The sequence below is a fragment of the Larimichthys crocea genome, unplaced genomic scaffold (genome assembly GCF_000972845.2).
Source record: "Larimichthys crocea isolate SSNF unplaced genomic scaffold, L_crocea_2.0 scaffold361, whole genome shotgun sequence".
Taxonomy (NCBI): Eukaryota; Metazoa; Chordata; class Actinopteri; family Sciaenidae; genus Larimichthys; species Larimichthys crocea.
The window spans coordinates 46,065-112,748 of NW_020854764.1; the positions used below are offsets into that span (position 1 = coordinate 46,065).

At 40.3% G+C, this 66,684-nt stretch overlaps 2 protein-coding genes across 3 annotated transcripts; both read left to right on the forward strand.

Annotated features, from left to right (window-relative positions):
• Positions 1-7,680: 7,680 nt before the first annotated feature.
• Positions 7,681-13,129, forward strand: LOC113745006 (cubilin-like). Of its 2 annotated transcripts, XM_027276375.1 has the most exons (5): positions 7,681-7,816; positions 8,250-8,379; positions 12,619-12,714; positions 12,847-12,885; positions 12,966-13,129. In XM_027276375.1, the coding sequence occupies exons 1-5, from the start codon at positions 7,695-7,697 to the stop codon at positions 13,119-13,121; spliced, it is 543 nt and encodes a 180-aa protein (XP_027132176.1). In that variant the 5' UTR covers positions 7,681-7,694; the 3' UTR covers positions 13,122-13,129. The 2 variants fall into 2 exon arrangements, 1 of the variants encoding a protein (XP_027132176.1); XR_003461939.1 differs by lacking the exons at positions 7,681-7,816; positions 8,250-8,379 and adding an exon at positions 10,803-11,000.
• A 12,543-nt stretch (positions 13,130-25,672) lies between these two features.
• Positions 25,673-60,032, forward strand: LOC113745005 (cubilin-like). The gene is made up of 13 exons (XM_027276373.1): positions 25,673-25,745; positions 26,440-26,571; positions 28,724-28,819; positions 29,899-30,023; positions 30,157-30,349; positions 31,265-31,383; positions 34,677-34,911; positions 41,657-41,838; positions 49,325-49,487; positions 49,768-49,958; positions 58,645-58,801; positions 59,085-59,260; positions 59,967-60,032. The coding sequence occupies exons 2-13, from the start codon at positions 26,517-26,519 to the stop codon at positions 60,030-60,032; spliced, it is 1,758 nt and encodes a 585-aa protein (XP_027132174.1). The 5' UTR covers positions 25,673-25,745; positions 26,440-26,516.
• Positions 60,033-66,684: the final 6,652 nt, after the last annotated feature.

A 66,684-nucleotide genomic window follows, 5' to 3' on the forward strand; every position in this document is an offset into this window, starting at 1 on the left:
TTCGGTAAGGGAGATGTGTGCATCTTCAACCAATACCGTGCCTGGCTAGGCATAACCCTCGGTGGGGTCCCCCGGCAGTGTAATCCTATGGCAGCATAACTAAGGGATGACCTGAGCCAGCCCTAACTATAGGCTTTATCAAAAAGGAAAGTCTTAAGTCTATTCTTAAAGGTGTTGACCGTGTCTGCCTCCCGAACCCAGAAAGGTAGTTTGTTCCACAGAAGAGGAGCCTGATAGCTGAAAGCTCTGGCTCCCAATCTACTTTTGGAAACTATAGGAACCACAAGGAACCCAGCGTCCTGAGAGCGCAGTGTTCTAGAGGGGTAATAAGGTATTATGAGCTCTTTTAGATAGATGGTGCCTGACCATGAAGAGCTTTGTAAGTAAGGGAAGAATTTTAAATTCATTCTAGATTTAATAGAGTAGCCAATGCAGGAAGCCAAATGGGAGAGATGTGATCTCTGATCTTGGTTCCTGTAGAACACGTGCAGCAGCATTCTGATTAACTGCAAAGTTCTAAGAGACTTATTAGAGCAGCCTGATAACAAAGAGTACAATAGTCCAGCCTTGAAGTAACAAAGATGGACGTTTTTCTGCATCCGCTTGAGGACAATGCGTCTGATTTTAGCGATGTTACGTAAGTGGAAGAATGCAGTCCTCGAAATTTGTTTTTGTGACGTTAAAGGACAAATCTCTATCAAAAAACAACTCCAACGATTCTTTACAGTGGAGCTGGAGGCCAGGGTGATCCCATCTAAAGTAAATAAGTCTCTAGAAAGAGAGGTTTCTGAGGTGTTTGGTCCAATTACAAGAACTTCAGTTTTGTCTGAATTTACATCAAAAAATTGTAGGTCATCCAACTTTTTTATACCTTAAGGCTGCTTGGAGTTTAGTTAACTGATTGGTTGCATCAGGCTTGATCGATAAATATAATTGGGTGTCGTCAGCATAACAATGAAATTGATAGAGTGATTCCTATGATGTTCCCTAAGGAACGCATATATACTGAATAGAAGTGGTCCAAGTACAGAAACCTTGTGGGACTCCATGGACAAACTTTGGTCTGCAGGAGGATTCATCATTGACGTGAACAAAACTGAGATCGATCTAAAAGTACGATTTAAACCAGCTTAGGGCGTTCCTTGATGCCAATTTGGTTCCAGTCTCTGTAAAGAATTTGATGGTCAATGGTGTCAATGCAGCACTAGATTACAGACAAGTAAGAGATGAGTCCTTTGTCTGATGCCATTAGGAGGTCATTTGTAACTTTGACTAATGCGGTCTCTGTGCTATGATGCACTCTAAATCCTGACTGAAAATCCTCCAAGACTAGTTTTATGGAGAAGTCACACAGCTGATAGCTCCACAGTTTCTCAGTATCTTAGACAGAAAGGGAAGGTTTGATATCGGTCTGTGTTGGTAAGACCTCTGGGTCTGAGTGGCTTTTTAAGAAGGGGTTAATTACAGCTACCTTAAAGGACCGTGGTACATATCCTGATAATAAAGACAGATTAATCATATCCAATAACGAATTACAACTACAGGTAAAAACTTCCTTGAGCAACCTGGTTGGGATGGAGTCTAAGAGACAGGATGACGGCTTAGCTGCAGAAATGATTAAGTTATTTGATGAAGGTCGATGGGGGAAAAAAACGTCTAAATACATACAGGTTTTACAGCTGTTTAAAACTTGCTGTATCCGAATGCAGATCAATGTCTGTTGAGGGCAAGGGTGTGGATTTTGTCTCTAATAGTTATAATCTTATCGTTAAAAAGCTCCTGAAGTCATTGCTTCTTAGACCTAAAGGAATAGATGGTTCAGTAGAGCTGTGTTCTCTGTTAGCCTGGCTACAGTGCTGAAGAGACACTGTGGTTGTTTTCTTATTCTCCTCAATTAAAGAAGAGTAATAGGCTGCTCTGGCATTACGGAGAGCCTTCCTGTATGTTTTGAGATTTCTTGCCAGGCTAGTGAAATCTTCCAGTTTAGTGGCACGCCATTTGCGTTCAGATTTACGTGCCTCTTGCTTTAATTTACGAGTCTGCTGGCTATACCATGGTGCTAGCCTTCTTTGTTTAATTTCTTCTTTTTCAGAGGTGCAATAGAGTCTAGAGTTGTTCCGTAATGAGCCTGTAATACTATCAACAAGATGGTCTATTTGTGGGTGGAGCAAGGAAGTAGACAAGTCCTCTGTTACAGTTTAGACATGGCATTTGATTCAATGCTGAAGGGATCACTTCCTTAAATTTGGCTACAGCACTATCAGATAAACATCTGCTGTAGAAGCTCTACACAAAGGCTTATAGTCCGGTAGTATGAACTCAAAGGTTATTAAAAATGGTCAGACAAAGAGGTTCTGTGGAAGCTATTATATTATCAATTTCATGCCATATGAAAGAACAAGATCAAGAGTGTGTTCAGACACTGAGTCTTTATTTACACTTTGACAAAAGCAATTGGGTCTAATAGAGAGATAACGCTACTAGACTATCATTGTGGTTGTCCACATGAATGTTAAAATCACCTCAATAATTACTTTATCTGTTTTAAGGATCAAGCCTGATGCAAATTCTGCAAATTCAGATAAAAATTCAGAATAAGGCCTGGGCTCGATATACTGTAACAAAAAAATGGCTGTAAAGTTTCCAGGTTGGGTGAGTGAGCTAGGACAAGACTTTCAATGAATATAATTTAGTTTAGGTTGGGATTTATTAATAGACTTGAGTCAAATATGGCTCCAACTCACCACACTCGACCAGTACTTCGAGGAAATGAGTATTATAATGACTCGGAGGAGTGGATTCATTTAAGCTAACATATTCATCCTCCTGCAGCACCGGTTTCAGTGAGGCAAACACATCATATACTATCAGATATTAATTCATTGACTAAGACAGCTTTAGATGACAAAGACTGATATTCAATAGTCCACATTTATTCTCTTATTTTTGACTGTTGGAGATGTTGATTTAATTTGTATTAAGTTTTTATGAGAATCCTCTTCTGTTTGTTTTATCTTTAAATAATGTAGGTGGACGGGGGACAGACACAGTCTATACTAAAGGACTGGGTGGGCAACTGCTCTAATGGAGGCGCCGAGAAGCGTGTAAGACTGCAGCTCGTTCCTGGTCTCAACTCTGGGTTGTCGACATGATTTTGGTCAGCTAATAAACTTGGCCATATTTCTAGATATGAGAGCTGCTCCATCCAAAGTGGGATGGATGCCGTCTCTCCCAATCAGACCAGGTTTTCCCCAGAAAGGTGTCCAATTGTCTATGAAGCCCACATCGTTTGCTGGACCACCACCTCGACAGCCAGCGGTGAAATGACGACATGCGGCTAAAACATGTCATCACTGGTCACATTGGGGAGGGGACCAGAGACTACGGAGTCGACATCGTTTTGGCGTATTCACACACCGATGAAACATTAATTTTAGTGACCTCCGATTGGCGTAACCGGGTGTCATTACCGCCGACGTGATAAACAATCATCTACTGTATTTACGCTTATCCTTAGCCAGCAGTTTCACAAAAAGACCGATGTCGCCCGCACTGGCCCCCGGGAGCATTTAACTATGGCCCCCGGTGTCGCTAAACTTCACGTTTCGGACTATGGAGCTGCCAATGACCAGAGTTGGCTCTCAGCGGGTGTGTCGCTTGATTGGGAAAATGTTTGAAACTGGGAGCGGTTGGTGGTGTACGTGGGCTTCAGTTTGGAGCTTGCCTCCTTCGAACAGTCACCCAGCCTCCCGGCTGCTCGGGAACTACCGGGGGACGGCTAGCTGAAGCTACCTGTGGGCTGTACCGCACCGGCTACAGGGGACTGGCTAACTATCTGAGCTACTGACTGTTCGGTGGTGCGGTACCGTGCCTCTAACTCACTGACCCTCGCCTCCAAAGCTACAAAATAAACTACTTTATTACAAGTACCGTTATCACTAAAGGAGGACGAGGAGTAACTGAAATGTGGCACAACAGGAAGGGAGAGCAGGAGGGAGAGGGGGAGGAGGAGGGACGCGCCATTGCTATAGCTAGGCTAGTTAGTGTGGCTAACAGAAACTGGAGACTATCAGATTGTAGTTACTAGTTCAGAGAGCTGTTTGACAGAAGAACAAGTCAGAGAGTAGTGCAGAGATAAGTAGATAGTCGCTGATGTGAGAAATATACGGAAATCTGTTCAGGTGAGCAGAGCAGAGAGCACCGTGGCAACAACACAGATACCGGAAGTGACACAATACGTTACCGTAAAGCACGCAGAGCAACGTCGCTAGCACTTAGCATTAACATGTTAACATTAGCATGTTAACATTAGCATGTATTCTTAGTGACTAAAAATTATGGGCTAGCACTGACATGCTAGCAATTAACATTACCATGTTAACATTAGCATGTTAGCAATGAGCATGTATTTAATTCTTAGTGGCTAATACTAATTAATAAGCATTAGCAGGTTACCATTAGCAGGTTAGCATTAGCATGTTAGCATTGGCATGTATTTCATATTTAGTGGCTAATGCTAATTGTTAACACGCTAGCTGCTCTGCAGTCATTGTCATTTTAGATTAACATTAGCATGTTAACATTACATGTTTACATTAGCATGTATTCTTAATGACCACAAATGAGTGACTAGCATTGACGTGCTAGCAATTAACATTAGCATGTTAACATTAACAGGTATTCCATTCCTAGTGGCTAATGCTAATTAATAGCACTGACGCGCATGTTAACATTAGCATGTTAACAAGTAGCATGTATATTCCTAGTGGCTAATGGTAATTAACATTAGCAGGTTAACATTTTTTTTTTTTTTTTTTTTTAAAGTATTTTTTTTGGCCTTTTTATTGATAGTACAGCCGAAGATAGACAGGAAGCAGGGGGCAGAGAGAGGGGGAATGACACGCAGCAAATGGCCGTCCGATGCGGGATTCGAACCGGGGCCGGCTGCAGCAAGGACTGTAGCCTCTTACACACGAGGCGGCCGCTTAACCCACTACGCCACCGACCGCCCCAGCAGGTTAACATTAACATGTTAGCAATGATCATGTATTTAATTCTTAGTGGCAAATGCTAATTAACATTAGCATGTTAACAATAACATGTTAGCAAGTAGCATGTATTTGGTTATTAGTGGCTATTGGTAATTGCTAGAGTTGACGTGCTAGCAATTACCTTTTGCAGTAATTTTAGCATTGGCCGTTAATGTTAGCAGTTAGCATGTCTTTATAGATAGCGCTAATGTGCTAGCTGCTCTGCTGTCTCTGTCTGCCATTTTACACAGACAAGTTCAAATTAAGCCAATAACTGCTAAAATGGCCGCCACTGGGCTTCTGCCTGCCTGCTCTAAGAGCAGTTACTTTTAATACACAGTTAATTAATATTACCATATTAACATTAGCATATATTCTTAGTGACTAAAAATTATGGGCTACCACTGACGTGCTAGCACTTACCATTAGCATGTTAGCATTAGCATGTTAACATTAGCATGTATTCTTAGTGACTGAAAATGAGTGGCTAGCACTAACGTGCTAGCAATTAACATTAGCATGTTAGCATTAACATGTTAGCAATGAGCATGTATTTAATTCTTAGTGGCTAATAGCAATCAATAAGCATTGGCAGGTTACCATTACCAGGTTAGCATTACCATGTTAATATTAGCATGTATTTAATACTTAATGGCTAATGTTAATTGTTAACGCACTAGCTGCTCTGCTGTCATTGTCTGTCATTTTAGACAGACAACGCGCTAGCAATTTTCATTAGCACGTTAGCTTTAGCATGTTAACATGAGCATGTATTTAATTCTTAGTGGCTAATGTTAATTGCTAGCACTGACGCGCATGTTAGCATTAGCATGTTAACAAGTAGCATGTATTTAATTCCTTGTGGCTAATGCTAATTAGCTTTAGCAGGTTAACATTAACATGTTAACAATGATCATGTATTTAATTCTAAGTGGCTCATGTAATTGCTAGCGCAGATGGCTAACAATTAACATGTGGCATGTTGGCATTAGCATATATTTAATTCTTAGTGGCTAATGCTAATTAACATTAGCATGTTAACATTAACATGTTAGCAATGATCATGTATTTAATTCTTAGTGGCTAATGTTAATTAGCATTAGCATGTTAGCATTAACATATTAACAAGTAGCATGTATTTGGTTATTAATGGCTAATTCTAATTGCTAGCGTTGACGTGCTAGCAATTACCATTTGCATTAATTTTAGCATTGGCCGCTAATGTTAGCAGTTAGCATGTCTTTAGAGCGTTAACACGCTAGCTGCTCTGCTGTCTCTGTCTGCCATTTTACACAGACAAGTTCAAATTAAGCCAATAACTGCTAAAATGGCCGCCACTGGGCTTCTGCACCTGTTGTCAGTTGGAACTTCAGTTGGAAGTGCTGACAGAGAGAGAGAGAAAAAATGCTGAGACCACCCCTCGAAGAGGAGGGATCTCTGGCCAAACCGTATTTCCAATCATTGAACCGAAATCACTGGGAGCATCCTGTGCCCTTCCTGAACGTCTACATATTTGTTTGTGTCGATAAGTGAAGAAATGTGTCCTTGAGAGCAATTCAGAGAAAGGTTACTTCTGTTTTCCTCCAGAAAATTTCCCGCCTTTTTAACATGGCAGTCTGTGGGCTGTGGATGGGGGGTTGCTGCCGCATCTTTGCGTCTCCCGACAAACCTATATATCTGACAGTTTTAGCAGGCGAATGTGAGTGAGACGACAAATCTTCCTACGTTTCTATGTATAAATCGTGTCTGTAGTGGTTCATTTGAGGCCACGGCAGTCGAATACGTTTTATTTTTTCACAGATTTTTCTCCCTGCTCCTCAGTCTAGCTGATGATGTCATCCACTCTAGCTCAAACATTCCGCCACATACACACCCATTATAAACCCAGAAATTTGACTAAAAACCTGCTCAACTTTAAACCTTGATAGTTTAAAAACGGTAAAAGCTCTCGATGAGTGTAGTGAATCCCTGAAGAGAAGGCAAGCGTACCTACGTTTTAAACTTCAAATGAAGTCTCTCTGTAAAAGTATGCCAGAGCAGTTAATTGTTGAAAATGTCTGTTGAAATGTATTTTTTTTTCGGGCTTTCCCATTCATTCCCTATGGGAAATTTTTTGCAGTTTTTTGCAAATAAATTCGTGAAAAAACTCGCGAAAAACTCGCGAATCTCTTAGAAAAGTAATAGCACTCGATTCGGGATCAAGATGCACGTTTTGATATATAATTTGTTGGGGTCCTCTCACCTACGCCCAGAGCTTGCTAACTCTGTGAGTAGTTGACGAGTGTCATAGGGACTCGTCAAATACTACTACTAATAATAAAATAAATTGTATTGGAGAAATGGTTTTGAAAAGTTATATCTACAGTTAGTCTTCAAAAAATTTAATTTTATAATATTCTTGCAACAGACTTCTATTTTATTTTAGATTCTGCACTGTGGTAACACACTTCATACATCTATAAATCACTTCACACAAGGCATGTTACTCATCTCCTACAATCATGTGAGGGACATTCCTTCCCAATAATAAAGTTAACCAGCTTTGGTAAAATTTATGGTTGTACTGTCAGGTCAAAGTCTTGGTGTGAGTGAGCATTAGAGTGTGGCAGCACATCAAATCTCAGTAAAGCTGTTTCAAGTGTCCAGGCAACACATCTCTTTTCTATGGCTGAGACACTGCGACTCTCATGGCTATTCTTCATACTCATTTTCTTTCTGGTGGAGTTGCATGGAGAGCCGAGGGACACAGCACAAAGACGAAACAAGAGGGACAATAGCAATGACCAGTGAGTTGGGCTTCGTAGAGATCAAATTGTGGGATATCATATAGTGAGCCAAACATAGTTTGTTTTTTTCACATTTAGCCTTTAATATTAGGAACCTATCTGTCAATTTGTATGATGTACAAGATTGTTAGATTCTGATATATCTGTGTACAAGAAGGTTTCAAATATTTATTAGATTTATGTTTTTCCCTTTTTTTTTCTTATTTTGTTCTCTTTCCAAAACTTCTGTTGAACAAAAAGAAAATATTGAGCTTTTGTTAGACTTTTGTTCAACTAAACAGGGATTATATCAAGTTCATAGAGGGATTCCTGATAGAATGTGTATTTTTGTGAAAGCCTATTGTATCTATTTTCGGACCTTAACCTTGATTGATCTAAATATTGCTCTCTACAAAAAATGCGTTTCTTGATTTTTTGTGATTTGACCATGTAGGCCTCGCATGCTGTCAGACAATGGCCACCTTGTTTTCACAACTGGTAACAATAAAGAGATCCGCTTCCAGACATCAGCATCAGGCCGGGTTAAAGTGAATAATGAAGACCTTACCCAACTTTTAAATCAGGTAAGCTCTTTTTTTCAAAACTAACAAGAATAGTGCAGCAGTTCATAGCATCAAGCACAGTTCAGGTATTCATACAGTAATAATTTATATTATTTATATTTCAGTGATAATGGAAATTTAAGCAAAACAAGAAAACTAAGCAGATAAAACTAGGAGGGATATACTGTACCATTCAGGTTCGGAATCAGATTGTTTGGCTAACACGTGTACACATATAAGAAATCTGACTCAACAAGTATTACCAAACATTCTCTCATTCAACCATCCTAAGAACAACTTCAGTAAAGGAAAATGAAAAAAAAAGTACACATTGATAATAATGTGACGATTTAACCATCATAGCTGCTAATTTTAGTTCTAATACATCCTGCTCATCTTGATTAGTTATTTTGGTGCTCCAATTTTTAATGTATAAGGTTTGATATTAATTGTTGATGGTTGCAGCTACATCATGTCAACAGCATCACAAGAGCGAAGTAATTAACTTATTCAAACAAGCCAGAAAATAGTTACTACCGTACATAAAACTGTTTTATTATAACTTCTTATCAGCTTTTATGCAAATTGAAAACCATGAATGATTAACAAGTTATGAAGCAGACACAGCATTTTGGAAAGGACCAAAGATCAGCTGCCAAGTGCATAGTGTGACTAACCCTGTGTAGCATTAACACATTCAGTTACACGTATGACAAGAGACAAATGCTAGTGGAACATTTGAAGTGGTTGGTGCTTGTTTAAATGTTTCAAACATTGCAGAATTCAAAACAATCTTATCAGATTTTGCTCTGTGTGTAGTGTGCGTATAACTATAACTTATTTTTAAGGAATGCAATGGAACAACTGAAAAAGTCAAACATAAGATTCAGCATAATTTGAAAGATGCAATAAAATGATAAAATTAAATCATATCTATAGTATAAAAACAGAAACACTGATGTCCTATCAAGGATAAACCTGCAATAACCACTTAGGTAGCAAGTTTCGTAGGCAACATTGAAGAACTACTGTGGTTTTAGTAGTTCTTTTATTTTGATAAATGTTGTAGGGGGTGGCTGTGGCTGAGGAGATCGGATTGTCCACTAAGATGATTCCCGGCTCCCTTGGGGAAGATACTGAACCCAAAATTGCTCTTGAAGGCTGTGCCATCGGTGTGTGAATGCATATGAATGGTCAGTTGGCACCTTGCATGGTACCCAGTTCCAGGAGTGTATAAATGTGTGTGCATTGGTGAATGAGATATATAGTGTAAAAGTAGAAGACTAGAAAGGCACAGTACATTTGCTAATTACCAACTTGGGAGGGCCATTCCTCCCAAATCATGTAAGAACCATGAGGAGTTTTTTATTCTAGATAAATTTAAATAGATGTGAGTGTGAATGCTTGTTTGTCTCAATGTGCCCTGTGATGAACTGGCGACTTGTCCAGGATGTACCCCGCCTTGGGCAAGATACTGAACCCCAAATTGCTCCTGAAGGCTGTGCCATCAGTGTGTGAATGTGTATGAATGGTTAGCTCCTCAAACCGATGAGCAGTTGGCACCTTGCATGGCAGCCAATGCCATCAGTGTATGAATGTGTGTGAATGGGTGAATCAGTGTAAAAGAGCTTTGAGTGGTCAGAAGACTAGAAAGGTGTTATATAAGTACAGTCCATTTACCATTTACCATAATGACGCTTTCAAATAGACCTCATGATACAATTAAGTTAGCACAGTTAAGCACAGCCGGTCATTGTGTTCACAGTATAGCCATACAGACCTCTCATATCAGATTGGTTGGTCATAACTAGCTTTTATGTTCTGCTTTTTTCATGGACATTCAGTTACCAGGGCTCATCATTGGCTCTTTTCCAGCTTTCTTTTACCAAATCTAGCGTCTCATGTTTTATTTTTGAAATATAAAGATAGGGCAAATGCTGTTGTGTACCATTAATTCCTAAACTGTGTGACCATGTACATAGTGAGATATATCATCTCCTTTGTACAAGAAATGCTCAAAGTCCTTTACAATAAAATAAATTGATACAGAATTGAAAATTTAAATTTTGAATTTGAAGTCTCACCTTGTACCTTTTATATATATATGTAATAAATATGAAACTTTCAGAATATCCTGGGTTCAGTTCAGGTGTGAGTCCTAAGTTGTCCAGCAGGTGGCAGCAGCAGCTTGCAGTTTTTTGGGTACAGTACAACGTTCACAGTCCACTGTAGATCAATGTAGATCTGAGGTGGGAAAAAAGTGTTGGCTGATGGCTGATTATCATACTTTGGAGCCAATGGTATTGTTTACAGTGTGTGTGCGTGTGACCAGTGACAGTATAATGACCCACACAGGGCGGGCTCTAAACACAAACTGTCACACCGTGGTGAAGTCAAGCTGGGTTTTTGTTCTGTCTTGTCATTTCCTGTTTTATTTTGAAAAGTAACTCTCCTCTCGTTTCAGGTCACTTGCCCTTCCTCATGTGTCACCGGTCTGATTGTCTTCCCTGATTCCCGATTGTGTCCACCTGTTCCCCATTACCTCCGTGTGTTCATATAGTCTGCGTCTCCTTTTGTCTTGTTGCCAGTGTGTTTCGTCCCGTGCGTCCACTACAGCCCTTGACCCAAAGTCCACAGCCCAAGTATTTCTTCATGCCTGTTTTTTTGCCTCAGCGTGTCCTCGAAAGAGTGATTTTGCTTTGTAGTTTTCATAGTTCAGTTTAGAATTTTTCTAGTGCTAGGTTTTCAGTTCAGCCCTTTGTTTTTCCTCTTAGGAGTTATTTTTATTTCTTGCCCTTAGATTAGTCTGTCTCCAGTTTTAGGAGTGATTTTTAGTTTAGCTATTTCTTTATTAGATTGGGTAATCCTCCGGCTGGAGCATCTTTTGTTTAAACCAGTGTTTTTGTAGTCATAGATTTAAGTTACTTCCTCCGACTGGTGCGATTATTATTTTGTTACCTTCCATAGCCGCTCTCCTTTAGAGCCGTAGTTTTCATAGCTTTGTCATAGCCTTAGAAGTTTTCATAGCCCGTGTTTTGTTTCATCACTTTTGTGATATGGATATGGATATATATATATATAATATATATATATATAAATATATATATATATATATATATATAGATATAATATATATATATATATATATATATGATATATATATATATTAGGGCTGTCAATCAATTAAAACAATTAACTAATTAATCACAAAAATCAATTGTTCACGATTAATCAATAAATTAATTTGCATTTTTCTGAGACTGAAGCTTATAAAGAATATTATGTAAAATGATCAAATTAATGTAGAATAACACAAGAGAAAGTATATTTAAATTAATTCATTTTATTGGCTTATGGTGCACATATGCACAGTGGCTAATAGAAAAAAGAAATAGGAGGGAAGTATACTAAAGAGAAATATACTGACGAGTGCCACACTCCTGTAGTGTAGACTGGCGAGGTCCTGTGGAGGTAATTTCAGCAGGGTGTTTTTTGCTTTGAGGTGATATGTTAAAGTCGGTGTTACTCTGTGGAATTTAAATTCAAATTGCCTTGTTTTTGTCCAACGAGCCGTCGGGCAACTTTTAAAATGAAATGTTCCCCCAAAAGTCCATCCTTATCCATCTTTCTGCCATAGACCTCTTTAGTTAGGATAGATCATAGACATATAACATAGACGCCTTATTGAGCAGGTTGGTCCGTTGCGCGATACGTTAACGCATCCGTCATATTGGATGTGGCAGATCTGCCCGTAAACTAATACAAGCAGGGCCGGTTTTAGCTATGGGCAATGTGGGCGACCGCCCAGGGCGCAGTCCCCTGAGGGCTTTAAGTTAATGTATTTTAAACACCCATTCACACAAACACACTAATATCTGGGAAACAAAGCTCTACTTTGCCACATCCAAAATGGCGGCGACATCGACGTACGATTCAGCGCTCAAAAAGGTTATGGGTCAGCCGCCACCGGAAGTAAACAAAACCGCGTTAATTGCGTTAATTTTTTTTAACGCGTTAATTGTTTCAAATTAACAGCACAATTTGAGCCCCCTCTCTTTTGGTGTCATTTTCTTTGGTTTCTTTTATTGTTGGTATTATTATTATTATTAGTATTAATTATTATTATTATTATTAGTAGTAGTAGTAGTAGTAGTAGTAGTAGTAGTAGTAACCAGCTTAGAGATTACGGGTTGTATTACAGATGTGTCACAAATTACACAATACAAAATAAGTAAGATAATATAAACTGTCTGATTTCAGATCAAAACCAACAAAGATGACATTGATTTTATAAAGTCTCATGGAGGTGGAGTTCCCCCTGATGTCACCAACCAACTAAACCAGCTGGATACCAGGGTACTATTGCTATTTCATTTATCTTTTCTCATTTAGTTCATTTAGCTTATTTGCATTTTCACTCATTTTCATGCATATATTTATATGTTCTCTTTTGATCTAATTTGTAAACACACTTTCCATGCTTTCCAGGTGTCAACACTTGAGAATAAGGTGTCAGCCCTTGAAATGGTAAGACATGTAAGACATATTGGTTGTAAACTCAAGGCTGTGCCATACATGTGACGTTGTTCTCCTCTTTTCTCTTGCAGACTGTGCAGAAGGTGTCTTGCAGCAGTAATCCCTGTCAGAATGGAGGAACATGTCTAAACTTACTTAACGCATATCACTGTGTGTGTCCCAGCAATTGGGCTGTGAGTTTAATACTGTTAAAAGTTGGTAAAGTATTGATTGCGGGCATTAATTAATACTAATTGGTACAAAATACAAAATACTTACCAAGCAGTAGTCTGCACAGCAGACAACTACCACTGCATTACTTCTGTAAAGCTATTTGACTTCAAGTTTGCTGTGTTCTTTATTTTATTTTTATCTAGAGGTATGCAGCATATGCAACATAAACAAAACAAAATTTGTAAAACTGAACTCAGCTGAATATAAACTACACAAAACAGCCAAACAGCTTTATTTTTGCTGTTGTTTATGAATAAAGTCTGAAGAAACAAGACATATTGGCAATTTAACATTTAACAAACAGGACTTATGTAGCGCCTTTCTAGTCTTCCGGCCACTCTAAGCGGTTTTAAAGTATGTATTTCATTCACAAACTGATGGCATTGGCTGCAATGCAAGGTGCCAACTGCTCATCAGTTTGAGGAGGAGCTAACCATTCATACACATACCGATGGCACAGTAATTTGGGGACACTTCAACATGCAGTCTGGAGGGGATTGAACCGCCGAGCTTCTGATTGGTGGACGACCCGCTCTACCTCCGAGCCACAGCCACCCACGTCAGTACCGTTTGAAAGAACCAAACACAGCCACAACAGTCTGACACCTCCTCCTCGTACTAGTCATCAGCCTGGTCACACACTGCTGTGGGATGGCACCCCATTCTTCAGCCAGCATTTGTCACAAGTCAGCCAATGTGGTTGTGTTGGTCACTCTGGCATGAACAGCACATCCAAGCTGATCCCACAAGTGTTCATTGGGGTTGAGGTTGAGATTGCTGACAGGCCACTCCCAAATTCTGGAGGTAGTCTCTGATAAACTCTGCTCTGTGGGGGCGAGTGTTGTCATCTTGGAGGATAGAATTTGGTCCCAGACTGTGGAGATATGGGATTGGCACTGGTTAGAAAATGTTATCTTTATCTCTCTGCATTAAGATTGCCTCCAAGTATAATTCCAGTGACAGAGATGCCACCCCACTCCATCACACTGCCTCCACCAAAAGTTACTTGGTGCAGCAATCAGCAAAGTGTTCTCTGCGTCTTCTCCACATTTTGAACCTATGATCCAAGTGCCATAGGTAAAATCTTGTCACTCTCGTCGACTCATCACTGATAATAACGTTCCTCCACTTGTTCAGGTTCCAGTGCATGTGTTACCGACACCAGCACAAACGGGCCTGACAGTGAAAGGCAGTCATGGCAGGCATCCTGGCAGCCATATGATACTGGCTGTGTGCAGTCTGTTCCGGATTGTCTGGGCAGAGAGCCGTTGGCCATATTGTCCTGCAAACCTTGACTGCAAATCTGTAGAAGACTGTATATTGTACCTTAGTGTTGTCAGCTCTGCTGCTCATCCCACAAATGCATGTTTCTTACAAATGTGGCACCATTTAAAAGGGAAATAATCAGGCTTTCCAATAGTATAAGATTTATTGCCAAGAAACATGTTTTTTTCCTTACTTTTTGTCTGTAGTTTATATGTGCTGAATATACACAGACACACAAAAAAAGGATACAAATTTGATAAATAAAGTCTTGTCTCATATATAGTAAATATTATTCTTAAGCTAATTCTCTGTGTGTGTGTGTGTGTGTGTGTGTGTGTGTGTGTGTGTGTGTGTGTGTGTCAGGGTCCTAACTGTGCAACAGATGTGAATGAATGTCAGGTGTATTCTGGAACATTGCAGGGTTGTCAGAATGGAGCAACCTGTGTCAACACCGCTGGATCATTCACGTATGTTTTAAGCTTCCCATAATACTCTGTTATAAATGTATTTAATGTTATTGTTTGCTGTTTGGATTTGTACCCATTTTATATTTATATTTCACATACCATTTATGTTGGCAAAATATTTCTTATTTTAGAATGCACAAAATCTCTTGATGTCATTTTGTTTTAGCATTTACTAAAGTAGCTTAATGCACAAAATGCAAAAAACGTAATGCAAAAAAACCTTCAACAGCCAGATGAGTTTGCTTGACCCAAAATTCAAAATACCCAGTAAATTGATTTCAACATACATTGTTCATGAGCTGTTGATTATGATTGTCAATGCACAACCCAAACCAAGAGCATATCAGGGCTTAGTCAGGAATAGTCAGGACACATTGGACTTTGCTTTTTATATTTACTTTTATGAGCATGTATTTTGGTATTCAAACTTAGTTTAGCTAACTGAACTTAAGGCATTATACATTCTCTATTTAAAGCCACCAGTTGTAGAGCTACAATGTCATGCTGTTGTTTGGTTTCCAGATAGCAGAGCTGACATTAGTCAGACACATTGTGCTTTGAGTTGGAACTCTTGGGAGGTAGGGTGTAGAAGAAACACACCTTCTCATCTGGACTTGCTTTAGCCACAACGAACTTAGAGCACCCACTTTTATCATTCATTAACCATCCAGGCGAACTTAAATTTGACAGTTCTGGTACTGGTTATTTAACTGATAGAATGCAGTTCATTGGCTTTACGTTGAGCAGCCAATTGACATTTGTTACAATAAACACAATATTGTTAACCTGTCTCTATCCATCCGTACATTTTCTTTAGGCCCAATTAATGATACTGTTTTACTGGTGGATTTAATAGCATGCTAGTCCTCGTATGGCAACAAGGGGAAAATGGTGACAGTTGACTTGATGTTTAAGAGAGTGTTGTAGAATTTATCCCTCTCTCCCTTTTTCCCCCCTTTTGCAAAATGTATTTATTGGAAAAACAAATATAAATTGACAACTTTTTGACAAGTTTTTTTACATCCCCCCCCCCCAAAAGAAGGTGAACAGAGACAAAACAGACCAAAAACAAAAACAAAAAAAAACAAAAAAAAAAAACACACAACATGCACATAAACTAAACCCATTAAACATTAACCCATTCCACCCTGGCTCAAGTAGAGATCACACAGCATTCCACAAAGTGGCACTTAATCTGGCAGGACCTGCAAGTCCTTAAAGTATGAAATAAAAAGTTGCCATTTGCAGAAGAACTTATCAGTACACTCTCTCATTGTGTATTTAATCTTCTCAAGTTTAAGGAAGAGTCTTTAAGCCATTGTGATACAGAGGGAGCGTTAGGAGATTTCCATTGAAGGAGGAGGCGGCGTTTGGCAATTAAAGAGGTGAAATTTATAATTTCTCTTTGGACCAAATTTAGTTGCCCTGGTTTAACAGGAGTGCCAAAGATAGCAATAAATGGACAGGGCTGTATATCAATTCCCATTATGGTGGATATTATGTTAAAATAACTGGACCAATAGTTATGCAGGCGTCGGCAAAAGAAAAACATGTGGCTCAAAGTGCACTGTGAATTTGAACAACGATCACATTTGTACTCTATTTCTGGGAAGATTTTAGACAACTTTGATTTGGAAAAATGAACCCTATGCATAACCTTAAACTGGATAAGTGCCAGACGTGCACAGGATGAAACAGTGCTTGACCTATTCACCACCCCACCCCACCAATCTTCATCAATTTGAAGACCTATCTCCTCTTCCCAAGCAGCCCTCGCCTTTACATTGGAGTGATCTCCAAGGTCCAGGATATGATTATACAGTACCGAAATAATCCCTCTACTTAAATGTGAGTAAATCTTCCCGTGACTGACGAGGGGGTAGAGGGGGAAAAGCAGGAACGGATTTAGAAACAAAATGTCTGACTTGGAAATACCTAAACAAGTGGTTTGCAGGCAATTCATATTGTAAAGACAAATTGCCAAAACTATTGAAATCACCTGTAAAATTACCTATTATCTGAATACATATCCAGGAGACAGTGTATACCTTTTCTGCGCCATATAGAGAAAGCAGAGGCCATGTGTGAGGGGGGAAAGAGGTGATTACTATACAATGGACCCTGAAGGGATGCCCCGAGAAATTTAAAGTATTTTCTGAACTGAAACCAAATCTTTAAAGTATTAAGAACAGGGTTTTTAAACATACAGTGGGTACGGAAAGTATTCAGACCCCTTTAAATTTTTCACGCTGTTTCATCTTCATTTGCAGCCATTTACTAAAATTAAAAAAAGTTCATTTTATTTCTCATTAATGTACACTCAGCACCCCATCTTGACAGAAAAAAAAAAAAAGTAGATCCTCTCCAGTTCTGTCAGGTTGGATGGTGAACGTTGGTGGACAGCCATTTTCAGGTCTGTCCAGAGATGCGCAATTGGATTTAGGTCAGGGCTCTGGCTGGGCCAGTCAAGAATGGTCACAGAGTTGTTCCGAAGCCACTTCTTTGTTATTTTAGCTGTGTGCTTAGGGTCATTGTCTTGTTGGAAGGTGAACCGTCGGCACAGTCTGAGGTCCTGAGCACTCTGGAAGAGGTTTTCTTCCAGGATATCTCTGTACTTGGCCGCATTCATCTTTCCTTCAATTGCAACCAGTCGTCCTGTCCCTGCAGCTGAAAAACACCCGCATAGCATGATTCTGCCACCACCATGTTTCACTGTTGGGATTGTATTGGGCAGGTGATGAGCAGTGCCTGGTTTTCTCCACACATACCGCTTAGAATTAATGACAAAAAGTTCAATCTTCGTCTCATCAGACCATAGAATCTTATTTCTCATAGTCTGGGAGTCCTTCATGTGTTTTCTGGCAAACTCTATGCAGGCTTTCATATGTCTTGCACTGAGGAGAGGCTTCCGTTGGGCCACTCTGCCATAAAGCCCCGACTGGTGGAGGGCTGCAGTGATAGTTGACTTTGTGGAACTTTCTCCCATCTCCCTACTGCATCTCTGGAGCTCAGCCACAGTGATCTTTGGGTTCTTCTTTACCTCTCTCACCAAGGCTGTTCTCCCACGATTGCTCAGTTTGGCTGGATGGCAAGGTCTAGGAAGAGTTCTGGTCGTCCCAAACTTCTTCCATTTAAGGATTATGGAGGACACTGTGCTCTTAGGAACCTTGAGTGCTGCAGAAATTCTTTTGTAACCTTGGACAGATCTGTGCCTTGCCATAATTCTGTCTCTGAGCTCCTTGGGCAGTTCCTTTGACCTCATGACTCTGATTTGCTCTGACATGCACTGTGAGCTGTAAGGTCTTATATAGACAGGTGTGTGCCTTTCCTAATCAAGTCCAATCAGTTTAATTAAACACAGCTGGACTCCAATGAAGGAGTAGAACCATCTCAAGGAGGATCAGAAGAAATGGACAGCATGTGAGATAAATATGAGTGTCACAGCAAAGGGTCTGAATACTTATGACCATGTGATATTTCAGTTTTTCTTTTTTAATAAATTTGCAAAAATTTCTACATTTCTTTTTTTTTTCTGTCAAGATGGGGTGCTGAGTGTACATTAATGAGAAATAAAATGAACTTTTTTGATTTTAGTAAATGGCTGCAATGAAACAAAGAGTGGAAAAATTTAAAGGGGTCTGAATACTTTCTGTACCCACTGTACATTGAGAACTTGACTGGAAGAGACGAGTATACAAGGGCAGGTAGGGAGGATGAGTTGGAACAAGATTGATCTTCCAGTTTGCACCAATTTAAGTGTGGACAATCGAACCAATAACATATTTTATGGATGTGTGTAGTCCAGTAATAAAATTTAAAGTTCGGTAGAGCAAGACCACCACTAAACCTGCATCTCTGCAGTAGCGATCTGTGGACCCTCGGAGACCCTGCACCCCGAATACAAGAGCCAAACATTTTATTCAAAGAATCAAAAAAATGTTTAGGTAAAAATAAAGGGATTGATCGAAACAGATAAAGAAATTTTGGTAGGATGTTCTTTTTAAGAACATTAATCCTACCTATCAAAGAGAGGGGCAGACTATTCCATCACTGAAAATCGGATTTTACTTTGGCTATGAGTGGAGTAAAATTGGTAGAAAAAAGACTAGGAAAAGTACGAGTCACATAAATACCAAGATACTTGAAACCAGAGAGAGTGACCTTAAAAAGGCAAGTCAGCTTGTTGGAGTAGTGAACCAGCTGCATTGATAGGAAAACATTTACTTTTGTTGAAATTTAGCTTGTATCCAGAAAATGAGCTAAACTTATCCAAAATAGACAGGACACCTGGAAGACAGGATACAGGATCTGTAACATAAAGCAACAAGTCATCAGCGTACAAAGATAAACGGTACTCAATGCCATTGTGGATAACACCTATCAATGAAGTAGAGGTCCTTAATGAAATAGCCAGTGGCCCAATAGCTAAAGCAAAGAGGGAAGGCGATAAAGGACAGCCCTAGTGTGTCCCGTGTTTCAGCACAAAGTATTCCTAGCGAACGTCATTTGTATGAACACTGGCTTGTGGTGAAGTGTACAGTAGTCTCAACCAGCTAATAAATTTATCTCTAAAGCCACATTTTTTCAGGACTGCAAACAAATATTCCCCCTTAACCCTATCAAATGCTTTTTCAGCGTCCAGTGAGACCACAACCTCAGGTAAACTGTCTGACTGGTTGGAGTAAATTATATTCAGAAGAGTAAGGGTATTAAAAAATATGTAGCGTCCCTTAATAAATCCTGTTTGCTCCTCAGAGATAATACTGGGCAAGACATTCTCTAACCGAATGGCAACAGCTTTAGCCAGAATCTTCACATAAGCATTAAGTAAGGAGAGGGTTCTGTAAGAGCTACACAATGTGGGGTCTTTTTCACTTTTTAAAAGAAGGACAATTGAAGCTTGGGTCAAAGTGGGCAGTAACAAGCCGTTTTCCAAAGATTCATTAAACACTGACAAAAGCAAAGGCGACAGTTTATCAACACATTTTTTAAAGAACTCAATCGGGAGTCCGTCAGCATTGCTTTGGTAGATGATTTTAACTCTTCAAGGGAAAGTGGAGTGTCCAATTCTTTTACTTGGTCGGGTTTAATAGTGGGGGTCTGAAGATTAGCCAGAAAATCATTCATTTCAGAAGTGTCAGTGGGAAATTCAGATCTGTACAAGGAGGAATAAAATGATTGAAATGTTTTATTAATTGCAAGAGGATCAGTAACGATAACATTAGAGTCGTTATTAATTTGAGGCATAAGACGCGAGGTGGACTGACATTTTAACTGGTGTGCTAATAGTCGGCTGGCTTTATCACCATGTTTATAATAAATACCACGGATTTGTAATAACATACGCTCAGCCCTTCTGGTGGAGATAAGATCGAACTCTGCTTTAAGGTTTAAACGCTTTTTAAGTAATTCTGGAGTAGGGTTGGAGGCGCATTCCTGATAAAGGTCACCAATCTCTGCTGTCGACTCTATAAGTCTGTTGTTTTTTGTTAGAGAAACAACAGACTTAAACACTTAACACTTAAAGAAAAGCTTTAAGTGACTCCCAGAGTAATGAATTAGAGGTGGATTAATTTTGGTTAAAAGACAGGAAGTCATTAATAGATTGATGCGTTGATGCGCTAGCAATTAACATTAGCATGTTAGCATTCGCATGTTAACATTAGCATGTATTTAATTCCTAGTGGCTAATGTTAATTAGCATTAACCTGCTCTGCTGTCTCTGTCTGCCATTTTAGACAGACAAGTTTAAATTAAGTGCCAAGAACTACTAAAATGGCCACCGCTGGACTTCTGCCTGCTGGCCCCTCCCCCCTCTCCTCCTTCAAGCAGGCTGAGGTTGCCAAGCAATCAGGACCTAATCAGCAGCAGCTAATCTGCACCTGTTAAAATGTCAGTTGGAAATCCTGACAGAAACTGAGAGAAAATGCTGAGACCTTCCCTCGAAGAGGAAGGATTTCTGGCCAAACCGTATTTCCAATCATTGAACCGACTTAACCTGAAGCAGGGCTGAGCCCTTCCTGATCGTCTACATAGTCGTTTTGTGTCGATAAATGAAGAAATGTGCCCTTAGGAGGAATTCAGAGAAACGTTACTTTTGCTTTCCTCCAAAAAAATTCCCGCCTTTTTAACATGGGAGTATATGAGGCTGAGGATGGGAGTTGCTGCCGCATATTTGCGTGTCACGCCAAAACTATATATCTGACAGCTTCAACAGTGTTATCACTGCGACCGCCTCAAATTTTCCTGTTTCTAGCTATAAATGATTTCTGTAGCTTCACATTTGCGGCCACAGTCGCAGTTTACAAATTTATTTTTCGACGACTTTTTCTCTCCCTCTCCACTCTAGCGATGACATCACTCACTCTAGCTCTCCAAATTCTCACAATACACACCCATTCATTTTTTGGCGTGGTTTTTGGCGATTTTTGGCAAAACCGTTTGCCGAAACTCAAGAAAAGTCATAGCACACCATTCCCGGCCGAGCCAGTCGTTTTGATACCCGTTTTGTGTTTGTGCGACAAAAACTCTGGGAGGAGAAGCGAACCGAAAAAACGGAAAACGGAAGAAACAGAAAAATAAGCGGAATAAGCCATAATGTATATGAAGTGAACAATGCAGAGATTTGCAAAACATTGCAGCTTAGTATACCCTAGCTTATTTAAGGTTCGAGGTACAGTATATTATCAGTGCAACACACCATCTCTTTCAGTACGTAGTGCATATAAGCAAAATGTTGTATATGTAATAAGAGTCTCATTAATAACAAACATATCATTCAACTCGGGGTATAAAACTTCAAGTGTAAACAAATAGCGGCAGGCTAATATTATTAACAAGTAAACCACTGGCATAGAGCTCCAAGGCCCTGAGAGAGAGTACTGCACCGTAATGAGTGGATACATCAGGCAGTTTTCATCCTCTTGACGTAGGCCACAAGAGGCTGAAATAAAGTCCTTAACCACCCTGTTAGGACTGATCCGAAGACGAGCTGGGAAGAACAGTCCATATTGGACCCCCTCCATCCCGCGCAGCTGCTTCCGAACATCGTTAAAGGCTGTCTGGGCTCGAGCCACCTTGGCAGTATGGTCAGGGAAGACGGAGATCCTCATATCACCAACAGAAACCTCTTGAGCCTCTCTGGCGCACCGCAGAATATCCGCACAGTCACTGTAGTAATGGAATCTGGCAATGATGGGACGTGGTCTCTCACCCGGTTGCGGCTTGGGCTGAGTGGTTCTGTGCGCGCGGTCTAGTAGTGCTTCTTTATCCAGCTTGAAAGCCTCCTTCAGCAGGGCAGTGACGGCGGAGGTATCGGTAGCCATTTCTTCAGCGACGCCCACGGGTCTAACGTTATTCCGACGTGACCTAGATTCAAGCTCCTCGCATTTACTTTCCAGTTTGGAAACCTGAGTTACTAAACTTGTAAGCTTGGTGTTCATCTCAACAACATCGTGTGTGCAGCCAGAGAGTGACAGCTCAATGTCTCCCACAGTGCCTTTGAGTGTGGCTAGCTCGACCTTCATAGCAGCTTTATCATTCTCGAGTTGTGTTTTCACTGATTGTAGGTCAGCTCTTATTGTGGCCAAGTCATCGCCCAATGCTGCTCATAGTTTGCTTTTGAAAAGAGCCGCCGCAATGTCTTGTCTCAACGATGTTAATACCTCGAGTTTCAGCGCGTCCAGGTCGGTCACGCTGGTTTCAGGCGTGGAGGTGGGGTCAGAAGGTGAAGCTGGGGTCTTGCTGTGCACAGCCGGCCACGTCTGCTGAGTTGTTTTTCGAGGTTCTGTGGAGTCTTTCTGCATAATGACTCAGTCAAAACTAGTAAGTTGGTAAAACTAGTGTATAAACTCACTGTGGCTCGAAAAATATTTAAAATAGAGGGCCGATTACCATGGATTTAAAAAAAAGTCTGCAGGAGATTCTAACCATGCGTCCTACTCCATTAGCTGCTCACCAGTGCCCCCCATCCCTCTCTCCCTTGAAGAAAATCTGTTGATGCATTACAGTGAAAATGAGATATTAAGAGCTGTGGGCTGAATCTTGAATTCTTGGTGTTGTCATTAGCACCCTAGGATTTTGCTGTCCCTAAAAACCACAGGCACTCACACTGGACGAGGATGTAGAAGGCTGTGTTAGCTCTGTTATGACCGCTGTAGCTGCAAATGTACAACCATACAATTTAACATAGCAAATGGAAATGGTTAACCTGAAACTATTTAGGGCAGTTTGAAGAGACTATTTATTGTTATCTATTCACATAATAAATTAAAGCATACATTTAGAAAACATTGGTAGTTTGTTAACAAGCAAAGCTTGTCTTCACTATAATTAGTAAGTAGTAACATCTCTTGCAATATTTTCAGTTTATATTTTAATATTTATATTGCATTTTATTTGTTTGCACTGTTACTCTCACGTTACAGTTATTCCTAAGATAAGATAAGATAAGATAAGATAATACTTTATTGATCCCACAACGGGGAAATTCACTTATTACAGCAGCGAAAAATTGAAACCAAGGAGGGAAACACAAGTGTACATATTTACAAAAAGTACTAGAGTATAATGTGCAGTGAGTATAATGTGCAGCGAGTATAATGTGCAGTTTTAAGAATGTGTAACATAAGCGTTACAGAAACAAAACAGAAACAGACATGTACAGGAGACTACAACATGATCAGGTGCAGGTGTTGTAAAGTCTCACAGCAGCAGGAATGAAGGACCTGCGGAACCTCCCCTTCTTACACCGTGGGTGTATCAGTCTGCTGCTGAAGGAGCTGCTCAGAGCCCCCACACTAGAGTTACTGTGCATCTTAGCCAGTGGGAAAACAGGACTTTGATTCAATCAAATTTTTTTTTTCAATCACTTTGATGCAAGTAGAAGACCTTTGAATCACAGGGCTATCAAACAAAGGAAGTCACCTACTGAACTGAACTGAACATCTACCATATGGTTCAGGACAAATGTGTGTACTGTTACACTCCTCAAAGCTTATCAAATATGTGTTTGAGTCAGACTTATCATTCTCCTTATTTGAATAATAAATGGACTGTACTTATATAGCGCCTTTCTAGCTTTTACAGTACATATCTAATTCTCAAGATTACACATATTCATACACTGCCAACTGCTCATCATTTTTAGGAGCTAATCATTCATGCAGAGGCGGTCCTGGCTACATTCACGCCCTGGGCGAACACCCAGGGCGTAAATGTTGCCTATGGGTGAAATTAGTTGCATGACATGATGTCAATTCTAATAGTTGCTAGTTCAGCAAAGCTAAATACGACCAAATACAGTCATCTTCTGTGAACATATTAGCAAGAGGCTAATAAACAGCCTATAGCTGCTGTCACTGACGTCACTCACAGAAATCTGCATACCTTTATCTTTGGTCCGTCTTTTCTTTGTTTTCTAAACTGGGCACCTGATGCTTCTTTGGTTTTTTCTTTGGTCCATGATGAAGACTCCATATCATTAACCACTATACCTTTGCCAACACTGTTGGTTCACCCGTCAATCAACCAGAGTCACGTGAGGTCACATAGATGACTAACCAGATTATTTAATTTAATTTTTTTTCATTTTTCACATAACCAAATTAATTACATGTAGGTATATGGGTCTATGTTAATTATAGGGATGAAATACAATTTATTTGAAGCAGTTTGTGTTGTGTGGCCTGCCGCCTGGGATCAGTCTATCCCTCGCCCCCCTCCTCCATGCCAACCTCTGCAGTCGCAAGTTGATCCCCCGCCCCCCCTCCCCCTTGCCTCTTCTGACACACACACAACCTGTATGACTCTCAGCAGTAAGTTGCCGTGACAATGAGGGCGCCCACTCCACTAACTTGACGTGGAAATGAGCAGTATAGAAAACTGGCGAGTTTATTTTTTTCGCCCTCACATAGATTGCACCCTGGGCGGTCGCCCACATTGCCCATAGCAAAAACCGGCCCTGCATTTATGAGCCACAGGAATCATATTCTCTCTTAGTCCATGTTCAACAATGTACTGCTTGCTACAGCTACCTTTCTGTTTTTTGCGCAGTTGTAACTGTTCTCCAGAATGGTCTGGGACTCTCTGTACTGTGCGATATGATGACTGCAGGAATACAGGACAGGACCTATGTGTACATGGTACATGTATTGACGCAGACCGGGTTATACCTGGACAGGTAAACAGTCACTTAACCACTCTACTACAACACATTTTAAAAAATATATGGTTGATTCCATTGTATCATTTGAACTACGTAAAATCCACACTGTAGATTTCACTTATACTGAAGGTAGTGTCTGATATCTGCCTGTACATCTATAGCACAGCATAATGGAAGCTTTTACAAGGATAAATTAATGCAGGAATGTGAAGGTAAAGAAACTGGAATATAGTGACATTTTTATCATAGGAGGGTAACAGATAGAATTAGCAGTAAAACATAACAGTGTTTTACAGTTGCCACAGTTTTGATTTAATCTTTCTACATTCTAAGGTTATTTCTGCCATAGTCCATGGAGGTCCAGTCACTTAAATGTTCTCATTCCAAACCATCTGATTATAATAATTTACACAGTAAAATACTTCTCTCAATCAAGAACTGCTGGTAAAACTTTAATCACAAGTCATTATATCTCATTATATACAGTTCAGTATTTCTATTCTGTTTCTCTGTTGATATAATTTTGGTTTACAGTTTTCACATTTTGACAATTTGTTTCCACAATAAACAGCCTAAATACCAGTGCATTTGTGAAAGTGGCTGGGAGGCTTCAGCTGGGAACCCGGCCTGTGTGACTGATGTGAATGAGTGTAATCTACCTAACAAACCTTGTTCCACCAACCCTTCTGTTGCCTGCTACAACACTCAGGGTTCCTTTTACTGTGGAGCCTGTCCTGCTGGTAACGTTCAACAACACAACTCATATTAGGCATATAAGCTTAAACCATAATTGTAAAATAATGTCATTTACAGCCACTGCTATGTCCAGTGAGCTGTCCAAATCACTGAAATAAGCCAGAAATAGAAAGGGAATATATAATTTATAATGGTTATTTTGGGCCTCAAAAACTGTAGGTACTGCATTGTGCCAAAGGTGAACAGACATGAACAGTTGCAGTGGGTTGGCCAAACACAACAGAATGGCATGACAGAAACGTATATGTATGCATATGTGTAACTCTATATTGACTGACTCAATATTGAAAATATAATTTAGTTTACCTTTACCCATTTATTTCTTTAGTGTTTCTATTATATTATTTGTTCTATTTCATTGTTTTATTTAGCTTTAAATAGCTTTGATCAATGCAAGCATGGGGATCTCTGTTGATGGCTTAAATGAAGTCACAATTTATTTTCTTTTTGAATCTTGCCTGTGCACTCCCAGACAGAGTATAGAATTTATTTTGTGCTCGTCTTGAAGTAAGTAATGATTTTTAAATGTTATAATAGATTTCATTAATACGTTTTGCCTGCCCTAGTTTAATTTGTGAATATTTTATTCATCCTATTAAAACGTATGCATCTGAAAGTGGCGTAATGTACAGCCTAAATAACTGGGGATTTGTTATAATTACTTTTAATATCTCTCAGGTTGGCAAGGCAATGGTTACAGCTGTCGGGATGTGGATGAATGCTTGACAAATAATGGTGGCTGCTCCACTACTCCCATGGTGCAGTGCCTGAACACCATGGGCTCCTTCCACTGTGGTCCCTGCCCTCCAGGTATAAGGGAAAATGTAACTACAGTTCCATGAAATCTGGATGATGCACATGTGCAGGGGGTCAATGCCATCACATGTGACTGTATGCATTTGTTTGTGTGAATCTGAAGTGTTGTGTACAGCTAAACAAAAGTATACCATTTACCCTGATATATGGCATTCTAGTAAAGGATGTTTGTGAATTAACCCCAGCCTTACTGCAGGTACCCAATAGTGAGTCTGTCAGATGGATGTATCCTCAGGTGTGCTGTCAAATGACATCATGAGTAGTTAAATATTACATCCTGATCTGATTTGATTTAGAAGTTGTTTGGACAGGTATAAAAACAAACCCGGAATCCAGGTTAAGTCTCAAATGGGTCTTGTTGTAGGAAAGCATGTCTGCAGTTTCATTTTGCATGCCCAGAAAATGCATTGCCCTGAGATGTGAGGCAGGACCCACTGGAGGAGCTTCTGACCTCCCTGCAAAGATAGACTGCTAAAGTGTTATCTGACAAGTCTAAGGACTTGTATCCCTTTTAGAAATTGTAAAGTTTCTTCAGCACAAGGTGTACTGCATACATCTTTTGCTGAGGGCACTCTGGGCACCCCTGACTGTGTATGGCTTCACAAGTTGGAGCACATTTAAGTTGTCCAACAGAAAAATATGCATGTCCTTGGCCTACAGAAAAAGTGCAGCAAGGTCTGTCTGGGGAAAATGAGTCTGAATGCAAACACCTGGAACTGGTGTGACAAAACAAAGAAACTGCCTATCATAGGGTGTAGTCGATCCAATAAAATAGGCATCCCTTTAAGTTGATCCTGTAGAACATCTAATCTAACATCAAAGAATCTAGTTCAGCTGGCTGAGATCTGGGATTGGACGAAAGTGGCCACCCTTCTTTAGAACTCGGGAGTAAGTTGTATTGAACTGCACTGAACATGATGACATGCTTTTTCAGATGTGCAGACCTCAGGGGGTCTTTGACAACTCTGGTTACTCTGAACCCACTGAGACTCTATCTAATGTACTGTGTCCAAGGTTTCCCAGTGTGGAGAAATAAATGATGCCTGGAGTTGGACATCTTGACTTTGGTCTTCTGCACAACCAGGCTCTGCCAGTGTGAGGAGTTTACCAACTTACTCGACACCTGTGAGAGACCAGAACAAATGAGAGTCAGACACGAGAGCTTTACTTTGTACAAAGGGCACCCTGCCACTGCAACATCTAAGCTACAGATAGCAGAGAGGCGCAGAGCAGTTCCTTGTTCCTTTATTTATAGAAGTTTACATGACATGTGACTGGACAGGGGCAGTCCCTGTTCCAGTAAAATAAAACATTTGATTCATCATGAGTACAGTGTAGTAAGATGAGTACAGTGTAGTAAGACTACTGATGCTGGGACATGTGACATTCTTTTAGCCTTCTAACAGCCAGGCTCTCTGGTCAAGAAAGCAAAGGCCTGGAGCAAGGCATCTCTGGTACTTTGGGCTGAGCCATTAATTCCAACAGTCTGTATTGTCTATAAACAGAACTGGTACATGGTTCATGGTCTAAACCAGTGGTTCTCAACTGGTCTGGCTTCGGGACCCACCATCATCCCTAAAGGACAAGCCGTGACCATGGGCGGACTGGGACAAAAAATCGGCCCTGGCATTTTGGACCAGAGCAGCCCACAACAACCCCCCCCCCCCGGAGGCGAACTTTTTTTTGCCATTGATGCGCCGTGCGCCCTAGCCTAACCAGCCCCCCCCGCTCCTACGCGGCCCACATTGTCCATCGCTAAGCGCCAGAGTGTGTTTGGGGTGTGTGATCTACTCGTTACATATATATATCGGGACTTATCGGCCCAAATAGCACGTCGGCCCGCCGGGTAGGGTTTTGGGTCGCGACCCACCAGTTGAGAATCACTGGTCTAAACAATGATACTGTCCCTGTTGTGTTCTGGCTTGGTATATTTCATGTACCCTGTGTCTGGCTTTCAGTCTACACTGAAAAATAGTGACACCGGGAAAGTGAAAAGATGACAACTGCTGGGTGTCAGGCTTCTTTCAAGTGACTTGCCTGGTTTAAGGTTCTAAACCTCTGTGCATGTGTCGGTTGCATATCTGCAGTAGTTATTAAATATGTGTCTGCCTGTCTGATTTTAAAAATAACTCTTGTGTTTGTGCAGGTTATGAGGGCGATGGAAGAACATGCACCCAGACTGATATCTGTGCTACCAACAATGGAGGCTGCTACCCATTAGCTACTTGTTCCTCCAGCCCAGGTCAAAATAAACATATTCATGACTTTATTAACATGTCTTCCATAGGGGATAATGATTTGCGAATATTATTTGTGAATAAAATGATAAAAGAGAGCACTTTGCTTGGGCGAACAGGGCAGGGTCAGATTTAAAAAATGTATTCTTACCTTTTTAATAATATAAAGAAAATCAAATAGTTAACATAAAAAATAATAATATAGTAATATTATCATTGATTATTTTTTATGTAGAAGCAATATGTTTCTTTTGTGAAAAGAATAGGCTTGGTTCTTAGTGTAAACATCATCATTTTTCACGAGCCTACAGCAGCTACCACCAGGAAGATTTGTTGCATAAATTTAGCCTAATATAAATGGCAGCAAAATTGAAAATTATTTTTAAAAATAGTAACTGCTGCTCCAGTCTTATTCGGGAGACACTGTGTGTGATTTCTGTATCTCTGTATGGCTGTTCTTTTTGCTGCTTTGGCAACGTATTTAATTTGGCTCACAGATAGTCTGCCAGCCTTGGCTTCTGCACAGCTCCACCAAATCCTGGCAAGTTTCTTCTTGTAAGCTTGCATGTGTTGTTCCCACAACACTGTCAGTTCCCACATTATAATCTGCTCACTGGAATCTGAGAAGATGTTGATGTCTGGTCAGAGTGTTGTTTCTAACATCCATCCTTAGCTTCCTGTCTGTGGCTATGGAAAGTGGACATGGTCTAAGGTAGTAAATACCAGCTTTCCCAACATGTGAGGTTTTGCTGTGCTTGGGAAGGTGTTGCAGACAGCTTGGATGAGGAATCTGATGTTGTGGAGGTCAATCAATCACAAATGTATGATCTTATCTTGTAATGTTTTCCCACCATGTTCAGTCCCACCATCTTACTAAACATGAGTATGCATACTGCTATATTTTGTATATTCCTGCACAAATGAGTCATATTATACACATTATGTATTCTTATATACTATGTTTTTATTGTTATTGTTGTTTATAAATTAGTCATTTGTGAAAACATACTTAATATATAGTATATGAAATTTAAGAATTATACAATCTGAAATTACATTACCATGTAATCTTCTCATACTGCAGGTTCAAGTCTTCCGATATGTACCTGCCCTCCAGGCTATATAGGCAGTGGTTATGGGCCGACTGGTTGCACCCAGACCAGCAACATCTGTCAGACCAACAACCCATGTGTCAATGGGCAATGTGTGGTGAGTGTTTGTGTCGGTCTGCTAACTGTGATGAGCTTGCCTTTGTGTTAACAATGTTTTTCTGAATAGAAGATCCAGTAAAATGTTCAACATAATTCATCAATGTCTGACTAGTGCACAACTGATATCACAGGCTACCACCTCAACTCCTGGTTACATCTGCAATTGCGACTCTGGCTGGCAAGGAGTAAACTGTGACCAGAATATAAATGAATGCTTAAGCAGCCCCTGTCAGAATGGTGGAACCTGCACAGATGGCATTAATGGATTCACATGTACTTGCACTGCCCAGTGGACTGGCCCATTCTGCCACACCCAACAGCAAGGTATTACCAGGATAAGAGGATATGGAGGGATTGGGAAACATTACTGATTGATTACTACATTATATTTTCATCTAATGCCAGGACACAACATTTTTTAGACAAGACTAACATGCAAGAACAGAAGGAATGCCCCATTAGACCTGTTAAAAAAAATACTTTTCTGTTATTTTAAAGCCAATTGCTGTGATTCCCATTCTCCAAGCTGTGGAATGACCAGATATAAAATTATTTTGATTTTGGACCATGGGAATGCCTGCCTCATGGGACATGAAGTTTTAATGTTTATTTTTGTCAAAAATGTCTGACATTTTGCCACATAACTTCACTAAGACATAGAGCATTATGAGAGGTACCACATGAAAGCTGACAAAATTTCCTATAAGGTGATACCCAATACATTAGTAATCTAGACAGTCATAGTTGTTGAAATAACTGACTGTCCAATTCCTATGTATAATATTTAAATAGTTTCATGTTCAACATAATAAACCTCGTTTTGTGTTCCTAGTGTGCATAAAATGTTATTTGCAATGTTCCAATGCTATTGCTGTAAATATATTTTCTTTCAAAGTTCAATTTGGCATTATATTTTGTTGATTCAGTACATGTATGAGATACAATGGTGTGATGTCTGACCAGACACCTCCAAAATTTCCCTAAAATGTACACATTTTTGCTTTAAAGACAACTATGACTGTCTAGATTACTAATGTATTGGGTATCACCTTATAGGAAATTTCTTTCATGTGGTACCTCTCATAATGCTCTATGGCTAATGGTAGTGAAGTTATGAGGTAAAATGTTTTTCACAAAAATAAACATTAAAACTTCATGTCCCATGAGGCAGGCATTCCCATGGTCCAAAATCCAAATAATTTTTATTATTACGTTCTACTGTGTGTTTGTGTGTTCCAGTATGTGGAGGTTACCTGACTGGTCCTGCTGGTTCCTTTAGTTACCCCAATACCCCAGGTCATGATGAATATGATCACATGGTCAGCTGTGCCTGGGTAATCCGCATTGAAACAAACAAGGTCAGTTGGAGTCTCTTTGTTTCTTTTCTTTTAGCTATATGTAACAGTATATGTAACAGGGTCATCTAGAGGTTAAAATTGTTGTTGTTGTGGAAAAGTCACGTGACCTGGCCAGTTTCTGCCTGCCAACAGGACAGGAATGATTAGGAGGTGGAGACATTTTTTTTAATTTACAAGTGAAAATCTGAAACCTGATAGAAAAAACACAGACCTCATGGTACAATGTATATTTCTGAATAATGTTGAATGAACATTCTGGGATTCTTAAACTTGTATGTCCTTGCATGGTAATTCTAAGATTTAGGATAGAAAATATGTTACATATTGTTCTTTTAGGTCACTCTAAGTCTTCTCCTTTCGGCTTTTCCCTTCAGGGGTTGCCACAGCGTTGCCTCCATCTAACCCTGTCTTCTGCATCCTCTTCTCTCACACCAGCTACCTTCATGTCCTCTTTCACTGCATCCATAAACCTCCTCTTTGGTCTTCCTCTAGGCTTCCTGTTTGGCAGTTCAAAACTCAGCATCCTTCTACCAATGTATTCACTATCTCTCCTCTGGACATGTCCGAACCATCTCAGTCTGGCCTCTCTGACTTTATCTCCAAAACCTCTATCATGTGCTGTCCCTCTGATGTACTCATTCCTGATCCTATCCATCTTGGTCACTCCCAAAGAGAACCTCAGCATCTTCATCTCTGCTACCTCCAGCTCTGCCTCCTGTCTTTTCCTCAGTGGCACTGTCTCTAGACAAACAACATCGCTGGTCTCACCACAGTTTTGTACACCTTTCCTTTCATTTTAGCTGAAACTCTTCTATCACACATCACACCTGACACTTTTCTCCACCCGTTCCAACCTGCCTGCACACGCTTCTTCACCTCTTTTCCACACTCTCCATTGCTCTGGACTGTTGTCCCTAAATACTTAAAATCCTCCACCTTCTTTATCTCTTCTCCCTGTAACCTCACTCTTCCACTTGCGTCCCTCTCATTCACACACATGTACTCAGTCTTGCTGCGGCTAACCTTCATTCCTCTCCTTTCCAGGGCGAACCTCCACCTCTCTAGCTTCTCCTCCACCTGTTCCCTGCTCTCACTACAGATCACAATGTCATCTGCAAACATCATAGTCCATGGAGATTCCTGTCTAACCTCGTCTGTCAGCCTGTCCATCACCATAGCGAACAAGAAGGGGCTCAGAGCTGATCCCTGATGCAGTCCCACCTCCACCTTGAACTCCTCTGTCACACCTACAGCACACCTCACCACTGTCTTACAGCCCTCATACATGTCCTGCACCGCTCTAACATACTTCTCTGTCACTCCAGACTTCCTCATACAATACCACAGTTCCTCTCTGGGCACCCTGTCACAAGCTTTCTCCAGATCTACAAAGACACAGTGCAGCTCCCTCTGACCTTCTCTGTACTTCTCTATCAACATCCTCAAAGCAAATACTGCATCTGTAGTAGTCTTTTTTGGCATGAAACCATACTGCTGCTCACAAATGCTCACTTCTGCCCTTAGTCTAGCTTCTACTACTCTTTCCCATAACTTCATTGTATGGCTCATCAGCTTTATTCCTCTGTAGTTGCCACAACTCTGCACATCTCCCTTGTTCTTAAAAATGGGCACCATCACACTTCTCCTCCATTCCTCTAGCATCTTCTCACTATCTAAGATCCTGTTGAACAACCCAGTCAAAAAATGTACTGCCATCTCTCCTAGACACTTCCATACCTCCACAGGTATATCATCAGGGCCGAGTGCCTTTCCACTCTTCATCCTCTTCAATGCCCTCCTCACTTCATCCTCACTAATGTTTGCTACTTCCTGGTCCACAGCAGTCACCTCTTCTGCTCTTCGTTCTCTCTCATTTTCCTCATTCATCAACTCTTCAAATACTCTTTCCATCTTCCCATAACACTACTGGCACCTGTCAGTACAATTCCATCCCTATCCTTAATCATCCTAGCCTGCTGCACGTCCTTCCCATCTCTATCTCTCTGCCTTGCCAACCTGTATAGAACAGTCTCTCCCTCCTTACTGTCTAACCTAGCATACAAGTCATCGTGCCATCGTGTCCTTATCTACTTTCCTTCCAGATGACACACCATGTACACTCCTACTTGTTTCCCTGATCACATTAGCTGTAGTTGTCCAGTCATTTGGAAGCACCTCCTGACCACCCAGAGCCTGTCTCAACTCCTTCCTAAAAGTCATGCAACGCTCTTCCTTTTTCAGCTTCCACCATTTCGTCCTCTGCTCTGCCCTCTTCATCTTCCTCACCACCATCCTATGCTGTCTGGCTATACTCTCACCTACCACTACTTTGCAGTCACTGATCTGCTTCGTATTACACGTCTACACAAGATGTAGTCTATGTACCATCATCTGTCCTTCTGCGTTCCTCGCCTGGATACCAAACCTGCCCATCACCTCCTCATTATCTCTGTTTCCTGCACCAACGTGTCCATTAAAGTCTGCACCAATGACAACTCTCTCACTTCTAGGGATGCTCTGCATCACTTCATCAAGGTCCAACCAGAATTTCTCCTTCTCCTCCAGCTCACATCCTACCTGTGGAGCATACCCACTAACAACACTGAACATCACATCTTCGATTTCTAGCTTCAGACTCATTACTCTATCTGACACTTTTTTTACCTCCAGTACACTCCTAACAAACTCCTCCTTCAAGATAACTCCTACTCCATTTCTCTTTGTATCTACACCACGATAGAACAACTTGAACCTTGAAACTTGAAAGTAGCAAGGCTAGAAGCTTAGGAGCACCTAAGCTTCTAGCCTTGCTACCTTTCCACCTGGTCTCCTGGACACACAGTATGTCTACTTTCCTCCTCTGCATCATGTCAACCAACTCTCTACCTTTTCCTGTCATAGTTCCAACATTCAAAGTCCCTACTCTCAGTCCAAGACTCTTGGTTTTCCTCTTCTCCCTCTTCCTACGAACACGCCTTCCCCCTCTCCTTCTTTGACCAACAGTAGTCCAATTTCCACCTGCACCCTGTAGGTGAACAGCACCGATGGCGGTCGTTGACCGATCTGGTATGGAAGTCATAGATTCGATTTGCATGTTTGATTTGGCAAGTTTTACGTCAGATGCCCTTCCTGACACAACCCTCTGTATTTATCCGGGCTTGGGACCGGCACAATAAGACACTGGCTTGTGCCCCCTTGTGGCTACATTAGCATAATTGAATGTGTATATTATAATATTATTATATCTTTCAAATGTAGCAGGTTCTTTAAATTCAATGTGTTCTCTTCTTTAGATTCTGCGTATTACCTTTCCGTTCTTTGATCTGGAGAGCAGCACCAACTGCAACTTTGACTTCCTTCAGATTCATGATGGAGACAGCGCCTCTGCTTACATAATTGGAAAATACTGTGGCCAAAATAACCCACAGGAGCTCTACAGTTCCCACAGTTCTCTATATTTCTGGTTTCGCTCTGACCACTCTGTCAGTGCTGGTGGCTTCACAGTTGTTTGGCAGTCCCAGGACCCAGGTAGGTGTTTCATTTGTTTTGGTAAAGTTAACAAGGAATACGTCATATATATATGGTAAATGGATTGTACTTATATAACACCTTTCTAGTCTTCCAACATCTCAAAGCGCTTTACACTACATATCTCATTGACCCATTCACAAACATTCATTCAATGATGGCATTAGCTGCCATGCAAGGTGCCAACTGCTCACCATTGACACACAATGCTTCCAATCCTGGAAACTATAGGAACCACAAGGAACTCTATATATACATATATATCTATATATGCTCTGGTGGTGGTTCAAGAACAGCCAATGTGGTGTGCACATTCAAACACCCAAGATCCAGTGACCTGTTGTAATTTATTTTCCATAAACAAAAGAAGATGAACATGCAAATGGGAATGGCACTGCTTTGTCAATGGGGTAGCTCTGGTCAACAAACAATATTGGGTCTGTGGTGAAAGCCCACTCTATGGAATATTTCTCCTCAGGGCATGAACCAGCAGATAACTTGAGGTTTACAGCTCTGCCTTCAAGTTTTTCAGTCTGTTGCCTCACTGTGCGAAGCTCAAGTTGCTCAGGCTCTCCCTCCAATCCTAGTTATTTAGCTGCACCAGGTAACAACATTGTGCGTTCAGATCCATCATCCAAGATGGCATAAGTATCAAATGTCTTGTCCTTGTTAGAGAGTCTTATTTTAACCACTTTCAACTGATAACAGGTGCAGTAACTGCTCTGCTGATTAGAGCAGGCAGGCAGAAGCCCAGTGGTGGCCATTTTAGCAGTTATTGGCACTTAATTTTAACTTGTCTGTCTAAAATGACAGAGACAGCAGAGCAGCTAGAGCGTTAGCGTTACTGCTAGCTGTAAAAACATGCTAACTGGCGAGTGGTCAATGCTAAAATTAATGCAATTGATAATTTGCTAGCGCGTCAGTGCTAGCCACTACGAATACATGCTAATGCTAACATGCTAATGCAAATTGCTAGCGCGTCAGGCCATTGGTAACATTAACGGCCAATGCTAACATTAGTGCGAAATTAGCCACTTAGAATTAAATACACGATAATTGCTAACATGCTAATGCTAACATGCGCATCAGCGCTAGCAATTAGTATTAGTCACTAAGTATAAATAAATGGTAATGCTAACCTGCTAATGCTAACCTGCTAATGTAATTGCTAGCATGCTTGAGACAAGCATTTTTCTGGTCATTTCGGATTTCAGTTAGGACACCTTATGCCATGTCCTATGCCACCTCTTCGAGGGACTTCATTTGAAGCTTTTGTGTCAGAGGGTCACAGGGAGAGGGACTGAGCATGCATAGCTGTCACTAATTACTCAGACACACACAGGCACAGGCACAGATTGACACACATATAAGACAAAACTCCCCCAAGACTCCCTTCAAAATAAGAGTCCCTTCAAAATAAAAGACTTAAAACTCTTCTTAACAGCTCTCACCTACTTCCACAAATTTTGTATTACAGAAATAAAAAACTTATAACACAACATTCAGCTCATTTTATTTATACACTAACCTTCTACAATCCTTCTACACTTTAAACTACTTCTCCTACTACTACAGATAAAAATATTAATACAAATACATCATACAAACTTCAAATCTTTCTACAGACCTACAATTTAAACTACTTCTCCTTTACTACAGACTTCATTCAAACTACACATTTCAACATCTTGTACTATTAAACTTGTATTCAACTTTTTTTAGATTCAACTCATTTAGAACATTTCTACATACACAAGCATGCATGCATGCACGCACACACACAGACAGACACACAGACACGCACACACAGACACACGCACACACACACCGACACACTGAACAGACGCTCAGTAAACAGATCGACATCATCGTGTTCAAACAATAAAAATCTGCTGATCTACAATCAATACAGGCTGAGCTGCACACCTGGACAGGTGAGTCTCAGGATGGTCTCATGACAGTCTCTACAATCCTTCTGCACTTTAAACTACTTCTCCTACTACTACAGACTTCATTCAAACTACACAATTCACCAAGATCTTGTACTATTATTTTACTAAATTCTACCATTAATAACAAATTATTCAACTTTTTCAACTAATATTTTACCATTTCAAATCCATTATACAAACTTCAAATCTTACTACACTACCATTTCAAATACATTATACAAACTTCAAATCTATATACAGACCTACAATTTAAACTACCTCTCCTTCTACTACAGAGTTCAGTCTAACTACACAGTTCACCGAGAGCTTGTACTATTACTATTACTCTCTACAATTCTACCTTTTCATCTAAATTTCTACAGTGTTACACAACACTGTATCACTTCATACTATTCTACTCTTTTCAACCGATTTCAACATTTTTAAGATATATCTTTTATGGCCTTTTCAAGCTTTATAGCATAGAGACAGCTGAAGAGTGACAGGAATGTGAGGGGGAGAGAGAGTGTAAGAGACAGGGAAAAGACATGCAGAAAAAGGGCAGCAGGTGGGCCGCTTGGGCCGGCGGCACAGGGCACCCACACCGCACTTTCTGCAGGAAATGCAGTTTTCTAGTTGAGTGTGCCTGAAAGAGCACACTCTTTAAAACCTCTCGGGCTTATTGAGTGTGCCTGAAAGAGCACACTCTTTATTATCTCTCAAACTTATTATTATTATTGAGTGTGCATGTAAGGCGCACACTATATGTTATCCACCGCACTTTTTCTTATTGAGTGTGCCTGAAAGAGCACACTCTTTAAAACCTCTCGGGCTTATTCTTCTTCCGCTTATTCGTCTTCCGTTTCTTGGTGTTTTTTTTGGTTCGCTTCTCCTCCCAGAGTTTTTGTCGCACAAACACAGAACGGGTATCAAAACAACCGGCTCGGCAGGGACATGTGTGCTATGACTTTTCTAAGAGTTTCAGCAAACGGTTTTGCCAAAAATCGCCAAAAAACACGCCAAAAATGAATGGGTGTGTATTGTATTGCGAGAACTTTCAAGAGCTAGAGTGAGTGATGTCATCGCTAGAGTGGAGAGGGAGAGAAAAGGTCGTCGAAAAATAAATTTGTAAACTGCGACTGTGGCCCCAAATGTCAAGCTACAGAAATCATTTATAGCTAGAAACGTAGGAAAATTAAAGGCGGTCGCAGTGATAACACCGTTGAAGCTGTCAGATATATAGTTTTGGCGTGACATGCAAATATGCGGCAGCAACTCCCATCCTCAGCCTCATATACTCCCATGTTAAAAAGGCGGGAAATTTTCTAGAGGAAAGCAGAAGTAACGTTTCTCTCTCTTGCTCCTAAGGGCACATTTCTTCATTTATCGACACAAAACGACTATGTAGACGATCAGGAAGGGCTCATCCTGCTTGTGGTTAAGCCGGTTCAATGATTGGAAATACGGTTTTGGCCAAAAATCCTTCCTCTTCGAGGGAAGATCTCAGCATTTTCTCTCAGTCTCTGTCAGGATTTGTAACTGACATTCTAACAGGTGCAGATTAGCTGCTGCTGATTAGGTCCTGGTTGCTTGGCAAACTCAGCCTGCTTGAAGGAGGAGAGGGGGGAGGGGCCAGCAGGCAGAAACCTAGCAGCGCCATTTTAGTAGTTCTTGTCACTTAATTTGAACTTGTCTGTCTAAGATGGCAGACAGAGACAGCAGAGCAGCTAGCGCGTTAGCATTAGCTGTAAAGACATGCTATTTGATAACATTAGCGCCCAATGCTAAAACTAGTGCTTATTAACATTAACCTCTAGGAATTAAATACATGTTAATTGCTAACATGACAATGTTAACATGCTAATGCTAATTAACATTAGCCACTAGGAATTAAATACATGCTAATGTTAACATGCTAATGTTAACATGCTAAGGATAACATGCTAATGCAATCATATTAATGCTATCATGCTAATGATAATTGCTAGTGCATCAACGCAAACATGCTTATGATAACATGCTAATGTTAATTGCTATTAGTAACATGTTAATTGATAGCGCATCATCGTTAACATGCTAATGGTAAAATGCTAATGTTAACATGTAATGTTAATTGCTAGCTTATTTTGTCTCGCTACCCCTCCCAGAGTTTTTGTCGCACATACACAAAACGGCTATCAAAACGAAGAGTTTTTGTCGCACATACACAAAACGGCTATCAAAACGACTGGCTCCGCCGGGAATCGATTTCTTTGACTTTTCTAAGAGTTTTGGCAAACGGTTTTGCCAAAAATCAGCAAAAACGAAGCCAAAAATGAATGGGTGTGTATTGCGAGAACTTTCCAGAGCTAGAGTGGAGAGGGAGAGAAAAAGTCATTGAAAAATAAATTTTTAAACTGCGATTGTGGCCTCAAATGCACAGCTACAGACATGATTATACCCTCAAAACGTAGGAAAATTCGAGGCGGTCACAGTGATAACACTGTTGAAGCTGTCTGTTATAGTTTTAGCTCACTACCTGCTAATTGTTCGACTATCCCCCTCCACAGCCTCATACACTCCCATGTTAATTTGAGAAGAGATTTTTCCAGAAGGAGCAGGGAGCACCTGTGCTTTCTCTCACTCCCGAGGCCAAAGTTTATACAATTTTCGCCTGAAAATGGACAAGGACATGGTCCATGAGATGAGGATTCTTGCCGTCATTTCGGATTTTGGTTTGCAGCACACCTTATACCATATTCAGCCACCTCTTCGAGGGACTTCATTTGAAGCTTTTGTGTCTGCTTAGGGTTCAGAGGGAGAGGGAGTGAGAATGCGCGCATGCACCTGTGACTAATTAGTCACACTCACACACACTGACAGGGAGGAGAGGCTATCTTTAAAATAAGAGTCCCTTCAAAATAAAAGACTGTATTCACTAACTGCTCCAGATTAGCCCCAGCAGGCAGAAGCCGTGCGACAGCCATTTTAGCAGTTATTGGCACTTAATTTGAACTTGTCTGTCTAAAATGACAGAGACAGCAGAGTAAAGACATGCTATTTGCTAACATTAGCGACCAATGCTAAAATTAATGTTAATTAACATGAGCCACTAGGAATTAAATACATGGTAATGCTTACATGCTAATGTTAATTGCTAATTATAAAATGCTAATGTTAATTGGTAGCGCATCAACACATCAGCGCCAACATGCTAATGGTAACATGCTAATGCTAACATGTTAATTGCTAGTGCATCAACGTAACATGATAATGTTAACATGCTAACGCTAATCCTTTATCTATTCTGCTCTGGGCAGACATGGGGAGTGCTGAGGTGGACAAAGACAAACACGATGATGAAACGATGACCAGCAGTTTTATTAATCATGTCAGTGTGACACCACCCAGGTTACAAAGGGGGGCAAATAGACAGAAGAGGGCTATATCAGCCCTAGATACTGACCATCTGAGTGTGGACACAAGTTTTAAAGGGTTCAAAAAGAGCAGGAGATGTGCTTTCAAATCAAGGAATATTTATTTTAAAAAGATAACTATGGCAATGGACCTGAAACAAGAGGAGAAACTGCCAGATTAGTCCAAGTTATTTTATTTCACAATACTAAAATTAAATATACTAATATATAAATAGCAAATGGCTTAACATGAAATACAGAGGATAAAATTGCTACGACAATAGGCAGGACAGGGTACTTACTGCGGGGAGATTCTATCACAGACCCAAATAGGAACCACCACATGTGCACACAAATCACTGCAACCACTGCAAAGACTACACACCTACCACACTGCATGCAAGGAAGGGTGCGTATCCCACAACTACTCCCCCCGCAGGTCACCCCTCGGACTTTGCCTATAAAGAAAAATAACTCCAAAAAGACACAAGACACAGAATCAGTTGGTTCAGGTTCACAAATGTCAGTAAGGTGCAATCAAACATATACACAGAAAGGGACAATCTTCAGCCATCTCCGTAGTATTCAACTGTATAAGTCAACACATTTGTCAACAGCCTTGGTAAACTGGCTCAGGCAAAGCAGCAGTCTGGCCTTAAACCTCAGTCAATGTGGGAGCTTGGCTAAAGAGCAACACAATAGTTGCCGGGCTTCACTCTGCTTTAAAACCGGGAAGAGCTGAGTCTTTTCCTAAAGAGATGATCATATTATATTAGATATGTTTACAGTTCAATGAAACTCCAAAGTTCACTAACATACCTCTTTAGCATAGGACCACAGAGCTCAATCTGGATCACCTCAGGACAGTCACGCCACAACTAAATATACAAAAGTCCTCATTAGTTTCCCCATAAAGCAATATAACACATCTTTCTCATTCAATCTCCCTTACCCGCACAGCCACAGCAACCCTGCCACACAACCAGGCCTCAGACAAAGAGGTACTAATTGCCCTCACCTGTCCCTATAAAGGCGGGGAGCTACCTCTGGCCCCACCTGAAAGGGGTGGTGCTTTGAATGTAGATGCCAGCCCTCACATCAGGATGTCTGAGTTACAGCAAGTGATTGGAGAGGTGCAGCTGATTACGTGATGGCTTCTGTTTCATAATTCAAATTCAAAATCTGTTCAGGTTGCACAATAATTGAATTTGATGTCAACCATAGTGAAATTGTCTACCTCAGTGATTCTCAAACTGAATTATGAAAATGTGAATTAAAATATGATGGGAAAATAGTAAGCAGAGCTAAAATGAAAGAGGAACTATTAGCTATTAGCAAACCACCTGTTAAATCTGTGTTTGGTGGTTTTAAAAGTAAAATAATAGTTCATCTTTACTTGAATTCTTCTTTTTATCTCAGTGTGTGGTGATGAACTCACTGCACCCTATGGCAACATTAAATCACCTGGTTACCCTGGAAACTACCCACCTAGCCGTGAATGTTACTGGACAGTGACAGTGGATCCCGGCTTGCTTATTACCTTTGCATTTGGGACTCTACATCTAGAGCATCACCCTGACTGTAACTATGACTTCCTAGAGGTAAGAAATGCTGCTATATGTTCCAGTATCTTTTTAATTAGGTAAAAAAGGTAAAAATACTCAACAAGTTAACTTTAACAGCTGGGTTGTGTGGTTCTACTAAAAGCAGAATCTATATGATACTTGTATATTTCTGATATTTATTATAAGTCAGTTTGGTAACACTTTATTTGAAGGGGTGTTCATAAGACTGACATGACATTGTCATAACTATGACATGACACTTGTCATGAACATTAATGAATGTCAATGACTGCTGTCATTAAGTGTCATGCGGTTTCTTATGTCATCTTTTACTGTCAACTTGACATTGTTTGGGGTGTCTTTGTTATGACAACTTGACATTTACCAAGATGACATAGGCTGAGCATGTCTTTGTCATGACAACTTGACATTAACCAGCATGACCTGCAGGTGACTTTCGCTTCAGCCTTGCACCAGCCCACTCCACTAGCTTTGACTGTGAGCCCTAGGACTGGGGAGGGACACAATAGGGGTAAAACCAGGGTGCTCTCTCCTTGGGCCCTGGGGAGGAAGCTTACTAACCTACTTACAGCACAGCTACCAACTGGCTATCGTTACACAAGACAACTTACCTGTCACTTTCAGCCATCTCCTTCCGTGGCAGGACCAACAGTTAAAACTTGTTTTATTCATTTTTGGCTTTGTTCAACATGACACTTCACGCTCATTTCATTGCCTATCTTTGACCATCATGAATCGGACTTTGCCTGTCATTACACCATCATGAATGCTACTGCCTGTCATTAACACCATCATATATGTGTCATAAGCAATTTCTTTGAGCTCAAGTAGTGGTACACTTTGGACTATTCATTAATATGTCATTAAGTGACGCTACACAGTAAGATCCCCAACAACATGAATGTTACTACTTGTCATTACACCATCATGAGTGTGACTTTGCCCGTCATGACATCATTATGAATGTGTCATAAGCATTTTCTTTGAGCTCAAGTAAAGTGGTACACTTTGGACTATTCATTAATATGTCATTAAGTGACGCTACACAGTAAGATCCCCAACAACATGAATGTTACTACTTGTCATTACACCATCCTGAATGTGACTTTGCCCGTCATGACATCATTATGAATGTGTCATAAGCATTTTCTTTGAGCTCAAGTAAAGTAGTACACTTTGGACTACTCGTTATTGTCATGAAGTGTTACTACACCATAGGATCCTTTACCAACACCAACATGAATGTGTTCTTACCTGCTATGACACCATCATGATTGTCATAAACTTCAAGTAAACTGGTACAATATGGACAACTACAAAAATTTGTGTGCCTGACTCTGGCCCCGTCGTCCCCATGCATTATTACTGACACTGCTCATCAATTCAGTACTAGAAAAGAATTTTGAGGTGACGAGTGGCTGTTGCTGGGGGTCTGTATTCAAAAGCACACCTCAAACAGTCATTTTTAACATGTTTATTTAGACACAGGAGCAGCTAGCGCTTACATGCTAGCAATTAGCATTAGCATTTTTAGCTAGCAGTTAGCATGTTAGCATTAGCATGTTAACGATGATGGACTAGCAGTTAGCATTAGCATGTTAGCATTAGCATGTTAACATTAGCATGTTAGCACTGACGGGCTAGCAGTTAACATTAATGTAACCCTTCTGAAGCAGAAAAGTATTAGTAATGATAATAATAACTTGAACTAATGGCCAGAATAAGAAACAGAAGATTTAAATTCGGCTATGGAGCCCGGTGTAACCAACCGATGCACATGAACGACACACACTGTGGCTCTTTTTGTTATGAGAACAATGCTCCCTTTTTAATATGAAGCTGGGGAGAATAATAAACCACATGTAATCACTACAACAGCCTTACCCGGGTAGGTATAGAAAATAATAAACAAAATAAAAAGTTTTCGCAGCTGCGCGTGTTTTTTCTTATTGTTCTGTTCATTTCACAATATCTGCACCCTTTAGGTGTCAGTCCAGCCACACGATTGTGTGGGTGTGTGTGTATGTGTAAAAGTGAGCAAAAGGATTCAATTCCGCGGTGTACGTCTACGATCCTCCAGGGTCCGGCTCGCCATCAGCGTCTCTCTCTGGCTCCGTCCTCCAGACAGGCTCTATCGAAATCCAGGGTTCCTCAAAAACCTGACCTACAATAAGTAGGATCAGAACATATTTCTTCAATTTCTCAGATCTTAAACTATGAATCACTGAATCACAAATTGTCTCTATATTCTGTAGAGAATAAGTGCTTTAACTAAACTTGTATTGCAAAATAAGATCACAATTTCTCAGAAGCAAAAGGTAAATAATTATGAGTATTATGATACCAAATGATTATTTTTCTAACAGTACCATCACATATATATATGCTATTTACATAGCAATTAACATATTAAATTATCACAAATAACCAAAATGTAAACTCTTGTAATGTTCACAGTAGAAAACCATAACTTAATGTGCTTAAAATAAACAATATGGTCACAGTCACACACATAGCACACCATAACTCTAAGTAAAAGCTAGACAAAATTGTTACATCAGAGCTTATTCATCATACTTGGTGTGACTAGCAGTGCTGATTAGCCCCGGAGCTAGCGCTCCGATATTAGCATTGAAGCTAGTGGTTAGCTCACGGAGTTAGCCGTTTAGCTTGTAGCATTAGCGTTTTAGCATTTAGCATTAGCACAGCAGGACGATCTCTCACCGCTGCGATTCTTCACCCGAGCGAATCCTCCAACTGCACTCCTGCAGGTCGTGGTCGTCCAGGGAGATTCCTCCGTTGGTTTTTTCCGAGTTTTTAATCACTTTTTTCCAGTTTATCCACTTTTCTGTTTCTCCGTCCTGACATTAAGACCGTGTCCAGAACATGCTTCCTCTTGCTCCTTCTAGAGGCTTTAGCGAAAAGTGAACCTGTGTCAGGTGGAATACAGACTGCGTCTGCTCCTCTGACTGTATGACAGACCGGGACCACAACTCATCCCTTTCAAATTAAAGTTCCCCTAGTTTTTTCCACATGAATAACCACAAATACTCTTTTCTTCATGAATTTGACAGTCTTTTAACTCACATATTCTCTTTTTTTTTAAGATATGAAATTAATACATTTTTTAACACATTTTTTTAGCTTAATATCTGTCTGTCTGTTTTTAATGCACAAGATGAAATAACCTTTTAATGCACATGTTTTTTTATCTGGGTTACACCAAGCATGTTAGCATTGCATGTTAGCATTTGCATGTTAACGCTGATGCACTAGCAGCTGTGCTGTAAGTAGGTAGGTTAGTAAGCTTTCCTCCCCAGGCCCAAGGAGAGAGCACCCTGGTTTTACCCCTAGTGTGTCTCCACCCCAGTCCTAGGCGCTCACAAAGCTAGTGAGTGGGCTGGTGCAAGGCTGAAGCGAAAGTCACCTGCAGGTCATGCTGGTTAATGTCAAGTTGTCCATGACAAAGACACTTCTCAGCTATGTGGTTTTGCTTAATGTCAAGTTGTCATGACAAAGATTTACTGACTAATGCCCTTGGTTAATGCCAAGTTGTCTGACAAAGACATGGTCAGCCTATGTCATTTGGTAAATGTCAAGTTGTCATAACAAAAGACACCCAAACATGTCAAGTTGACAGTAAAAGATGACATAAGAAACCGCATGACACTAATGACAAGCAGTCATTGACATTCATTAATGTTCATGACAAGTGTCTGTCATATTTATGACAATGTCATGTCAGTCTTATGAACACCCCTTCAAATAAAGTGTTACCGTAAGTTTTAAAGTAAAGCTACCCAAGGTATCAATTTTAGTTGTAGTTCAAGTTGTTTGTTGTTATACAGCGCTGCTTAAAAGTACTTTAAAAAAAACCTAAATGTTAATCTGTCCAGAAATCATATACAAGGAACTACAAATAATGGACTAAAACAAAAGAAAATTAAATTGCTATTGTTTTTTATATTAAAATGGCTGATTAAACATTAACTCAGATTTCATGGGTGCAAAAATATGTGAACCCCTTTAAAAACAATGTATTTAGACCACCTGTCAGAAAAACATCCAGCCTCATGCTTTTATGCAAGTAAATAAATATAATTTGACATCTTATAAAGAAATAACAATGTATTTTACTATTCTTTCTTTCTTTTTTTTTTTAAACAGTACATTTGAAAAACCCATAGATAACAATAACATTCTATATTTAACATTAAAAACATATCATTTTGGTAAAGAGCTTCTACTATACTGTGTAATGCCGTTAATTTAATTGGGCAATTGTGTAGTGATAGCATTTGTATAGCACTGTGCAGTGCTTGTGAAAAGTATTTGCACACTTCCTGATTTCTTGTTTTTTATGGCCTTATGTGAAAAAGTAATTGCCCCTAAGCCCCCTAAACCCTGAGCATATTAAAACTGGCAATGAGACCTTTAATGTTCTTTTGGGAATTGTGGCACCCTTTTTTGATTTTGATTTTCTCCTTCAAGATTTTCTGATCAATCATAATATATATATATATATATATTATATAATATATATATATATATATATTATATATATATATATTATTATTTCCGTTCTTTATTCAGGGAAACCTTGACTGAGCAAATTGCTCTTTTACAGCAATGCCCTGATCACAACAAAACACAAACAATATACAATAAATAGCCCAAACGGTTGACAGTTAACAGTTAAAACAAGATCAAGTTAAAACAGGTAAAACCAGTTAAAACAAGTTTAAACAAGATCAAAAACACAGTTTAAAACAGTTTAAAGCAAGATCAAGATATACATATATTCCCCCCTGTATATAAAGTATTTGAAACATTTGAACATTTGATTGGCGACATACATTGTCATTGCATGGCAGAGCACAGTTTATGAGGGTTTGCGCATCTGCTGACGGACCGTGCGTCTCTTCCCCGTATTTGAATGGGAAATGTAAAAATTCAGCAATTTTTTAATAAAAACTAAATTGTCTAAGTTAAATGGAAAATCAGTTTATAGTTTAAACCATTTGATAAATATAACCATTTAATTTATTCATTAAATAGGTGTCCAACAGACAGTTGACTGTAAAAGGGCGTTACTTAACAAAGAAAACCCCTTCCTATTTCATGCTGTTAACAATGGCACCACATGGAAGAGAAATGTCACAAGACCTGAGAAAGAAAATTTTTTCTTCACACAAGAAAGGTTAGGGCTACAAGAAGATCAGCAAAGCTTTACTTATCAGTCAGAATACTGTAGCAAAAGTAATACAAAAACTTAACAAAGATGGAACTGTAACCATCTCACAGAGACAGTTTCCTATGACACAATATGGTGTACCCTCCAAAGGAGTGGCATGCATGGGTGTTAGCCATGATGGAAGCCTCTCCTAAAAAGATGAAGACTACTGGGACTCTATACTCTGCAGTGATGAGACCAAAATAAATGTTTTTGGAACTGATGGCTTCTGCACTATATGGCATCGCAAAGGTGAGGAGTACAAAGACAAATTGCATGGTGCCTACAGTAAAATGTGGTGGTGGCAGTGTTGGGCTGCATGAGTGCTGCTGGTTTTGGGGAGCTGCATTTCATTGATGGTAACATGAATTCACAGATGTACTGCTGTATATTGAAAGAGAAGATGACCATTGCTCCATACCCTTGGTCGTTGTGCACTTTTCCAACATGACAATGATTCAAAACCCACGTTTAAGGCCACAGTTGAATTTCTTAGGAAGAACAGGCTGAAAGAGATTCAGTGGCAAAGTCTATTTGCTGATCAGAAATTCTGAAGAGACAAGTGGAGCATCACTCTCCATCCAGGATCCAAGCTCTAAAATAGTTTGTTCTTAAAGAATGGAAAAAGATAAATGTTGCAATATGTCACTGTTATGGCTGCCGCCGTTTCGCCCCACGCATATGTGTGTGCAGTGTGTTCCCAATAGGTAAATGCAGGTGTAAATGTTACTTCCTTTCATACCCCTTTACCTGGTCGTAACATAAAACCAGATTGTAAAGGTTATTAAACAAAAGTATTTTATTAAATGAAAGTTTTAGATTGTTTTAACAAAAGGAGGTGAGACAAAAGGGAACTAAGGGCGAGCAAGTGCTGTTAAACGAACAAACCAATATAACAAAAAGAGAACTCTAAACAGAGCCTATGTTATCTAAGTAGCAAACAAAACGAGAAAGAAAAACCTCACTAACTAAGCTACTTTCTAATAACAAAAACCACATCAAAAACAGCACTTCTATACGAATGAGGCTAACAGAAATATTCTACGTGTCATCAGTAGATATAAACTAACTAAACCCTGCCCAGTCCCAACAAACCAAACACGAAACCTCCAGGTACAACACACGAGCAAACGACCGAGTATCATCAGATACGTATAACTAGGCAAGCTCACGAACACAACAACGAGTGAAGCCGCCACGATGTTCAGGCGGCTGCGGTTTAAATGCCCGGTGATGCTGCTGCGGGGGCCCTCTCATTGGCGGCGTGGGAAAGATGCCGCACCAATCCTGGCCCTGCAGCTGACGAACTTGTTGTCCCCGCCTCCTCCAGTTTGGGGCCAACCAGAGACCGGCAACCGCACACCTGCATTTACCTATTGGGAACACACTGCACACACATATGCGTGGGGCGAAACGGCGGCAGCCGTAACAATCACCAACTTGTTCATTATTTTTTGTTGTGGGGTGTATTCATTTTTGCATCACCTAATTTGAGTAAAACTAAACTACTGCATCTAGTGTTTTGTATGACTTCCATGATTTTTAAGTCTTATAGGCACGGAATTCCATTCTTTAAGAACGACCTCTTTTAGAGCCTGGATTCTGAATGGAGTGATGCTCAACTCCTCTCCTCAGAATAGGTGTTCAATTGAGTTCAGATCAGGAGACATACTTGGCCACTGAATCACTTTCACCCTGGCCTTAGATGTGTGTTTTGGATCATTGTCAAGTTGTAAAAGTGCACAATGACCAAGGGCACGTAGTAATTGTAGCATCTTCTCTTTCAATATAGAGCAGTATATCTGTGAATTCATGACGACACCCGTGCATGACATTCCTCTGCAGGGTACACTGTATTGTGTCTTGGGAAACAGTCACTTCTTACTTTTTACTTCTTTAGCTAACTGTAGTGAACTTGCATGGAGATTTTCTGAATTCTTGTCAATTAGAATTCTGTAGTCTAAAATTTAACTTTGCTCCTAAGACTTTCATTGGGGTGTACTCATTTTTGCAGCATGGCCTTTAAGTAGTTAAATGAGTGAACTTTTTGTTGGTTTGGTTATGGTTTTTATGTCATCAGAGTACTTTTCAACCATATTCCCTCACTCAGACCCAACAATTGCAAAGCTATTCAGAGAAGCTGGCTTGGTGCTGAATCCTGTAACCCTGACACAGTTGTGTACTATATGGCACTAGTGAAGCCAAGTCTGTAATGTATAACTTCTTGCAGTTGTTTTGCTTTTTGTTATCTTGTGCCAAATCACATAGATCCGGGATGGTCTTCTACCTGAAGACCCAGTTCTGGGGAAGTACTGCAGTACTGCAACACCTGCCCCTCTGCAGACCACTGGTCCAAATGCATGGATTCACTTCCACTCTGATTTCACTGTTTCTGACCAAGGCTTCCACATTACATACACAACATCACCAAGTAAGAAACTGCCATATATTATAGTATATATATATACACACACACACACACACACACACACACACACACACACACAAAGAAAGAGCACCGCTCCAAACAGAAGTTACTGGGAAGTAATTTGTAGGAAATAGTGTTAAAATAGTAGTAGTATTACATGTGGACCAACACCAAGCAACTGATCTCTCAACTGTTGACAGCATCAATGCTCTGTACTATGTGGGGCATTGGTAATGCACAGGAAATAGAAGTTACCCATACCCTGTTGTGTGTTGTGTCTTAGGTGACCCTGGTTGTGGTGGAACATTCACTGACAGTGAGGGCATCATCATCTCCCCCAACTGGCCCAACGACTATGCCCACAACCGCCAGTGTGTCTATTTAATCAGATTGCCAGTGGGTGAGAAGGTGGCCCTCAATTTCACTCATATGAATCTGGAGAGTCATGGCAGTTGCTCTTTTGATTATGTGGAGGTAAGACTTATTGATGACTCACAAACATGTCCTGATTCATTTGAATGTGTTGAGGGTTGGTCGAGTAGGCAGACACATGGAAGAGGAAGTAGGTAAGGTTTAAGTAATTTTGACAGCAGACATTATTATAGATCAATACTTTTGAAAGTGTTTGATAAGGGTTACTTAAGTAATTTAAAGTAAATTTAAGTCATCCGGTCTAATTCCATATATTGCCCATGCAGTCACACATTAAGTGTTTGGAAGAATAGAAAAGCGCTATATAAGTGCAGTCCATTTACCATTTACAACGACAATTGTCTTTTGAGTTTTATTTTTGCAAGAAAAGTACAGAGCTTACAAAGTCATCAGAGTCTGTGAGCAATGCACTGAATTACTAGAACAAGAACCTACCCATTTAAAGCCACTGACGACGAGTAAGACACTCCTGGTCATTACACCTGCTGTCATCATAAAGATGGCTGCCGTGAAGTGAGTGTGTGAGCTACAAGCTGCAGTCTGATGGTTCAACTATTTATCTACTGAGGTCTACTGAGGTCATTGAGACATATATTTTACCCTAAACTTTGCTGATGCTAATTAGCTACTTGTGCTAATTTTAAAAGAGGAAAAAATCAGATTCTAGCACTAAACACCTCACGTGGAAAAGCTGCCGGCCTCACAATGGCTGACGAGACAATTACTCTTCAAAGTGTCTTGGATAAGATGCGACAAATGATGCTCAACATGACTACACATATAGACACTAAAATTAATCCACTTGGAGCAATTCTTGTAAAGATAGAAAGCTTTGCTTGAAAGCATATGCTTGGAGAGCAAGTGAACGAGCTTGAGCAGAGAGTCAGCTCTAATGAGGACGATATAACAGACCTGGTCAAGCGGATAAAAACTGACCTGAAAGCATGGGCCGAAGACGCCGAGAACCGGAGCAGGCGCTCGAACCTACGCTTAATTGGCATCCCCGAAAGGGCCGGACAAATGATATCCTGGGCTTCATGAGACATCTTGTCCTGCAGCTCCTAGGTAAAGCAAATTTCTCCACTCCTCCTGTGATTGAGCGCTGTCATCGTACGGCTGTCAAGGATAACTTCAGAGCCAAAGGACCAAAGCCAATCCTGGTAAAGTTCCACTACTTCCAGGACAAGCTGAAGATATTGAAGCTCTCCAGGGAGAAGAAGGAGCCTCTTCAATTCAAAGGGACTCGAGTCTACATCTACCCGGACTTCTCCGCCGGTTTAGTCCAGAGACGTCGGGGGTTTGACACAGTCAAGAAGAAGTTACGTTGACTCTGATATGATAGCCTAATGCTTGTGGCCAGTAGCTACAGCTAACATTAGCATAAAACTTTACTTTACTAACTCATCAACTTTATTTATTTTTATTTATGTATTTTACTCATAAACTTGTAGCTGGAGTAGGCACTGTTAAGGTGGTGGCCCAGCAATTGTTCGCCGTAAAATGTGCCGCAAATGTGGTAAAGTGTCAAATGTGTTGTAAAATGCAGTAAAACACTATTAGACGAGGACTCAGTTGATTAAGATTGAGAAAGGGTAGACCCCATATATCCATGGTAGACCCCCTAGAAATAATTTAGTTAATAAATATCTAGAATTGTGAAATTAATAAACAGGCATAAATAATAAGCATTACGTTTATATTTTTCTCTCTTTCATTTATGTGTGTGTATATATATATATATATATACTTCTCAAGTTTCTCATGTTCCTTCTTCCTGATGTTGGCGTCAGCTGGGATCACCACATCTATCACCACTACCCTCTTTGTTCACCACCAACATGTCCGGTTGGTTAGCCAGGACCTGTTTGTCAGTCTGGAAGCTGAAGTCCCACAGAACCTTGGCCCTGTTGTTCTCAGCCACCTTCTGTGGTATGGCCCATCGGGATTTAGGTACTTCTATTCCATACTGGTTGCAGATGTTCCTGTATACTATCCCAGCCACTTGGTTGTGCCTCTCCATGTACGCTGATCCAGCTAGCATCTTACACCCTGCTACTATGTGCTGGACTGTCTCAGGGGCTTCTTTACACAGTCTGCATCTTGGGTCTGATCTACTCTGGTAGATCCTGGCCTCTATGGCTCTTGTGCTTATGGCCTGTTCTTGCTGCCATGATTAGTGCCTCTGTGCTGTCTGTCAGTCCTGCATTATCCAGCCACTGGTAGGATTTCTTGATATCATGACGGATTTCCTCTATCTGACGGTGATACATGCCTGTTCCTCCTCCTCTGCACCCTCATCAGGGTTCTGCTGCCTGAGACATTCACTTAGCAGTTCATCCTTCGCGGCCATCTTTCTGATGTATTCTTGTATTTTCCACGTTTCATCCTGGACCATGGACTTGACGCCTCCCTTTTTCCGCTTAGTGTATAGCCTCAGGGTGCTGGACTTGGGGTGGAACCCTCCATGCATGGTGAGGAGCTTTCTAGTCTTGATATCTGTGACTTCTATCTCCTCCTTTGGCCAGTTTATGATACCAGCGGGGTATCTGATGACTGGTAGTGCGTACATGTTGATGGCTTGGACCTTGTTCTTACCATTCAACTGACTTTTCAGGACCTGCCTGCATACAGCTTGATGTCATCCATGTAGAGCAGGTGGCTGGTTGTTGCCCCACTACGGAATCGGTACCCATACCTGCTCTTGGTGATGATTTGACTGAGGGGGTTCAGGCCTATGCAGAACAGCAGTGGTGATAGCGCATCTCCTTGGTATATGCCGCACTTGATGTTGACTTGGGCAATGGGCTTTGAATTGGCCTCTAGGGTTGTCTTCCACATTTTCATTGAGTTCTGGACGAAGGTCCTTAGGTTTTTGTTGATCTTATACAGTTCCAGACATTCCAGTATCCATGTGTGCGGCATTGAGTCATAGGCTTTCTTGTAGTCAATCCAGGCAGTGCACAGGTCTCTCTCTCTCTCTCTCTCTCTCTCTCTCTCTCTCTCTCTCTCTCTCTCTATCTATCTATCTATCTATCTATCTATTATATTATATATGTATATATGTATGTATATGTATATATGTTTATGTATATTATGTGTAATATGTGTGTGTGTGTGTGTGTGTGTTGTGTATATATATATATATATATATATATATATATATATATAGTATGTATGTATGATGTATGTATGTATATGTATGTATGTATGTGTATTATATATAAGATAATATATATATTATAATATATATATAATATATATATATCTATATATATATAAATATATATATGTGTGTGTGTGTGTGTGTGTGTGTGTATATCTATATAGATATATATACACAGTATATATGTTTATTTTCTCCCCTTTTTTCTCACATCCCTCTCTTTTTTGTTTATTTACTATTAACTTTGTATTTACTTATTTCTTTGTCCCATTATTATTAGATATTGACCACCGATTCTGGCACGTTTATTTATTGAACTAAACAGACTGAGCTGTATACCCATCTTTCTTATATTTTATCTTCTTTTCTTTTCCCATCAATGTTGCAGCATGTTCTTGTGTGTTTTTTGTCCATAGTGTGTGTGTGTGTGTGTGTGTGTATATTTGTGTTGCTCACTTTCTGACTCTCCCATTCCCCGCCCTCACCTGCCTTATATCATAATCTGCGATGATGCCTTGTCTGCATTTCTGTTACTATATCCTGTGATTACCTGCTTTATCATCATTGGTCAATGAACTCTGCTAAAGGTATGCATATCATTCATTTGAATATTAGAAGCCTGTGACCTAAAATTGATTTACTGAAAGCCCGGCTCACCTATAACAAACCTCATGTAGTCATGCTCTCTGAAACTTGGTTGAACAGCAACATTTCTGATAATGAAGTTAAACTTGATAACTATGTTCTATAATGAAAAGACAGAGGATCAAGAGGAGGGGGACTTCTGACATATGCCTCTTCAAATCTAACTGCAGAACTAGTTTCACCAAGAATCCCTTGTATTTTAAATGCCTTTTTGTTAAAATTAAATTACATGAGAACAAACAGCTAATTATAGGTAATATTTATAAACCTCCTAATGTTCCTGCTGAAACTACCAAAAATATCCTGTCCACAATTCTTTAGACTGCACCAGTGAAAAAATTATACTGGGTGATTTCAATTCCAATTGGCTAAATCGTTCTTCTTATAATGATCGCAATCTTTTTATTGGCATAAATTTAACCCAATTGATTATGGAACCTACCAGAGTTGGTCCCAGTTCTTCCTCTTTGCTTGACTGGATTTCAGTCTCCCATCCTGAGAGAATTCTACATTCTGGGTTATTGTCCGATTCCTTCAGTGACCACTCTACTGTCTTTCGTGTCTGGAAAATTAAAATGCCCCATCTTCCACCTAAACTCATTAAAGTCAGAAAGTCTAATGATATCAACCCTGAACTCTTTATCCAAAATATCTTAGGCATAAATTGGGAGAGATTTCAATTAATACCATTTGTTGAAGATGCCTGGAATTTTCTTTACACTGAATTTGTTGAGATTATTAATAAACATGCCCACTGGACAACAATTAAGGTCAGGGGTCGACACCTTCCGTGGATTAAAGGAGATCTTATACAGTTGTTCAAACAGAGAGACAAGGCATGGAAAAAGCACCGCACAACAAAGCATCCTGCTGATTGGAACATTTATAAAGAGCTAAGGAATAAAGGTAAAACCTATACTAGAAATGCTAAAGCAAATTACTATAAAGACTGTCTAGCCACTGATTTTAGAGAGAATTAATAGTATGACTAATAAATCCACAGAAACCCCTACTTGTTTTAGAATCAGTGGTGAAAGTGTCAGTGAACCATTTTCAATTGTGGAGGCATTAAGTCAGCATTTTTCTACTATTGGTAGCTCCCTCTCTTACTCTCACTCTGAATCTTCCCCAACTCCGAGCAGGTGTGGTAGTTCCTTTTCTTTTAGAACAATCACACCAATAGATGTTCAACTTGTGATTGAGAATCTCAACTCTGGTTGCATTGCTGGTCCAGATGGTCTGGATATTAAGTTTTTTAAAATGGCCTCTCATGTTTTATCATTTCCCCTGTCTGATTTATTTAACTTATCTCTTGCTACTTGTAAAGTTCCCTTATCATGGAAACGTGCTAGGGTAACCCCTCTCCATAAAGGGGGTGACCCTATTGATATTAATAATTACAGACCAATCTCAATTATTAATACCATAACAAAAATATTTGAAAAATTGATCTTTAATAAGTTATCCGCACATCTTAATGACCATAACATACTATCTCCTCAGTAATCTGGTTTCCGACCACACTTCTCGACCACCGCTGCCCTTCTAAAAGTTACTAATGATATATTTTCAGCTTACAATAGCAACATGCACACAGGTGCCATATTTATTGATCTTACTAAAGCATTTAATTTGGTTGATCACTATCTTCTTTTGGATAAATTATATGCCATTGGTCTTTCTAGTGATTCTTTGTTCTTTTTCAACTCTTTGTTGCATCATAGAAATCAATGTGTTTCCTTCCAAGGTTGCCAGTCTGATTTTAAGATTATTGATAAAGGTGCCACAAGGCTCATCCTTGGGCCCTTTACTATTTTCAATCTTCATCAATGATCTTCCACAAACTTGTTCTGACTGCCAAATTTACTTATATACTGATGACACCGTAATATACTCCTCCAGCTCTGATATCACTCAGATTTGTCACTCATTACAATCAAATTTCAACTCAGTTCAAAATTGGTTCTCTTCTAATAAACTACAACTGAATAAGAAAAAATCATATACTATGCTATTCTGCACTCGACCTGATTCTCTGCCTTCAAATACAAACTGGTGTATTATTTTTCTTGATAGGACAGCACTAGTAAAAACTGAAGAATTTAAATATCTGGGCCTTTGGCTTGATTCACAGCTCTCCTTTAAATTTCATATCAACTCAATTTCCAAGAAAATCTATGTTCTTCTGAAATCTCTTTATCGATCAATTGAATGCTTTTCCCTACAAGTCCGTAAACAAATTATTACACAGCTTATACTCCCAATACTTGATTATGGTGATGTCATCTATCAGAACACTTTAGAAACAAATCTTCGTCCTCTCCCTGTCTTATATAATTCTCTGTGTAGATTTGTACTGAGGTGTCCTTATAATACCCATCACTGCCTGGCCCCCAAGTCCAGGAGGCATGTTCACTGGTTACTATTCATTTTTAAGTGCAACTACTTTAATTTTCCTTCTTATCTGAAACAATATCTGATTCCACTCAGCTCACAATACAATTTAAGGGATACTGATCAACTTTTCTAGTTAGGATCAGTGGAGCATTGTGGTGTGCGAATGTGTGTGAATGGGTGTCTGTGTCTTTACATTGTATCATGTTTTTGTGTTCATATTTGTGTTCATATTTATTCCTGTACTATTGATGACCTGTTTTGTATCTCTGTTGGCAATAAGAGTACAAATAAAGTACAAAATAAAGTACAAAAATACACGAAAAGAGAAATTAGCAAATCAATGGCAATAATTCTAGCTGAGTCTCACTTCCTACATTCTCAGCAGTAAATGGCATCCCAGTTTATATTTCATAGTGCTAAATTCGTAGTGTGTGTCGCGTAGCCAGCCTCATTGGGCTGCTTAAGGAATTACACTTTTTGGCTCTATGCACGGACTCAATTTCCTGGCCATAGAGGTTGACGCTTGAGTGCAGAACATAATTCAGTGCTGGTTTCACTCCAGGGTGTCGGTGAGGTATTAAAAAGTATTAAAAGGTTAGTAAATGTCTGATTGTGAGGTATTATTTTTTTAACTTTTTATTTGTTTATTAAAGTTCGCCAGAATTTATTACATAGACTGTACAGCAGACCTATTTTCCATTGTGCACAGCCGTAGACTCAGGATTGTTCTATGTAGTTCATGTATTAGAGTTCTCCGTCGCTATTTCCGTCATTTACAGTTCATAGATACCATTTATGAGATCAGTGTATATCTGAGGAGGAGGATGATGTTTTTATTGGCAGGTTGTCACACAGCCAATGGTATTGTTTAAAGCGTGTGTGGTTTGCCAGGTTAGGATCTAAACACGGAGCATCTGCGCTAAAGTGTAGCTCTTTAGCTAGCATGGACTCGTCACAGAGCTGTGATGTCATTTTGAGACTCGGTTTGTAAAGTTTAGTCAACATGTGAGAACACGTCTGACACAGAGCGTCTCCTGTTGTTGCTACATGTATGAAACAATGACTCTACTCTGCACATTGTCTGGACATTATCCCTGTAAAAACAGCTTCATTCAGCGCTCTAAAACTTTATTAATGATTCTCAATAAGAGGTTTGTGGTTAGTATGATGGTACAAAATCACTGAATACTAAAAAGTTATGTATATGGTTGATTGCTGGAGTAAAACTTGAAACAAGCTTAGCACAAAAAATGTTTGATTTCATAGACTGAAAATGACATTAAAAAGACAAAAAAGAAAAGTGAATATAGAACAGCTGTTCGCAAGCATCCTCCTGTAAAACACTGTTGGTCAAGTATACTTGATGTATTCATTAGAAAACATGTTTATTTGTGGAGTGGTGCTGAAATCTTGGCACTGTGTCATTTCGTTAGTAGATGTCAAGTAGCGTAACTCAAATTATGTAGTTGAATCTATCTACAGTGTTCAGTTGACTGACAACATGATGGGAGAGCGGCCATTAATATCAGATTTCTGTGCTGCTAGTATGCCCAGTACACCAGTACTTCAACCGAGTCCCAGTTCAGTCAAACCTCCACTGCAGCCATCACATCTTTCCTGAAAGTTGCTTTGGATAAAAGGGTCAGCTAAATGACTAAATGTAAATAACTAAGTGATTGACAGTACCAGTGCATGTGCCCTTCCATTTATTGATCCTGTTTTTGCTATATGACTAGAGGCAAGTTGCGTTGAGGTTTTAAAAGATATTTAGAAGGTATTAAAAAGGTATTAAATGGTATCAAATTTAACCTAAGGATTCCTGCATAAACCCTGCACTTGCGTGTTGACTGTTCTGTAGGTTAACTTGAGAGGTGAAGCTAAAACATTGTTTAACAAAGTGATATTTCTTTAGTGAACATCTAGTGGAAGATTCAAATGGTTGACAGCTGACCTTATCCTGGAATTTATTTATTTTGTCCAATAGTGACACAAAGGATAACTGACTTGAAGTGGTGTTTATATTTCACCCAACTGACTTGAAGTGGTGTTTATATTTCACCCACAGCACTTGAAAATGGTATAATAATTTACCTTTGGACAAATATCAGTATGATGCCCAGCATATTTGTCAAATATCTAAATAAATCTCAGTGGATTGTAGAGTAATTTAGTCAATGAATCAGTTTCTTCCAAGAACCAGGAATGTCAGAAAATATTACTGACAGAAACATATTGTTATTGAATGCAACCTATTTCTTATTAACGGTAGTGCAGCAAGTAAAGCAGCTAATTCATCATCTGAACAAGAGCTATTTGGGGGCAGCAGGGGTTATTAATTAGTAACAAGGCTTATATGATTCGTAGTGGGTTAATCTGTCTATTTACCTGTTTTTACCATTGTCATTTAGTCATTATCGTTCTTGTTTTCAAAGGTTTATTTTATTTTTCCCTTTGTTTACATTGTGAAAAATAGGTCTTTACACTTGCTTCTCCTTTGTCTTCTTATACCTCCTTTCTTTCCAGGTTCGTGATGGCAGAACAGAGACTGATCCTCTGATAGGGAGGTACTGTGGCAGTTCTCCACCAGCCCCAATTTTGTCATCCTCCAATTTTCTGTGGATTCGCTTCAGGTCCGACAGCTCAGTCAGCCGTGCTGGTTTCAGGGCTGTCTACACTGTTGGTGAGACCCCACATATTTTCATCACAGAGATTTCCCCTTGGGATTATTAAAGTATTTATGATTCTGATTCTGATTCTGATTTCTCAATTTGACAAATTCTCAGAACCAAGAATGGTTATTCAGTAAAATATTAAATCTATGTTTGTTTCATATAAAATAGTTCTATACAATCGAGGAGCACCAGTAAATTACTTTTCACATAAAACTTGTTACAGTTCTAATGAAAGATTTTAATCTATAGGGTCAAATCCACTGACCAACCTTTAACTCTTCCTCTCTCCAGCTTGTGGAGGTACTTTGTCTGGGACTGGGCAGCTACGCTCTCCCTACCACCCCAATTCCTATCCCCACAATAAGGACTGTCAGTGGGTCATTAACCAACCAGAGGGCTATGTGGTCACCCTCAACTTCTTGTCATTTGATGTTGAAGGAGGCTCCTGTCGCTTTGACTTTGTTGAGGTAAATAAATGTCCTATTCATAAAATCATACTGTTGGAACTAAATATGAAACTGACCCAAATGACCAATACACCTTGTCATGCACTGCCTTTGTAAATAATTGTGTTCTTGAAGCCGCTCCGGCATGGATGCTGTTGGCCTATTTTGTGTAGGGCTGTAGCACAGTGATTCCGCTGTGAATGTCTTGCACGTTAATAAGGCAATTATTTGTGAATTGTGCAGCATAGTATTGGCTGTATTTTCGTTTGTGTGTTTTTTTTGGGGGTCTTTTTCAGAGACTGCCCCACTTAATTACATGTTGATCTTGCATGTCTTTAACTCCTGTATGGCCCCCCGCCACCATCAGTACCCTGGCTGTCTTGGGGTTGAACACCTGAGGACAGGTATATCTGACAACCCATGTATGAACTGTAGGTTATGCCACTGTCGGTGAGAATGGCTAGACTTGCAGAAATAGAGGGGGAGCTGGGCTACTGCCTGCTAGTGGAACTGCAGACCTGATGGCACCTAAGGGACGTGGTCGATCCTACCATTGCCTCTTTGATAATCTCGCTGGATAAGGCTCTCATGTCTGATGCCTGATGCCTGCTGCCCTCGTCATCAGTGTCGGCTGACTGATGATCTCCTTGTTAAGACTTATAACATAGTGGCATGTATTGGGCGTATTGGTAATTCTTTTTCTCAACTTATCCTGGGCCTCTCTCAGATCCTGCAGGAATCTGGTGCAGACTTCTCTGCCCAGACCCTCAGTGATGCATCCCATTCCCTTTGACAGTCCTGCCATACCTGGATGATTGTGAGCCAACTGAGCTTCACATTCAGTTATTACAAGAGCAGTCTTACACCCAGTCAGAAGGTAGGCTGACTGGGCATGACTCTCGATTCACAGTCAATGAGAGCCTTCCTTTCCCAGAAACGGGTGGGGGCCATTCTGCAACTTGTAGGTTGCTTCTGGAAATGCAGATTGGTGAGATACAGACTCCTTCTGAAGCTGCTGGGTGCATACTATAACAGCAGCATCCATGGTCATCCCCCTGGGTCTCCTTTCCTTATGCTACCTTCAAATCTGGGTCAACATACTCCATTTGGATCCCAAGTGGAACAGGGGCAGAAAAGTCAGGGTATCCGGCCCTTGCTGTCAGGCCTTGATAGGGGGTTCACCTTGCAGTAATCCCCAATCATCGATAGGTTGGTGTGTCTAAGGAGGCATTTCTGCTTGCTATCACATCAGCAAAGCGCGTAGGTGAATTCCACGCTCTGTCGGTGAGCCAGGTGTGTATGTGTCGGTATCAAGATGGTTCAGGGGTTACTCTTCTGCCCAATTCATCCATCCTTCCTGCCAAAGGTGGCTCCCATACATGTGAACTAAGCCATCGAGTTGGCGATGTGTAGTTTACAGAGCTCTTTGGAGCAAGCAGAGGAGCGGCCTGAGCAGTTGTGCTCTGTTCGGGCACTAAAGGCGTATGTGGAGGCCACTGCTATTTTCCATAAGTCTGACAAACTTCTAAGCGGATTGTTGATGTGATTTTACATGCTTATAGGTTGCACGGCCTACCTGCACCTAGTAATGTGTGGTGCCACTCTTCTCATGTATGTCCACATCATGGGCAGCCTTGAAAGGGGTCTCCCTGCAAGACATCTGTGCTGCTGCAACCTGGGAGTTCTCATGCTCTTTTGCTCGCTATTACCGTGTCAATGCGGCTGCTCTACCTGCTGTGACAACAGCTGTCCTATCAACAGCTTCCATGCCTTGGTGCAGTAAGCATTCCTCGTGACCTTGTTGGCATGAGTCATCCAGTGCTGAAGCACTGTGCGGCGGTCAGAAAGAATTAAGCAAAACAAGAGTTATAAATGTAACTGTGGTTCTATGAATTCTGGATGACCGTCAGAGCTGTCTGTCACTCAAAATCTGGGCGAGAAAATTCTGTAGGAACAGATTGCGCGATGACGTATGGGCTTTATACCGGGCCGTGCGCCTGATGTCATCGCCTGTTCGTGTGTTGGTATAAAAATTCGATTTTTCGCATCTGATGATGTGAGATTAATGTGTTGGTGAGGTGCTGTCACAAAGGTGGCTAGATTGTCATGGTAACCTATGCTGCAAACCCAATCTACCAGTTCCTTTTATGTTTCTAGTTTTGGATTTAAAGGTACAATATGTAAGATACACTGTATTAAATCATTAAAATATCATCAGTTCTTAAGGAAACATGCTAAGTTGAAATAAATCAAATCAAATAAAATCAATTTTATTTGTATAGCCCAAAGTCATAAAGTACATTTTGCTTCTGAGGGCTTTACAATCTGTACAGGGAGTGACACCCTCTGTCCTTAGACCCTCGGTTCGAGTGAGGAAAAACTTGCCACAAAAAAAAAACTTTAACAGGGAAAAAAGGTGGAAGAAATCTCAGGAAGAGCCACAGAGGAGGGATCCCTCTCCCAGGACGGACAGACGTGCAATGGATGTCACGTGTACAGGACAAATCAACACAAACATATTGTACAATTACAATGACTGACAAAATTAACAATGAATCACAATGAATGATAAAATGATTACAGTAGCAGATATGATAGCAATAATGACAGTAATAAATGTGTAGTGGACGTCGTGCAGGATCACAGCAGCAGCCACGATCCGCGAGAACCTGCTTGACGACAGAGCACAGAAACTCCGGGGAAGTTTGGTTAGTAACATGCATTAATGAGACATGTATGTTTACAGATGGTAAGAAGGAGAGAGAAAGAGAGAGAGAGAGAGAGAGAGAGAGAGAGAGAGAAAGAGAGAGAGAGAGAGAGAGAGTGTGTTTTCGGTAAGGGAGATGTGACTGCATCTTCAACCAATACCGTGCCTTGCTAGGCATAACCAGGTGTTGACCGTGTCTGCCCCCCAAATCCAGAATGGTAGTTTGTTCCACAGAAGAGGAGCCTGATAGCTGAAAGCTCTGGCTCCCAATCTACTTTTGGAGACTATAGGAACCACAAGGAACCCAGCGTCCTGAGAGCGCAGTGTTCTAGAGGGGTAGTAAGGTATTATGAGCTCTTTTAGATATGATGGTGCCTGACCATGAAGAGCTTTGTAAGTAAGGAGAAGAATTTTAAATTATATTCTAGATTTAATAGGTAGCCAATACAAGGAAGCCAAAATGGGAGAGATGTGATCTCTGATCTTGGTTCCTGTCAGAACACGTGCAGCAGCATTCTGAATTAACTGCAGAGTCCTAAGAGACTTATTAGAGCAGCCTGATAACAAAGAGTTACAATAGTCCAGTCTAGAAGTAACAAAAGCGACTACTTTTTCTGTATCCGCTTGAGAGACAATGCGTCTGATTTTAGCGATGTTATGTAAGTGGAAGAATGCAGTCCTGGAAATTTGTTTTATGTGGATGTTAAAGGACAAATCCTGATCAAAAACAACTCCAAGATTCTTTACAGTGGAGCTGGAGGCCAGGGTGATCCCATCTAAAGTAACTAAGTCTCTAGAAAGAGAGTTTCTGAGGTGTTTGGGTCCAATTACAAGAACTTCAGTTTTGTCTGAATTTAACATCAAAAAATTGTAGGTCATCCAACTTTTTATATCCTTAAGGCATGCTTGGAGTTTAGTTAACTGATTGGTTGCATCAGGCTTGATCGATAAATATAATTGGGTGTCGTCAGCATAACAATGAAAATTGATAGAGTGATTCCTAATAATGTTCCCTAAAGGAAGCATATATAAACTGAATAGAAGTGGTCCAAGTACAGAACCTTGTGGGACTCCATGACAAACTTTGGTCTGCATGGAGGATTCATCATTGACGTGAACAAACTGAGATCGATCTAAAAAGTACGATTTAAACCAGCTTAGGGCGGTTCCTTTGATGCCAATTCGATGTTCCAGTCTCTGTAAAAGAATTTGATGGTCAATGGTGTCAAATGCAGCACTAAGATCTAACAGGACAAGTACAGAGATGAGTCCTTTGTCTGATGCCATTAGGAGGTCATTTGTAACTTTGACTAATGCGGTCTCTGTGCTATGATGCACTCTAAATCCTGACTGAAAATCCTCAAATAGACTATTGTTATGGAGAAAGTCACACAGCTGATTAGCTACAGCTTTCTCAAGTATCTTAGACAGAAAGGGAAGGTTTGATATCGGTCTGTAGTTGGCTAAGACCTCTGGGTCTAGAGTGGGCTTTTTAAGAAGAGGTTTAATTACAGCTACCTTAAAGGACTGTGGTACATATCCTGATAATAAAGACAGATTAATCATATCCAATAACGAATTACTAACTACAGGTAAAACTTCCTTGAGCAACCTGGTTGGGATGGAGTCTAAGAGACAGGATGACGGCTTAGCTGCAGAAATGATTAAAGTTATTTGATGAAGGTCGATGGGAGAAAAACAGTCTAAATACATATCAGGTTTTACAGCTGTTTCAAAACTTGCTGTATCAGAATGCAGATCAATGCCTGTTGAGGGCAAGAGGTGATGGATTTTGTCTCTAATAGTTATAATTTTATCATTAAAGAAGCTCATGAAGTCATTGCTACTTAGACCTAAGGGAATAGATGGTTCAGTAGAGCTGTGGCTCTCTGTTAGTCTGGCTGCAGTGCTGAAGAGAAACCTGTGGTTGTTATTATTCTCCTCTATTAATGAAGAGTAGTAGGCTGCTCTGGCATTACGGAGAGCTTTCCTGTATGTTTTGAGATTATCTTGCCAGACTAGATGAGATTCTTCCAGTTTAGTGGCACGCCATTTACGTTCAGATTTACGTGTCTCTTGTTTTAATTTATGAGTCTGCTGGCTATACCATGGTGCTAGCCTTCTTTGTTTAATTATCTTCTTTTTCAGAGGTGCAATAGAGTCTAGAGTTGTCCTTAATGAGCCTGTACTACTATCAACAAGATGATCTATTTGTGAGGGGCTAAAGGAAGCAGACAAGTCCTCTGTTACAGTTAGACATGGCATTGAATTCAATGCTGAAGGAATCACTTTCCTAAATTTGGCTACAGCACTATCAGATAAACATACTTGCTTGTTGACAAAAACCCCGCAGCCAAAGTGTTCTTGTTTTGAAATTTACCATCCAGCCCATCTGTTTGTTTATGTTTTGGCCTTTGGAATTCTGATCAATTAGTTCTGTGTTCGATTGCCAGGTACAGCATGAAACCAATTTCACTACAACGCGCACTACAACGATGGAAGCAAGTGAGCGTAGCAGTTTGACAGAGTTGGACTCTACCAGACTTGAGAGACAGAAACAGGCATAGAGGTTAGGTACACACACACACACACGCACAAAAAAAAAACCGAGTGACGTTACAACAGCTGAGAGAGTTTCATAGTTTATAGTGCACAAACTCCGTCTTGATAGTGTCAATTTGAGTGGTATTTCACGGCTATCAGTCACCGGAGGAGACAGGGATTTGGGGGTGCAGCAGTTTGTGGCAGGTGCTGACAGTGTGTTTAGTTCATCTGCCCCACACAGCGGCAGCGGTTGAGAGATTAATTAAGAAAACCTAAAACCGAGGAGTGACGTGGGTAGAGATGATGGTAGCGCAGTAGAGAAGTTCCCCCACCGATATTTTCAATATTTTACTGCATGAAAATCCACTTTTTCACAAAATAATATTCCTTGGCGTTCATGATTTTTGTCTGAACAAACCAGAGTGTTTTTTGGACCCCAATGGTGACCACATTAAAGTACTTTAAAGACACATCCTGCATGGCTACCAGAAATAAACCGCCATCTGAAGTAAAGGTAACTTCAGACCCTCCGTCACCAGTGCAGCCAGTAAAACAACCTTCTGAAAAAACTGCAAACCTGGAGAATTTGTTTGCCGAAATTTCCAAGATGAGTAATACGCTACAGGGAGTGGCAGCAGACATAGCAACCATTAAAGAAACAACAAATGAGTTAAAAAAACACTGTGAGTGGCATTCAAGAAAGGCGGAGGGGCGGATTTCCCACCTGGAGGACACGATTGACCGGCTTGTAAATAATGGAGAACACTCTGAGAGAAGGATGGAAGTTTTCCAAATGCATCCAAATGCTTGAAAAGCAAGAGAACAGCAAGAGAAACAATGTGAGACTGCTGGGGCTGAAAGAAACATACAGGACAAACGGCACAATGGAAGAATGCGTGAAGAAAATACTGAGAGACAGTCTCGGTCTCGATGTCGAGGGTGAGTTTGAAATAGAGCGGGTACACCGAGCACTAGCCCCCATCCCCAACGAGGACCAGCCGCCCAGACCGGTGCTGGTCAGATTTATACGCCAGTCAGTAAAGGAAAAAGTTCTGAAAGCTGTCAGAACAAAGCAAGGGCTTGAATGGGAAAGAGTGAGACTCTCCGTGTTTCCAGACATGTCGAGGGAACTGGCCGAAAAGAGGAAAACCTTCACGGCCGCGAAGAAAACACTACACCAGCTCAATGTGAGATACACGCTGGCGCACCCGGCAACTCTACAATTCACTTGGAAGAGGAAAAACCGGAGCTTCAGGAGTGCCAAGGAGGCAGAGAAATTCATCCAAATGAACTGCAACTCAGATGGGTAAGCATGAACGCTTAAAAACATAACAGTGCACAATGAAAAATGACAGGGACAGTGAGAAATACACTGATCTAAAAGTGGACAGTGTGGAACAGACATCGGTGAGGGTCTGGGTCTGATCCTGTACCGCCTGAGCGGAAAGCCAGTAGGTCATCAATAGGGGCCATTGCTAATATAAATCAGAAACATTTTCAATACAGATCAGAATTTTTTTTTCTTAAAAAAAGACTTTGCTTTTTACAAGAAACACACTTTGTAAAAAAAGAAGCATTCAAGCTGAAACAGAGCTGGGTTGGACATATCTTTCATAGTTCTTTATCTAGCAAACGGAATGAGGTAATCATACTGGTGAATAAAAACTTAAGTTTCACTCTACTCAAGGAGGTTGAAGATGATGAGGGTAGAATGATATGTGTACAGGCACTGTTAAGGGGACTAAGATGACTCTTTGTAACATTTATGCTCCAAACAAGGGAGATCCAAACTTTTTCTATGAAGTAAACAAGACTCTGGGTGAAACAGAGGGCCAGATAATATTAGCAGATTTCAACCAAGTTTCAAATCCCTTTTTGGATAGAAGCAAATTTAGTGGTCCAATAATGTCTAAGGATAGAGCTGCAATACATATGATCATTGAGGATATGGGATTGGTGGACATATGGCGTCTGATAAACCACAGTGACAGAGAATATACTTTTTATTCACACTGCCACCAATCCTATTCCAGAATTGACATGTTTTTGATAGCGAATACTATAAAAAAAACAAGTTGTGAATTGCAAGATTAAAGCAATGGCTCTCTCAGATCATGCTGCAGTTAACCTTAGCATTGACATAAAAATGGACAATGAGAAAAAAAGGTAGATGGAGGATGAATACATCTCTATT

Bases quoted from the DNA above. Each gene is read 5' to 3' on its own strand.
- LOC113745006 (XM_027276375.1), top strand. From the start codon at position 7,695: ATGGCTGAGACACTGCGACTCTCATGGCTATTCTTCATACTCATTTTC. The intron at 7,817-8,249 runs GTGAGTTGGGCT...TTGACCATGTAG, and splicing joins AGGGACAATAGCAATGACCA to GCCTCGCATGCTGTCAGACA. The intron at 12,715-12,846 runs GTACTATTGCTA...CATGCTTTCCAG, and splicing joins TAAACCAGCTGGATACCAGG to GTGTCAACACTTGAGAATAA.
- LOC113745005 (XM_027276373.1), top strand. From the start codon at position 26,517: ATGGTGCAGTGCCTGAACACCATGGGCTCCTTCCACTGTGGTCCCTGC. The intron at 30,350-31,264 runs GTATTACCAGGA...TGTGTGTTCCAG, and splicing joins CTGCCACACCCAACAGCAAG to TATGTGGAGGTTACCTGACT. The intron at 31,384-34,676 runs GTCAGTTGGAGT...TCTCTTCTTTAG, and splicing joins TCCGCATTGAAACAAACAAG to ATTCTGCGTATTACCTTTCC.